At 46.2% G+C, this 71,368-nt stretch overlaps 3 protein-coding genes across 4 annotated transcripts in view; 2 read left to right on the top strand and 1 right to left on the bottom strand.

Annotated features, from left to right (window-relative positions):
• Positions 1-5,276, bottom strand: part of PDIK1L (PDLIM1 interacting kinase 1 like) — a 10,896-nt gene extending 5,620 nt beyond the window's left edge. Inside the window, exons 1-2 of one of the 2 annotated variants that reach the window (XM_053268493.1) lie at positions 5,118-5,276; positions 1,408-1,709 (exon numbers count right to left, since the gene is read on the bottom strand). In XM_053268493.1, the coding sequence (XP_053124468.1) occupies positions 1,408-1,709; positions 5,118-5,166 (351 nt within the window). In that variant the 5' untranslated portion in view covers positions 5,167-5,276. Of the gene's footprint in view, positions 1-1,407; positions 1,710-3,961; positions 4,100-5,117 lie in introns of those variants that run through there. The other variant, XM_053268494.1, reaches the window with a different exon arrangement.
• Positions 5,277-26,533: 21,257 nt separating this feature from the next.
• On the top strand, positions 26,534-50,833 carry TRIM63 (tripartite motif containing 63). Its single transcript, XM_053268528.1, has 9 exons — positions 26,534-26,859; positions 30,793-30,959; positions 34,728-34,896; positions 37,303-37,398; positions 40,261-40,494; positions 41,109-41,131; positions 42,923-43,047; positions 45,721-45,792; positions 50,228-50,833. The coding sequence occupies exons 1-9, from the start codon at positions 26,701-26,703 to the stop codon at positions 50,236-50,238; spliced, it is 1,056 nt and encodes a 351-aa protein (XP_053124503.1). The 5' UTR covers positions 26,534-26,700; the 3' UTR covers positions 50,239-50,833.
• Positions 50,834-60,227: 9,394 nt separating this feature from the next.
• The window catches only part of SLC30A2 (solute carrier family 30 member 2), a 27,158-nt gene continuing 16,017 nt past the window's right edge, over positions 60,228-71,368 (top strand). The window contains exons 1-3 of the mRNA XM_053266688.1: positions 60,228-60,424; positions 67,599-67,813; positions 68,604-68,750. Of these exons, the coding sequence (XP_053122663.1) occupies positions 60,369-60,424; positions 67,599-67,813; positions 68,604-68,750 (418 nt within the window). The 5' untranslated portion in view covers positions 60,228-60,368. The remainder of the gene's footprint in view (positions 60,425-67,598; positions 67,814-68,603; positions 68,751-71,368) is intronic.

Genomic DNA, 71,368 nt, shown 5'->3' with positions numbered 1-71,368 from the left:
TGCTCTGGGAAGAGCAGAAGGTTCCAAGTTCCCTCTCTGGCAGCATCTCCAAGACAGAGCTGAGAGAGATTCCTGTCTGCAACCTTGGAGAAGCCACTGCCAGTCTGTGAAGACAATACTGAGCTAGATAGACCAATGATCTGACTCAGTATATGGCAGTTTCCTATGTCCCTATGTACTACATGGGGCAAATGCTCTCCGGTCAACTGCCTCCACGTGGTGGGGCAGGGAATTGCACTATGGGCCATTCCGCCATTTCTGGCTGCACAGGCCTATTAGTCATGACTAACATGTTTCATTGATTCCAATGGTGCTTAGTCTCAACTAGCCTGGATGTTACCCTTACCTGAAATGTCTTTTTCCAGAATGTCAAGGGCTGGGGGTTGATGCATTCTGATCATGTATGCATTTTAGTCATTACTATGGTTGACCATAGTAGCAGTAGCAGCTCAAGATCTCTGCGTGTCTGAGGTAGTGCGCCAAATGCTCTTACCCCTTTCCCATTTCTTAGAATAGGAAGCAGGAGGGCATCTTACTGTCTTACTGGCCCCCCAATAATCTGGCATCTCCCCTTGTCTCATGGAAGGGCCGCTCTTGAAAAGTACAACGGCTTAGAGAAGAGATTAATAAGGGATAGGGTTAAGAGAGCAGTTTTAGTTTTTTGTTACCTTTTTATTATTGTTTTATTTTTAAAGAGCTGTCATATGACCAAGTGTTTGGGAAATACAGGACTATGCATTAAAGGAGAAGAACAATATATATCATTAGGGCTGATTACATTTCCTGATCCAGGGATAACTTTTTAAGTGGCTGCATGCAAAAGTTACATCAGAAAGAATGATTAAACATATCTTTTCGCCCCCTAGTGAATGGGGATTGGCAATTGTAATTCCTAAACATATCTTTTTCCAGGATGACTGATGCTCAGAGTAATCTTCCTTACAATGCCACTAACAGTCAAAGTGTCATGTCAAAATAACATTCTCCAACATAATGGAGGCACAGCAGTTGCTAATCCCCATTCCAAGCACTCATTTAGCAATAAGTTTAATGTTGTGGGAAGACCTTCTGCAACTGAGCAGTGGTTTCCTATGTTTAGTTCCTCTTTCAGACCCAGCTGAAGTTTAGCAAATCATTCAAACTTGTACTTACAAAGTCATGGAAGTTGAGATGGCTACACTGAGATCATCAGATATCATTTGAAAGCCCACAGTTTTGAGCTGCTTAGCTGTGTGACTTTGGTTAAACCGGCCAAGAATATTAGCAGAAGCAAATGTACTGCATGGAAACGTCTGAGAATACTTTGCACCATGCATGTAGCTAACTGTCCTTGCTATATAGGCTAACAGAACTCAAAAAGGGGGGAAAGGATTAACTCATACCTCTTCTACTACCTGCAACATTTACCTGTAAATAAAGTGAGGAACTGGAACCATGTGACATCTTCTGCACCATACCATCCTTTTGCAAGATGCATTCCTCCAGATGAATAACATTGGGGTGTTGGCTCTTGATGCTGCTAAGTGCCCAAAACTCACGCAGGGCTAGCTCTACATTCTCTGGAGCGTGGCACCGAATCTTTTTTACTGCAACACGTGCTGACGTTTTCCTCACAACTGCTTCGTATACCACACCATAGCTGCCACGACCAACCTCCCGTATTAGATCGTATTTTGGCTGGCTACTCACCATCTTCAAGGTCAGGGTGTCTAGAAGAAAGGAAAAAGCAAAAGGTTTGAGGAACTTGTGAATGATCTGCATCCTATCACAAGCTAACAACAACTCCGTCACTTGCAACCCAGTAGCACAGATATGCCTCATGCACATCTCCACCCAATTTAGTCCATGTCTGGCACCAGTGGCTGTTGCCCATATAAGAACACTACTCATGCTGTAAAGGTTTTACAGACATAAAATTTAGGGAAGCAGTGCCACTACACCCCATTCAGTGTTCCCTCTAACAGGGATTCCCAAATGTTGTTGACTACAACTCCCAGCAACCCCAGCTGTAATGGCCTTTGGCTGGGGAGTCTGGGAGTTGTAGTCAACAGCATCTGGGAATCCCTTTTAGAGGGAACACTGGCCCCATTCCAATGACATGCAATTATTCATCAGAAGTACCTTCCTATTCCACACCTACAGGAACTTTGAATAATACCCTTTTACTAATTAAATTGACATAGAAGTTGTCATTCTTTTTGCCACGACAGTCTAACAGAGCTACTCTTCTGGAACAGATATCCAGGTACTGTCAGTCAGGCATATTAAGATGCAAGAAGCTACAAAACAGACATTAATGTCATAAACACAAGGAAGAACTAACAGACAAGCCCATACAAGCACAGGAAGACAGTGAATCTCTTCTACAGTTCCATGCTTTGGACAGGAATGATTGGGTTTAAATTATGGGAAGGTACATTTCAGGCCATACACTCAGAAAAGCTTGCTACAAAGTCAGATCGGCAGTTAAAAAAAACCCTTCACAAACGGATGTTGCTGGATCTCCTCTAAGAAAAGGAGAGAAAACTATAAAAATGTGGTAAGACTGCCAACAAAGCAAGACATTAGTACAGTTGGAAACCTAAGAACTGCAGAGCCATTGCCATACTGCTTATAACGCTCAGGGTTGGCAACTGTGCAGATGTGTTCTTACTTGCTCAGCCCTTCTTTCCATGCCCCACCCTCAGCTCATGATGTGTGCATATACCAGGTAGTGTTGTATACCTCATCTATGCACAACACACCAGTCTCCACTACAGATTGGTATGCTTTCCTGCTTTGGTAGCAAGACACACAGTTTTAGTAGCTTCTACACATATGAAAACCGGGGGGGCTAGAATTGTATCTGTAGTATCCCAAAGATAACCACACACATTTTCTAGATATTACACTTTGAGGCACAATTGTTTTGCAAAACCCCAACACACATCAAGTAGCATATCTTCAAGGCTGTCACTAACTTTGTGGGGAACTGCTCTTGCACCATCCAAACCAAGTATACCCCAAGCTTGCCTAGCAAACCAGAAACAAGAGGTGCCTGGGTGGCTTTACTTTCAGTTGTGCTGAAGGAGTATCAGCAGCCGCTGCTATTATCTCTGCACCACTATTAAAAAGCCACAGGAACCCAGGCTTCTCCTGCAAAGATTGGGGCGGATGCAGACTCGCCGCCGCCGCCACCACTACCGCCTGCTTTTCAAACAATGCAACCCAACAGGGTTGGCTTCCATGCAGAAGTGCAGAGGAATGCAACCCCGGCCTGCCATTTCATTAGATCAAGGAAAGTGTGTATACAAACAAAGGCACACTAATCAGAGGCCACAATTGGCTGCGGGTGCCGGCTGATCAGTCTTGGCCTGCTCTTGGGCTGGAGAAACCAGAAGGCGAAGCCTTTCACCGATAACAAGTACTATCCGCTGCCAATATCGGCAGATCCGGCGAAAGCCACGGGACGGGCCGCCGGCAGCAGCAGCACCCTGAGCTCACCCTCTGCCCGGCTGCAGCCGACTTCCGAACGGTGACGTTCAGCGGGCTCTGCAGCAGCCATTCGCAAGCGCCCCTCTCTGACCTCCCGGCCGGCTTTCAAACCCTTCAGGGAGCAGGCCAGGCCGGTGGCGTGTTCTCCTCTCCCGCTGGCCATCCTGGAGCCGACCCGGGCTGGCGGCCGCGTAACGTGTGAAACCTGCCTCCCGCCGAGACGGGGCCACGGAGGACGCCACCAAGCAGGCCGCGCGGCAGCCCAGGGCCGTCAGCCAGGGCCTGCCACGGGGCCTATTCGAGGCGCTCAGGGAGCAGCAGCGCGGGCCGGGATCTCCTCAGGGCCTGGGGCTCCCGAGCCTCTCGGAGCTCCACCGCGCGGCGCTCCGAGAGGCCTCCCGGCCACCACGAGCCTCCGGAGCGCCGGACGCGGCTGCCCAAGCCCGGAGCCCTCGCCGCTCAGGCCCTGCGGCCCCTGTCAGGTTACCTCAGAGCCGCCGCAGCGCTCTCTGCTCCTGGCCGCCATTATCAGTCTTCCCTCCCCCACACCGACTTCTCCCTCGCTCGCTCTCCTGGGCTCGCCGAGTCCGACACACCCCCTCCTGGGCGAGCGCGCGCAGCCAAGTCCTCCACCCTCCGATTGGCCGAGGGGAGGCAGGAGGGGCGGGGCCTCGTCCGCCCTCGCCGGGCGGAGCGCGCGCAGGCCGCTCCTGATTGGCTGTGGCGCAGAGAGCCGGTCCATGGCTCGCTCTTCCTCTTCGTTCGCGCTGCGTTTCAAGCGCTGGCTCGCTCGCCGTTGCCGCAGTCGCTAGTTCGGGGGTGTGCTGCGCGTTTCCCCGTTTGCTGCTTTTCTGCGTGCCGAGTGCGGAACGCTGCAGCGGCTTTATTTTTTTTATTTCCTTTCATTTCAAGAACCCATTTCTGCATGCATACATGCTCGTGCCTTTTTCTTCCCTCTTTCCCGATTTTTAACCCCGCCCCCCCCGCTGAATTAAACCGCTTCCTCCTTTTGCTCTTAATTATTTTGTAATTTATTTTTTCTTTCTGCCATCGGAGAGCGCAACGCGGCTCCACGGGGCGCCTCTCGGGCTGGCTTGCAGGGCGGCGGAGTGGATGACGACCTCGCCAAAGGAGAGCGTGCGCCTTTCCCCCCGCTTCCCTTTTGCCTGCGCGGCGTGGAAAGGAGAGCGGAGGATTCGTAGTTTTTTTTGGGGGGGGGGGTTAGTGCGGGGTTCAGCAGCACCCTGCCGGAAGGGCGGGCGGGCGGGCGGCGGGGTAGACACGCTTGTTGTCTTCGTGTGAGCATAAAGCCAGCCAGCCCAATGAGACGAGCGGGCGGAAAGAGGACGGGTGGCGAGAGAGAGGCGCCCGCCCGCGGAGCGGCTCTTACGGGCGATCGCAAGGCTGCGCGCGTTGCTCGGTGAATAAAGGAGGTTGCGCAGGCATGAGGAGGGAGCGCGCGCGGGGCGGGCAGGCTGCCCGCACCTATTCGCCCCCCTCCCAGCACGACACTCGGAGACACAGGCCCCCGCGCAACTAGGCGGTGCTGAGGCCTGCTCCAGTGGGACGCCGCAGGAGGCCGCTCGCCGCCCCTGCTCCCCGTACCTACCCCGTGCTGCCCCCTGCTTGCGTCAAACACCTACCGTGGCTGTCACCCAGAGGTCCCGCTTTTCCCGCTGGATTTGTGTGCATGGCTCATATTTGCTTCTCTTCTGCAATTAGATGTTGGCAGATCTTTTTTTCTCTTAACAGAAGTCTCCTGTTTATCTACCTTTCTTTGTAGATAAGGAGTGGGGGGGGAGCCCTCGTCAGAGCAGGACAGGTGGTGGTTGTTTTGCAACGTGGGGAAGGTGGGCGACACCTTTTGTTAGCCCCCTCTCGCTATGCAGTGGGGACATGCTGCTCTTAGCTGCTGCAGACACCTAAGGTGGCAATCATGGTAAGATCTTGCCCACCCCTCTCCTCCAGAGGATCGAGGGCTGTTGGTATCTTCCCTTAAAGGGACACTGTCTTCTAATTTTTGCCTATTAGAGAATGAAATCATTTATTTCGGGCCTGTGCGTTTATGAGAGTGTAGGTGAACTCTAAGGGCCAGGATTCCCAGCCTTGGGTTTCCAGATGTTGGACTACAACACCCATCATCCCTATCTGCAGTGGCTGGGGAAGATGGGAGTTTTAGTCCAACATCTGGGGGTGATGAGAGTTGTAGTCTAACAACATCTGAAGATCATGGGAATTGTAAAAAGCCCACCGCTGGGGATAGTGGCCAGTGTTCCCTTTAATAGGAATTCCCAGATGTTGTTGACTACAACTCCCATAATCTCCAAGCAAAAGCCAGTGCAGCTGGGGATTCTGGGAGTTGTAGTCAACATTTGATTATCTCTTTTAGAGGGAACACTGGATGGTGGGAATTGTAGCTCAACATCTGGAGACCCAAGGTTGGGAACACCCAGACTAGGTCCACTGAAATCTCACCTGCTAACTCCAGAAGACTTTTCAAGACTCATTTGTCTCTCTTTAGCCTCATAGTGGTCTCATGGAAATCTGCACAGTTGATCCGCTCTGTGGCAAGAAGACTGAAGTTGAATCCAGACCCTGGAAGAACTGCACCTTTAAGAGTTGCACACAGGGAGAATTCTGCTAAACAGAATTCTCTGCACTGCAAGAGTTGGATGGGAAAAGCTGCACCTGGCAAAATTCTCTTTTCTGAGCAGCTTCTAAAGGCATTGCTTTGGGATCTGAATTAGTGTGGAATACTTAAATGGCACTAATTCAGATCCCAAAGCAGTGCCTTTAGGAGCTGGATAGGCTATAAGCAGAAGACTGCCAGTTTGAATCCCTGCTGGTACTATACAGGAAGATGCTGAAAGGCATCATCTCACACTGCACGAGAGGAGGCAATGGTCAACACCTCCTGTATTCTACCAAAAGAAAACCACAGGGCTCTGTGGGCACCAGGAGATGACTCCGACTCGATGGCACACTTTACCTTTACTTAAATTGCAAGCATGTATGAAGATACTTCTGAAGCAAAATTGGTGGTCGCTAAAACAACTTTCACAAATAGGATTGAAAGGTACTTGCAAACCTGCCTCTTAGAAGCTGAATTATAGAATCACAAGTTAGAATAATAGATTACATTGTTCAATGTCATGGACATGTCTGAAAGTGCTTTTTTATAATTTCCTCTTCTAGAGAGCTGCTGTGAAGTATTGGCTGATAGCTATTTATTTATATTAAAATAATATATATTAAGATATTTATACCTTGTATTTCTGTGGGGAAATGCACAACACAACAGTGTTTTAGTTAGCAAACTAGATGGTAATACCATCTGGAGGGTTCACAACCAGTTGGAAAACCATTCTTAAAGAGTGTCCATCATTAAAGGAGGGAAGTTTTGAATGGGATGCTACAGGCTTCTGTCTTTGGCTTGCTACTTTTCAACATTGCTAACAGTGACTTAGATGAAAGGATGGAGAGAATCCTCATCAAGAAGACTCAGGACAGGGCCTTTTTTGTGACTGCTCCAGGGCTCTGGAATGCACACCATGTCAAAATCAGAGCTTCTCCATCACAGGCTTTTAGTTAAAAACATTTTTAAATGGTTTTGATTGTTCTTATTCTGTTTTTATTGTTGCTATATTTTTAACCAATGTTCACCACCTAGAGAGAGAAAGAGAGAATGGAAAACTAGGCTGTAATGAACTAAATGAAATTTCAAACAAAATGAAACCAATACAGCAGGATTTTTAAAAAAAATCTATTAAATACAGTTCCTGTATTTTGCAATGTGAAATGCTAGTTAGAGATTATTTCCTTCAGCCATTACTTTCCATGGAGGAAAAACTGCACGTACGAAGAAGGCCCCAATGTAGTGTTCTTTAGTATTTGTTTACCCACAGCGTTGCTTATCCCAAAATGTTGCTTATCCAACATTGAACAGAAACAAACATTTTCCCTTGCCATTGCAGAAGCAATGGCCTCATTCTCACAATCATTCAAATCTAGCTTTAATATATTAGCTTGATTTTGTGAACCCACACAAAGATGGGTTCTAGTCCAAGATGAATCTGAGATTCCCACTTTGGCTTGGGTTCACACAATTGTGCTAATATTGGTAATCCACTTTAAACCTAGATTCAAACAATTGTGTGAACAAGGCCACCCATTTCAATGTAATTCTGGATTGCTGTCAGTGACCCCCGCCCACCAACACACACCAAATTTTGCAAGTCCTAAATTGTGTGATGTAGGAAGCGCCACAGCAGTTGTCAACAGAGTGCATGATGGGAAGAGGAACAAACAAGTACTTCGTTCTAACTAGAACTGGACCAGACTATCTCCTCTGGTCTTTGGTACCTCTGAGGCAGTGACCAGGAGCACTTCATGTTAGCTTCAGCTGATTCACCAGCTGTGTCTTTTTCTAGAAATTAATGATCTCAAAACAGTGGTGTACATGTGGGTAACTTCTAGACTTGCAATGTGCTCTGCGTAGGGTCACCTTTGAATACAGTCCGGAAACTTAAATTAGTTCAAAATCTGGCAGCCAGTTTGATCTCTGGGATTACATGGCAAGACCATATTACTCCCATTTTAAAATTGTGGCACTGGCTGCTGATATGTTTCTGGACAAAATACAAAGGGCTAGTGATTACCTTTAAAGCCCTAAATGGCTTGGGTCCAGGTTATCTAAGAGAATGTCTGATTCGACATGATCCTCGCCTCCCACTGAGCTCATTTTGGGACATCTGCCTGCAGTTGGCCTGATCTGGGCTTCAAAACACACTTTCTGCAGAAATACTAGACCTGACACCAGTGATCCCTCTAACAGGGATCCCCAGATGTTGTTGACTACAGTTCCCATAATCCCCAAGCAAAAACCAGTGCAGCTGGGGATTCTGGGAGTTGTAGTAGTCAACAACATCTGGGAACTCCTGTTAGAGGGAACACTGCCTGACACCTGGGTGGCTTTCAAGGAGGCCTTAACATCACAATTTTAAAAGCCAGGCATTTGCTTGCTTTTATTTTATTTGTTTTAAATCGTATTTAGCTGTAAGCTGACTTGGTGGTATAAAAATGTAACTCATACATACATGCATTGAGAAACTCATTGCTTTTGCCAAGCTTTTAGATGATGTTTAGTTCTTATTTGAGATTCATTGGTTGAAATGCTGTACTGTTGTTTTAAATTGCTTTAAACGTTTTGTAAACTGCCTTGAGTTATAACGAATGAGTGGTATATAACTGTACTAAATGAATAAATAAAACAGGACAAATGCTTTTAATTTTCCATGAGGTAAGGTGAGGTGCCTGCCTCAGGCAGCATATTACTGGGATGTCTGTCAGTGGACAACACAGGGGATTTTAACTTTGGCTGCCATCTTAAACCAACAGATTGTTTAAAAAAACACAAAAACCCTTCAGGGTTTCCTATAGAGTTCTGTAACAAGAATCCCCAGATGTTGACTACAGCTCCCAGCACCTACTGCTTCAGTGGCCTTTGGCTGAAGATTATGGGAGTTGTGGTCAACAACATCGGCCTCCAATGACCCTGTCCCTTGTGCTGTGACTGGTTTGTATCCAACTAAAAATGCAAAGTTTATTTGTGGGTGGGGGGTACATGGACAGGCATTGTGATCTCATAAGCCTTTTTAGAAAGTAAGTTAAATTTTTGAGCAGCTTTTTGGTTAATGAATCACAAGAGGTCACCTTATAGCTTCAGATTTATTTATTTATTAACCATCAACCAGTGTTCCCCCTAACAGGGATTTCCAGATGTTGTTGACTACAACTCCCAGAATCCCCAGCTGCTATGGCTTTTGCTACTTCCAGTTTGGGTCTCTTACATCTTTGTATTATGTTAAGAATCCCCATATCTTCTGTATGTTTGCACAAAGCAAGCGTTTGTAGTGTGCTGCCAATGCTACAGCTAAAGTTGGAGGTATCACTAAAGTTCCTGGAGCATTTTTAATTGTGAACACATGATGGTGCTGTTGCCTGGTTTTCATATCTGGTCAGCATTGTAGATGATGAGCATGAGGAGGAGGATTAACAATATTTATTATTATTATTATTATTACATTTATATCCCGCTCTTCCTTCAAGGAGCCCAGAGCGGTGTACTACAACCTAAGTTTCTCCTCACAACAACCCTGTGAAGTAGGTTAGGCTGAGAGAGAAGTGACTGGCCCAGAGTCACCCAGCAAGTCTCATGGCTGAATGGGGATTTGAACTCGGGTCTCCCCGGTCCTAGTCCAGCACTCTAACCACTACACCATGCTGGCTCTCCTTTATATGCCACTTTTCAACAAAAGCTCTTAAAACATTTCATTTATTTCATTTCATTTATATGCCACTTTTCAACAAAAGTTCTTAAAGCAGTTTAAATGGCAAAGTTATAAGGAAATGGTTCCCTGCCCCAGAAAGGCTCAGAATCTAAAAAAATAAACCCAAGGTAGATACCAGCAACAGCCACTAGGAGGCTACAGTGCGGGAGCTGGATAGGGACACAGTTGCTTTCTCCTTGCTAAAAATAAGAGAGAACCATCAGTCTGAAAGGTGCCTCTTTGCCAAGTTAGCAGGGATTTCTCATCACATTGAAAATAGGACCACTTCCATACAGCAGTGTGGGATGCTCGAAGAAGTTTTTGTGCAAGTTCCAAGCACCACTTTACTGGCCATGTCTACACTGCTTCAGGCGTCTGTGCTACTTTCTGGTAGGATCTTACCCTCTGTACACACACACTGAGAGGGATCGTTTTCTGTGTCCGTTCTTCCATTCTGAGAAGAACTCACCCCTTTTATTACCATTCTTGTAGTGGTTGGGGAACACGGGGGCTTCTTCTCGGGATGCAAGAGCCGGCCAGCAGATGGCGCTGCAAAAAATGGCACGAGGTCCCTGCTTGGCATCTGTATAGAGGTTGGATCAGACTAGGAAGTAGCATGGAAACCTGCAGTGGCGTGTGTGTGGGGAAGATCACATGTGGAACTTTCGCAAAAAGCTTTGAATAGCCCACACTTGATTATAGGAACATAGGAACATAGGAAGCTGCCATATACTGAGTCAGACCATTGGTCCATCTAGCTCAGTATTGTCTTCACAGACTGGCAGCAGCTTCTCCAAGGTTGCAGGCAGGAATCTCTCTCAGCCCGATCTTGGAGAAGCCAGGAAGGGAACTTTAAACCTTCTGCTCTTCCCAGAGTGGCTTCATCCCCTGAGGGGAATATCTTGCAGTTGCTCGCACATCAAGTCTCCCATTCATATGCAACCAGGGCAGACCCTGCTTAGCTATGGGGACAAGTCATGCTTGCTACCACAAGACCAGCTCTCCTCTCCGATTGCCATATGGACGTGCCCTAGGACTGCTTGGGATTTTCCAGTGTTATTGGTTCCTAGGGCCACCAGTATCTTCCTTACCATTTTAGCTTATGGTAGCCTTTGTTAGCCACCTAATGGCGCAGTGGGGAAGTAACTTGCCTAGGGAGCAAGAGGTTACTGGTTCGAATCCCACTGGTATGTTTCCCAGACTATGGGAAACGCCTCTATTGGACTGCAGCAATATAGGAAAGATGCTGAAAGGCATCATCTCACACTGCACGGGAGGAGGCAATGGTCAACCCCTCCTATATTCTACCAAAGACAACCACAAGGCTCTGTGGTCGCCAGGAGTCGACACCAACCCGACGGCACAGTTTTACTTTTACTTTCGCCTTTGTTGGAGCTGGATTGTTTGTAAGCATGCTTTAGTTCAGAGTAGGGCATGGCTGCACAATTTCAACCCTCCAGCTGTTAAGAACATAAGACCATAAGAACAGCCCTGCTGGATCAGGCCCAAGGAGGCCCATCTAGTCCAGCATCCTGTTTGTGGCCCACCAGATGCCCACCAGATGCCACTGAACAGTGGCCCACCAGATGCCACTGAAAGCCACAGGCAGGAGTTGAGGGCATGCCCTCTCTCCTGCTGTTACTCCCCTGCAACTGCAACTACAACTCCCATCATCCTCAGCTATAGTGGCCAATGATCAGAAATGATGGAAGCTGTCCTCTGACAGCTGCTGGAGAGCCAGAGTTGTGCTGTCCTGGAGTGGGGTACTTGGTTTGCTAGGATACAACTGCCGTCCTCTCCAGCCACAGTGGCCAAGGCTGCTTGAATAAGGGCTTTCTTTTGTCACTCCCCATCTCTCTTAATGCATGCGGCAATACCAATTAGATGACCACACAGAACAATTTTTTGAGTACATCCTATCCTCGGAGTTCCTAACCTGTGGGTACTCCAGATGTTGCCCAACTACAACTCCCATTACCCCCAGCTAGAATTTATTGTGGCTGGGGATGATGGAAGTTGCAGTTCAGCAACATCTGGAGTGCCACAGGTTGGGAACCCCTGTCCTATCCAGTGGCTGCTCATGCCGGGTGTTTTCTTCAAAGTAATGTTGACTCTCCCCTACCAACTTGTCTCTTCTCTCTATTGTTTAAAGGTAAAAGGTAAAGTGTGCCGTCGAGTCGGTGTCGACTCCTGACACCCACAGAGCCCTGTGGTTGTCTTTGGTAGAATAGAGGAGGGGTTGACCATTGCCATCTCCCACGCAGTATGAGATGATGCCTTTCAGCATCGTCCTATATTGCTGCTGCCCAATAGAGGTGTTTCCCATCATCTGGAGAGCATACCAGCGGGGATTCGAACCAGCAACCTCTGGCTTGCTATTGTTTAGCAACAAGGTATTCATTCACCAGGTACGCAATTCAGGGGTTGCTCTATTCTATTGTGAGCATAATAGGGTGTGATCCAGCCATGCACCAAATTCAGTATCTGGTTTATGCTCTGCATGAATGAGATTTTGTATAATCAGAATAAAGACATCTGGGAATGGAAATGTGAGTATAGTAAACCCATTTCAGACATGTTGTACCTGCGTTCAGGTGACAGTACACATGTGCATGTGTTTGGTGAATGACTGTGATTGATTGATTAATTGATTGATTGATTGATCAATTAAGTGCTGTCAAGTCAGTGTCGACTCGTAGTGACCACATAGATAGATTCTCTCCAGGATGATCAGTCTTGAACTTGGCCTTTAACATCTCTCAGTGGTGCATTCGTTGCTGTCGTAATAGACTCCACCCACCTTGCTGCTGGTCAGGTGGTCCTCTTCTCTCTCCTTCTCTTTTCTTCAACTTTCCCCAGCCTTATGGACTTCTCAAGGGATCTGGGTCTTTGTATAATGTGTCCGAAGTATGACAGATTGAGCCTGGTCATTTGTGCCTCGAGTGAAAATTCTGGATTGATTTGTTCTGTGATCCATTTATTACCTGTGAATGACTGTACCTGCATTCATTTTAAAAGGGAACTGGCCCCCTGAAATGCAGGATTCAGATAAGAAGTATACTGCTATGCCTGCCTTCAGCATAACAGCCTGCGTGGTGTAGTGGTTAGAGTGCTGGACTAGGACCGGGGAGACCCGAGTTCAAATCCCCATTCAGCCACGATACTAGCTGGGTGACTCTGGGCCGGTCACTTCTCTCTCAGCCTAACCTACTTCACAGGGTTGTTGTGAGGAGAAACTTAAGAACATAGAACACCACTCCAGGCTCCTTGGAGGAAGAGCGGGGTATAAAATGTACATAACAACAACAACATGTGAATAACTGTACAGAACTGTACATTGACTATATGAGTATTGAACATAACATGTGACTAGGCTGTGTGTGTTTAATTGTATGAAAAGACTGTAATATATACCCGTGTTTCCCCGAAAATAAGACAGTGTCTTATATTAATTTTAGCCCCCAAAAATGCACTAGGGCAATTAGTGGTACATCAGAAATTACTGCTAGGTCTTACTTTCGGGGAAACAGGGTACATATATTAACAGATTTTACAAAAAGTGATTAGTAACAACAACAATATGAAATGCCTGCAATAGTTTCAGTACCTGCAACTGAAGGTGGTTTAAGATGTTTAAAGCAGGGTGGATTTGATTTAAATCAAACTGATTTAAATCACGATTTAAATCACTAGCAGGGTGGATAAAAATCAATGATTTTTTTTTAAAAAATCAAAAAAATCGGATTTTTTAAAATTTAAATCGGTTTTTTATTTAAATCGGATTTTTTTTATTTTTTTAAAAAAATCATTGATTTTTATCCACCCTTCTAGTGATTTAAATCGTGATTTAAATCATGATTTAAATCAGTTTGATTTAAATCAAATCCACCCTGGTTTAAAGTAAAGTAAAGTAAAGTTGTGCCGTCGAGTCGGTGTTGACTCCTGGTGACCACAGAGCCCTGTGGTTTTCTTTGGTAGAATACAGGACGGGTTTGCCATTGCCCTCTCCTGTTAGGATGTTTACGAACACTCATAGCAGTAAAATGATCCAGCAGATACAGTGTTTGGGGAGATTTCTCCCTGCAGCATCTGACCTGCAGCGGGACTGTTAAAGTAGGACGCTCCAGATCTAATGAACCTGGGGGTGACCCTTCCCATAATTCTTGTGGCACAAGACATTTCAGCTAATTTGCTGGAAACCAAGAATAGAAGACGCTCACAAGTGCAGGTCACATTGCCTGCTCTGTTTATTTCCCCCCGAAGGCCAGGAACTGTTTGGGCGGTGGCTGGCTTGTTCGAACCTTCCAGGCACAAGGCTGAAGTTACTCCATCCTTCCCAGCGAGTTCTTGTGACCTTCGGAGAGGGCATGGGTGTCAATGGGCAGTGAAGATCCGTTTCCTTAGACAGCAGCACAGGGTGAGCCTGACAGCCCTTGCCCTGGACCGGTCAGTTCACAGGAGTCTTTTAAAAAACTAATGTAGAAGAGTTAAGCAACAGGAACATCTGCTGTTGGCCGGGAGAGACACAGCTGTTGTTTAGAGAGGTGTTGATCTGGCTCTCACATATCTGCCCAGTGAATGAGTTGGGGCCTGTACTTTATGGTCCCCGCTGCCTTCTCTCTCTTCCCGCACTGGTTCAGATGATAGCAACACAATCCTCGAGCCAGCTCTGGCTGAGGTTTCAGTTTCCGATGCTTATCATTGTCCCTAGATGTTAATTAGCTGCATGTCAAATCTGTTCACGAGCCATCATTATTGAAGAGGATATTTATAATGTTCTCCCTTTGCAAAAGAGAATGCGGGGAGGGAGGGAAAGGGTAGGTATAAAGTGCGCAGGGGGCTGTTTCCCCCAAGAGGAAAAAGCACACAGCAGACCAAAAGTAAAAGCACAAATAGATCAAATGAAAAATGCTAAATTATTATTATTAATTATTATTTATTATTTAGCATATTTCTATACCGCCCAAAATGCAAGTTCTCTGGGTGGTTTACAGGACAATAAAAACAACCAATAAAAAGATTAACATATTTCAACCATTAAAATTTAAAAAGTTAAAATGATTAAAACACAATTAAAACAAGATCTAATTAAAAGCCTGGGTGAACAAATGCGTCTTGACTGCCTTTTTAAAAGTTGTAAGAGATGGGGAGGTTCTTATTTCAGCGGGAAGTGTGTTCCAAAGCCTCGGGGCAGCAATGGAGAAGGCCCGTCCCGGAGTAGCTACCAGAAGAGCCAGTGGCAACTACAGACGAACCTCTCCAGATAATCTCAATGGGTGGAGTGGTCCATAGCAAAGAAGGCGTTCTCTTAAATACCCAGGGCCCAAGCTGTTTAGGGCTTCATAGGTTATAACCAAAACCTTGTACTTTGCCTGGAAACTTATTGGCAGCCAGTGTAGACCTTTTAAGATAGGAGTGATATGGTCTCTCTGAGATGACCCAGAGCAACCCATGGAAAAGCAGAGTCCTAACTACGACTCTATTTAGTCTATATCTAGCTATTCAAGCATTATGATGTACTTGCATTCAGATGTCTGTACACATGTATCTGTGTTTGTGTGAATGCCTGTATGTGTTCGTTTTAAAAGTGAACTTGGGTACAAGCCTGTGTGAAATGCAGGGTACAGATAGGAAGTGTAGTGATGTACCTGTGTTCAACATAACACATGAATAACTGTTGCTGTGTGCAAATCTGGACCTGTGTACATTGTATACAGATTGTACAAATGTGGAACGTAACGTAGAGTAATGAATAATGATAGTTAGGGATCTATTGCCCTATACTAATGGAGGGGATTAAAGACTAGATTAAGACTAGCTCTAATTAATGCTTATTTTTATTTATTTATTTAGCATATTTATATATTGCCCCAAACTCACATCTCTTGGCGGTTTACAGTAGAACAACACAGACTAAAACAAACATTTAAAACATTAAAACAGTTTTGAAACAATGACAAATGCTAACACTCTAATTAAAAGCCTGGGTGAATACATGTGTCTTAACCTTTCAAACAGCTGCCAGAAATGGGAAGGCTCTTATTTCGGCAGGGAGTGCCTTCCAAAGCCTCGGGGTGGCAATGGAGAAGGTGATGAGCGCAGTGCGTCGGGAGATTCCCCCAGGAGTCAACCAGATGCCCGATTAGGCCCTGACTCTGTGAGCGCTCAGGCTGCGTGAAGCCCAAGCACCCATACGACCCCTGCTTTGGAGTTAATGTGCCCTTAACCCTGGCTAAAGACTGGGCTTTGAAGTCGGGTTAGGCTGAACAGCGGCGTTGGGATTGGGAACTATCCTAGAATTCCTCACGAGCAGCCTAACCCAGGCTGGGCTGCCCGAGCCTGCATGAGGCTGCTCGTGAGAACAACCTTAATGTGTGTTGTTGTTGTTTATTCAATTTTTATACCGCCCTTCCAAAAATGGCTCAGGGCAGTTTACACAGAGAAATAATAAATAAAGGAGATGGATGGATCCCTGTCCCCAAAGGGCTCAGATTCTAAAAAGAAACATCAGATAGACACCAGCAACAGACACTGGAGGTACAGTGCTGGGGGTGGATAGGGCCAGTTACTCTCCCCCTGCTAAATAATCACTACGGTAAAAGGTGCCTCTTTGCCCAGTTAGCAGGAGACTGTAGTTAAGCTATGGAATTTGTTCCTGCCAGATGTGATGGCCACCAGTCTAGATGGTTTTAAAAGGGGATTAGACAAATTCATGGAGGACAGGGCTACAGGGGCATAACTATAATAGGGCAAGGGGAGACAGTTGTCTGGGGGCTGACTGCTTGGGGGGGGTGGCCCAGAGGGAAGTCACATGACTGACTCCCCCAGCCATGCACCCGCCCGGGCTTCCTTCAGTTGTATTCATCCTGCGAAATTGATGTGAGTGTGAAGACCTGGAGCTACCACCAGAACAGCATGTCTTTCTCTTGTGCCATTAAATGACTTGTATCGTCCACAATTTACAAAACGTTCTATTGTGGCACATAGGAGATACACACACACACACACACACACACACACACACACACACACACACACACCCCTATGTGCCACAATAGAAAATCATCCTATATATATATATATATATATATGCTTTTTGTTACCACTATTCAGCCTCATTTAAGATTTCTTTACTTCATGAGCTGAGCTTCAGTGAGGGGGGGCTATTTTAAAATCTTGTCTCTGGGCCCACGCCAACCTTGCTGTGTCCCTGCAGGACTATCAATGGCTACTAGTGTTTGTATCAGGGTGGCATGCAGTGCTCCCTGTAACAGGGAATCCCAGAGGTTGTTGACTACAACTCCCATCATCCCCAGCTTCAATGACATTTTACCGCTGTGGCTGGGGTGATAGGAGTTGTAGTCATCAACCTCTGGGATTCCCTGTTACAGGGAAGGCTGGTGGCATGTTCCTGAATATCAGGTGCTTGGGAAGAGCAAGAGGAGTGGGTGGTTGCCCTCTGCCCCCCATTTGCAGGATTCCCAGATGTTGGCCACTGCCTGAAGCAGTATGCTGGACTGGATGGGCCTTTGGCTGGATTCACCAAGGCTTTTCGTACGGTCTTATCTGCGGTTCCCCTTGTGTCATTATCTAGATTGTACGTTCCTTGGGGCAGGGACCTGTCCTCTCTTTTATACCTGCCCTCTCTTTTATATACCATGCAGCTGGATGGTGTTATATAAAATGCACAATAATAATCAGAATAAATAAGAGTTGCTAGTGGCTGCAAGGAGGTGAGAGAGGGTTCAGAGTGCCATCTGTCCCAGCCTTGCTATCAAGTTGCTTTCTTACATGAGTCTGGAATGCCTTGCTGGGAGCTGCCAGCCTGATGAACACGAGGCCTTCTGGCACCGTCACCCTCTGAGTCACAGCGCTAAAATTATGTTGTCCCTCTTCCCTTAGCCCACCAGTACTGACGGATCTCTGTGCAGATCTGGAATAATAACCTGTTTATCACTTGGGTTCCCGCATGAAACTGAATGTGAAACTCTGGTCATATGAGCCAAGGTAGTACATCTGCTGGTCACCTCCAGACTTGATTACTGCAATGCGCTCTCTGTGGGGCTGCCTTTGTACGTAGTCTGGAAACTGCAGGTGGTCCAGAACAGAGAAGCCAGTTTGGTCTCTGGGTCATCTCGGAGAGACCATGTCACTTAAAAGATCTAAACTGGTTGCCTATAAGTTTCTGGGCAAAATACAAGGTTTCGTTATCACCTATAAAGCCCTATACAGCTTAGGCCCTGGGTATTTAAGAGAACGTCTTCTTCACCATGAGCCCCACTGCCTGTTGAGATCATCTAGAGAAGTTCGCCTGCAGTTGCCACCAACTCATTTGGTGGCTACTCAGGAACAGGCCTTCTCCTTAGCTGCCCCTGGACGATGGGATGTGCTCCCTATTGAAATAAGAGCCTCCCCATCTCTGGCAACTTTAAAAAAGGTGCTGAAGACACATTTATTCACCCAGGCTTTTAATTAGATATTGTTTTAATTGTTTGATTTTTAATCGTTTTAACATTTTAGATTTTGAATGGTTGTAATGTGTTAACCTTTTTATTTGTTGTTTTTGTTGTGAACTGCCCAGAGACTTGCGTTTTGGGTGGTATACAAGTGTGTTAAATAAAATAAAATAAAATAAAATAAAATAAAATAGAATAGAATAAAATAAAATAAAATAAAAATTCCTGGATTCAGCACTTGGTAGGCCATGAGCCAGGCCCACACATTTTGTGCATCGGTACAATCTCAGGGGACGAATGCTCACAGTGCGTTTTGGCAACATCTGCCTGCCTAGAGCTGGGAAATAGATGACAGCTTTGTTGCACTCACAGGTTTCACCCCTTCTTTATGCCTCCCCCCCAAACAGTGTTCCCTCTAAGAGGTATTCCCAGATGTTGTTGACTACAACTCCCATCATCCCCAAGCAAAGGCTATTGCAGCTGGGGATGCTGGGAGTTGTAGTCCACAGCACCTGGGAATCCCTGTTAGAGGAAACACTGCCCCCAAAACACTTAGGGTAAAGCTGCAGTCATTTTTGCTCACGGCAAAGACAGTGGTGGTTGGTGCGGGCGCTATGGCGGGCGGGGGGAGCAGTGGGAGGCACCTTTAAAGGTTAATTAACTGTTTTAGTTTAGTTAACTGTCTGAACTGTTTTAGATTTGTTTTTATATTGTTTTAACCTGTTTGTTTTAAATGCTGTTTGTGGTAGTATTTTACCTGTTATGCACTGCCCAGGGCCTTTGGATGGCTAATTTATTATGTAATTTATTACATAGAAATGCAATAAATAAATTAGTAGGTGCTTACCTCCTGTCCTGCCGTGCCTGAAAACTCTTCCCAAGAGTGGCGCACCTCCCAGCATGTGCTGCGCTGAAGCCATTCAGGTGGTGGAGGCCATTTACAAATGGCCTCCATGCATGTGCGGAGGCCAGCTGAGCGGCAGCAGAGGCGCCCTTACCCCTGGGCTTCTGGGCCGAAGTCCAGGGCCTCCACACCCCCTGAGAGCCCCCAAATCTCTTCAGTCTGTCCCAGGTGGTGTGGTTGCCATGTTGCCGGGCCATGGCTGCGCCTCTGCCGAGTGTGACGTGTGACCTCTGCTTTAGAGAGAGAGCTAGTTAATCTATCTCCCCCTGCTCAATAAAGAGAAACATCACGTTCAAAGGTGCCCCTTTGCCAAGTTAGCAGGGGTCATCCTGCAACCATTGTCAGCCTGAATTTTGCCTGTGCTTCAATCAGCATGTCGATTAAGAGTTTTTCTTTTCTTCTTATACAGCTGCCTGCAATAGTTACTTAGGTACAGAGGCAGCTGCTTTGCACTGAGTCAGACCCTTGGTCCATCTAGCTCAGTATTGTCTACACAGACTGGCAGCGGCTTCTCCAAGGTTGCAAGCAGGGTTCTCTCTCTCAGCCCTATCTTGGAGATGCTGCCAGGGAGGGAATTTGGAACCTTCTGCATGCAAGCAAGCAGATGCTTTCCCCAAAGTGGTCCCATCCCCTAAGGGGAATATCTTACAGTGCTCACATGTAGTTTTTCCAACCCCTTCATATGCAAACCAGGGTGGACCCTGCTTAGCAAAGGGGACAATTCATGCTTGCTACCACAAGACCAGCTCAGTACTGCCAACTCTGACTGGCAGGGTTTTCCTAAAAAAAAAATAATCTAAAAAAATCCCGCTCTTCCTCCTGCTGTAGGTTAAGCTGAGAGACACGTGACTAGCCCAGAGTCACCCAGCAAGTCTCATGGCTGAACGGGGATTTGAACCCGGGTCTACTCGTTCCTAGTCCAGCACTCTAACCACTACACCACACTAGCTTTCAGAGAAGAGACTTTCCCAGTCCTACCTAAGGATGCCAGGGAGGGAACTTGGAACCTCAGATGTTCTTCTCAGAGTGGCCCCATCCCTGAGCCAGCGTGGTGTAGTGGTTAGAGTGCAGGACTAGGACCGGGGAGACCCGAGTTCAAATCCCCATTCAGCCATGAAAACTAGCTGGGTGACCTTGGGCCAGTCACTTCTCTCTCAGCCTAACCTACTTCACAGGGTTGTTGTGAAAGAGAAACTCAAGTATGTAGTACACCGCTCTGGGCTCCTTGGAGGAAGAGCGGGATATAAATGTTAAAATAATAATAATAATAATAATAATCTTCCAGTGCTCACATGTGCTCACATACAGTGCTTACAGAGCCTTTCCCAGCCCTACCTGGAGATACCAAGGATTGAACCTGGGACCTTCTGCCTGCCAAGCAGATACTCTACCCATGAGCTACGATACCACCCCCACAACTGCCTATGCGCTTAATGCTCATGTTCCATCTTTTTGTATAGGTCAAAGGTTCCCAACCTTGGGTCCACAGATGTTGTTGGACTACAACTCCCATCATCCCTAGCCACAAAGGCTGAGGGGGTGATGGGAGTTGTAGTCCAAAAACCATCTGGGGACCCACGGTTCCGAACCCGTGGTGACGGCAATCCGCTTCTTTGACTTGCACAACAAAACACACTGCTGTGGAAAGAGTGGCGCAATCCCAGTTGCAACTCCAAGCGGAAAAGCAGTGGCTTTGTGGCGCTACCAGGAGTGTGCCTGGAAGTGCCTGCAGCGTTCCTGCTGGTCTATTCTTGGCCGCCTCTTCTCCTCTCTTAAAGGCCTTCTTGCCATCCTGGTCTCTCCACTGATGAGCCTTTCACAGAGCTGAGCAGCAGCTGGGACAAAATTAGCAGCTTTACATCTATCTGAACTGGCTGTCTAAGTCTGGGATCTGTTTCTAGGCGGAGTTTCTTTTATTAACACTTCTGCTCCGAAGACAGCTGGCCAGGCGGGCAGCCTCTGCTTCTAGAAAGGAAAAGAAAGCAGGTTCTCCAGCCCCCAGGAGCCATTCTGAGTGTCATTTCTGCACATTTTTGATGGAAGATGCAATGGCACTGATTATTGTATTCATTTACTTGTTAGGTTGATTAAATTCGTTAAAATAATCTCAAGGCAGTTTACAATAAATTAAAAAAAATGCAGAACTATGAAACAGTTAAAACAATACAAGTATTAAATTAGAATATAAGAAAAAAATACACATCTATTCTAAAAGATTTTTTTTAAAAAACACATATACACACATGGCCTTGGCACAGGTCAGTTTGCTAACCCTTCATTGCTGCTGTAATTTAAAGCATTGAACTACTGCAGATATATCTGCCATAGTTTAATTATATCTTCTTTTTTTACCCAGGGATCGCAAGTTACAACACATTAGGCTTGTTCATACAACAGCCCTCAGGGTGGGAGAAGTCCCAGGTCAGGGTGGGAGAGCTGGGGTGGGGGTGCTCCTGATCAGCGGTCGTCAGAACTCCAAAGATCAAGGCAGGAGGTGAGGAGAATGGTCGTGTGGAAGGGAGGGACTAGGTTGGACGGCTCTTTGCCCACCCTCCGTAAAATGCTGGGAATTCGGGTAGGGTTCTCCCATCCAACCCTAGTTCCTGCCTCCCACATAATCACTCTCCCCTCCTCCTACCTTGCTCTCTGATCGGGAATGCGCCTGGCTCTCCAACCCTTGGCTGGGCACTCCTCCTCTCCAAAAGAAGATTGTGTGAAGAAGCCTGTCTCTCAGCTTCTCTGTGCCCTCAACAGGAGCGGAGCCACCATTGAGCGGATGGGTTCAAAGAACTCGGGCCGCCGCCAATCAGGGGCCACGCCTTGTGCCCCAGCTGCCAGAAACTTCTGGTCATATCCGGAAGACGAAGGCAGTGGGGCGGCAGGGAGGTATGCTGCCGCCCCGATGGGCTGTTAAAGAAACCGATGCCGGTTGGGGGAAAGCGGTGGAAGGGGTAAGTGCACCCTCCCCCCACTCTTAAAGGGAGACCCCCACCACCTTTGAACCGCCCTGCTGCAGTTCCTTGCACATCCCTGTCGGCCACCTGCATTCACTATAAGAAGGACTGGTAGAATCTGCCAGTTCTGAGGCAGTATACTTCTGGATTCTGGGTGCTGGGGCAAATAGCTAGGGTGATGCCATTTCCTGTTCTGAAGGTACAGTAGAGGCAGCTCAAGACCTCAATGTGCCCGAGGCAAGGCACCAAATGCCACCCCCTTTGCATGTACCCTCCCCCTCCCGACCTTTTTAATGGCTTGATATGGTGATAATCTGCTGCCGGAGATTACCGCTTCACCTTGCCTCTTGGAAGGGCCGCCCCTGTGAAGGCATGATCTGTCATATTTGTTTCCAGAAGATATCCAGAAGAGATAGCAGAAACTAATTTAGGAAATAGGCCAAATAGTGCTATAGGGTATGTTAATGATTGTAGGGGTGCTAACAAGAACTCCCAGGATCTTGTTTGTTTATTCATTTAGTTATAAAACAACAGATAACCCCTGCTAACTTGGCAAAGAGGCACCTTTTAACGTGGTGATTCTCTTTATTTAACAGGGGGAGAGTAACTGGCCCTATGCACCCCCAGCACAGTTACCTCCAGTAACTGTTGCTGGTGTTAATCTGATGTTTCTTTTTAGATTGTGAGCCCTTTGGGGGATGGGGATGCATCTTATTTGTTTGTTATTTCTCTGTGTAAACTGCCCTGAGCCATTTTTGGAAGGGCGGTATAGAAATCGGATAAATAATAACAATAATAATATTCTGCCTTTCCATCTCTAACCTGAAGGTGCTCAAGGTAGCTTACAAATCACAAACCATAAAACAACAATAAATTGAGCCATTTTTGGAAGGGTGGTATATAAATCAAATCAATAAATTATTTTCATTAAATAGCCATTAGAAAAGCAGAGTTAAAAACTTAATGAGCCAACACTAAAAATGATGGGTCTGTGAAAACAGCAGAACACAGCAGACCCCTTCTAACAACTCAGCTGTTTATTGTTTACAACTCACTGGGAGGAGTCTATTGCATAAAACGTGGACATGGCCAAAGGCCATGGTGCTGGGTTTCAAGCGTAATCTGTATCAGCTGGACTGTTCCATCACTGTCCAGAGACAGTGATGGGACACTTTTGGTCTGTCCACTGTTAATCTGTTCGCTCCACAGCAGTGCTTTACTTTTGCTATGCGCTGCCTCTTTAAGAGGCAAGCTTGGAAGGCCTCAGGCTGAGAGAAGCCATGTGAGAGAACAGGGACAGAGCCATTTCAGACTTGCAGTGGAAGCTTGTGTGAGGGGTTAGGCCTATATGATTTCCTCAGGGACATGAACCGACCCGTATGGGTTAGAAAAGCTAGAAACATTCTGCAGATAAATTGTGTGTTTGTTCCCCCGCCCCTTCCACCAATCTTTTTTATGCATAGGCCTTTCCAGTGAGTTGTTAGCAATAAATACTTGAGGTATTAGGTCTGCTGTGAGCTGCTTTTCTACATATCCAATATTTTGGCAACGAAAGTGGGATGTTTCTGCTGCAGAGACATCCTGAAACTGTGAGAACAACATTCTGGGAACAGACTTGTGTTTTCTTAGAAATTAATCTACAGAAGGGCAAAATGGAAGCTGACTGTGGGTCAGGAGAATTCTTCATAGATGAACAAAATCTTTCTCCAGCTTTTCCAGCATCATCCTCCCAAGTTACTGAGACCAAAGTGGAGTTCACATGATCAACATTAGGGGTAGGAGAAGTCTCCTACCTAATTCAGGAGCTATGCCCACTCCAGCCTGCCAACTGTAAACCTGTTAAAAACAAAGTCAGAGGCTGGGAGCTTGATCATGAGAGAAGTCCCAGCTGGGTAGGATGAGCCCTACCCAGATTCTGTCCCCAGCTTCAGAACAAGATGGCAAGAAAAATGGTCCTACCCATTTGGGGCTTAGCTTACAATCAAGCTCTCTGCCTCTGACTTTGTTTTTAATTGATACATGAGCAGCAAATGGAAGCCCACACAGCTCCCGAATTAGAGTAGGAGGCTAATTGTTGATTGTGTGAACTGCCCTATTTTGTTGCCTGCAGGACCACCATGGGCAGATTGTGATGTCCATGTCTGCTAGAGAGCCATCAGAAAAAGGCATGGTCACAAAATGGGATTGCAAAAGTCTTCTGGCAAGGAACCAGTGTATACCTGTGAGAGACAATATTCAAGGTTTGCATACTGGTTGCACAGAGAAACTGGGAAAGCTAGCATGCCAATTTTCATGCATATTCACTGAGACATTAGGATCTTGCAAGGGCTCACACATGACCTTCCAAACAGATCTTGCATTAACATCCATCCATATGGAAACCTGAAATGTACCCTCTGCCCTGCACACAAATACTGATGTTGAACTGGCTCATTGCATAAGGAGTCGTTCAACCAATTGTGCACCCAAACTGGGCCACGCCAACCGTTCCTGTCCTGAAGCCTAATGGTGATAGGAGGGGATTATACATGTGCTGTAAACCTAAGACATTAAAGCAGAACCTGTACCCAGAGCCTGCCCTTAACCATTTTGTCTGCTTTTTCCGGAGAGAATGTTTTTCCAAACTTGACCTCAGTCAAACCTATCCATAATTTAGAGTAGATAACAATGCTGCAGATAGATGCCCAAATCATCATCACACATTAATGAGCCTTCCATGTGAACTGACTCCCATTTGGAAGTTTGGTGGAATCGGAGGTTTTCCATTAGTTTATGCTAACAGGTATTCCTTGGGGTTGTGACCTATTTGGATGATGTGGCCTCATATGACAAACAACTCACTGAGTGACTTGGAGAAGTTCTAAAGAAATGCGATCTATCAGGCATCATGGTCAAGAGAGAGGAATGTCAACTGGGATTTTCCAGTATCACCATTCTAGGATACCAACAGTATTCCCTTGATTATTCAAGGCCCTTCAAGGCCCAGTCTCTTCCTTGCTCCTGGGCTTCTGCTGGCATCACAAAGTTGCAGAATTCTTTACCCTTCCACCATGGGAGCCCTGCCTGGGTGTTCGGTTTCCATGCTCCCCACTCCAAGGATTGGAGGAGTGGCTTGGCCTGGTTACATGAAATGGTAAACAGGATGTTTTCATTCTAGAACTATGTGGAAACTTGAAGGAACCTGAATAACCTTACACTTATTATTATTTTTCAGGGGAAATCATCTGCTCCTGTTCAAAACACATGGGGATAGTCCATTCCTACCTCTCCCTCACTCATAGTGCAATCTTGCTGGGAATCGTTGATCAACACCGATAAATATGTACTTGAAAACTGCTGCTTAAGTTGAGCAGTTGGTACTGTATGACTATGTTTTTCTGCCTCCTCAGCATTACTAGTGTGATCAAACACTCATTGGGCCCATCAGGAAGGATCCAGTGCTAACCCAAGGTATTTTGGTTCCTCGGGTGGACAATTTAAATGGCACCCCCTCCCACACACACACCCCTAATCAATATGAGGTAATATGAGGGGATGGAGCTGTAACTCAGTGGTAGAGCACATCTGCTTGCATGCAGAAGGCCCAGGTTTCAATCCCTGGCAGCATCTCCAGGTAGGGCTGGGAAACCCTGAAACCCTGGAGAGCTATTCCCAGTAAATGTGGAGCAGTGGTTCCCAAACTGGGAGCCTCCAGATGTTGCTGAACTACAGCTCTCCCCACCCACAATGAATTGTAGTTGGGGCTGATGGGAGTTGTAGTTCAACAACATCTGGAGAGGCTCCCAGTTTGGGAACCACTGGTATAGACAATACTGAGCTAGCCTCACAGTAAACCCGCCTGCTGTGTGAAAAACGCCCACAAGAGTCAAGGGAAAAACATGAATAATGCCACAGGATGTATGCAGGAGATCATGCTGCTGTCCATCAATTCCACCATAATATGAATGCCCGCTGACCCTAACCATCCGGAAGCTGGTGGAGATCTCCATCTTGGAAAACTCCAGTAGGGGATGGTAAGAACTCCCCTTTTACAAGACAGCTTGTGCCAGAAACAGCAAGCCATTTTGTTTAGTGGAGTGTATCCTTGGTTTTGTAAGTGTGAGGAGGGGTCCACAAGAGGTGCAAGTTTCACTCCCTGAGAAGTGTGACTGTTTACTGCCACATGGCTTCCGTTTCTTTGTCCTGGAAGACACTGAGGTGGTAGGGGAGAAAAATAATATAGATCCCTGGAAATCTACTTCCCCAGCTTCGAACAGATTGTCCTCAGACCTTGTTTACAGACCTCTCTCAGGAGAGGCGATTGCTCACCGCCTTCATGTGACAGCATGTCAGCCCTCTAGGAAACACGACCCTCTTCCCAACTCATTCTGCCAGGCAAGGCACATGTGACTCCCAGATAAAATATAAATAGACAAGCAGAGCTGTTGCAGACAAAGTCCAGAAAGCCCAAGGGTTGCCCGTCAGAGCCGACCTACCAAGCACCCTTCTGCAGCCCAGCCGGTCTCCGAATAGAAGAACAAAAGACATTTTCTGCAGCTTCCTCCGGCTACTAAGGATATAGTCTGGAAGGACCGAACAGGGCCATGGATTATCAGCCCAGCATCATCCGGGACACTAACCCCATGGAAAATCTGGAGAAGCAGTTGATCTGCCCCATCTGCCTGGAGATGTTCGCCAAACCTGTGGTGATCTTGCCCTGCCAGCATAATCTTTGCAGGAAGTGCGCCAATGATGTCTTTCAGGTCAGTGTGCATTCCAAGGATGTCCAAAGTTGGGAATTGTGGCTGTGTTTTGCTAATAACCGAATGGCTAATGTGGGTGGGGTGGGGTGCTTAGAGGAAAGAGGCAGAATATTTGTGACGGGACTGACGGTTGGTATTCGAATGCCAGGTTGCCACAAGATGAAAACAAGAAGGTGTTTCCACAAAGATTCAAACGGGCTTTTCCTTTAACTGGTCCATAATGCAAATTTAAATGATTTTCAGCCGATCCTATTCATGTACCTGAGATGCAAGTCCTGCTGCATTCAAAGGAACTTACTCCCAAGGAAGTGTGCATAAGACAGAAGCCCCTGACTTATACTCAAATGTGTATTATTAGGTATCTAGCAAGGGATCCATACAGATGAATTGGTTTAACCAGTTATCTGCAGATAGAACTGTGCGTCCTAATTTATAACAGGGGTATGCAACCCTGGCTCTCCAGCTGCCTTTAAACTACAACTCCCATCATACTCAGCCACAATAAATTGTGGCTGGGGATTATGGGATTTGTAATTCAGCAGCAGCTGGAGAGCCAGGGTTGCCTAACCCTGGAATAGAATAAAATAGATCTATATAACTTTTGTATCGAATCCATAATTATCTTTTATACTGAACAAAGGTTGTCATCATGGTGTTATCTTCTCTGCTCCAAAGTTATGGCCACTGCATTTTATGTACAAAAAGTGAAACATCAACTTGAGCAACAGTCATTCTTGACCTCCAGTACCTGAATCTCGATTGGAAAACCAGGGGTCCCCAGATGTTGTTGGCGTCAACATAGGAACGTAGGAAGCTGCCATATACTGAGTCAGACCATTAGTCCATCTAGCTCAGTATTGCCTACACAGACTGGCAGCGGCTTCTCCAAGGTTGCAGGCAGGAATCTCTCCCAGCCCTATCTTGGAGATGCTGCCAGGGAGGGAATTTGAAACCTTCTGCTCTTCCCAGAGTGGCTCCATCCTCTGACGGGAATATCTTACAGGGCTCACACGTTCAGTCTCCCATTCATATGCAACCAGGACAGACCCTGCTTAGCTAAGGGGACAAGTCATGCTTGCTACCACAAGACCAGCTCTCCATTGGCCTTGTGGCTGGGGATGATGGGAGTTGTAGTCCAACAACGCCTGGGGAGCCAAATAGTAGACTTGTAGTAGACCACAAATGTATCTTTAGACAAAGGGACCAGTTCACTTCCCCAGTAGAAACTCTGGCCAGGCACCAGCTGATAAGATTGCTGGTCGCTCAAGAGGCCACTTGCTTTTGACGCAGGCTGCTATGTTGATAGTGGCTGCTCAACTACCAAGGCAACAAAACAAAGAGAGGCAGGAGGGAAAGCCCAGGGGGAGAGAAACTGGATTCTGTGTGGCTGGGACCAAGCTCAAAGTTTTCCAAAGACCTTATGATTTGGCAGGCAGTGGGGGAGGCAGAGAGGTGCTTATTGAAATTTAAACCAGACCTGTCATTGATGGTTTATAGCTGTGGTCCGCTTCCCATGCATTGATTTCCTGCATAGATATAGTTTCTATCTGGGAAAACCCACATGTGCACCATGCCATGTGACAAAAGCACATGTGCCACTGCTACACATGGTTTTTCTATATGGAAGTGCATCCACATGAAGACTGTTTCAGCTCCCAATCAGGACCAATGAGGAGCAGGTTAGGAAATACCTGGCTATCTTAAATGGATTCATGTCTTCAAGCCTACATGAACCGCATCCCAGAGGACTAAAATAAATTGCTGAAGTACTCTCAGAAACACAGTCTTTCATCTCTGAGAAATTCTCAAGAATGGGAGACAAGACTGGGGATAGGCTCTTCAAAAAAGGGTGGAGGAGGGTCCAGGAAACTACAGATCTGTTAGTCTAACTTTGATACCAGAGAAGATGCTAGAACAGATTATAAAGCAGTCCATCTGTAAGCATCTTAGTAGCAGCCAGCATCAATTTGTCAAGAATACATCCTGATTAGATAAGACTAATTTTAACTCTCTCTTTTTTAATCAAGTTAGTAGTGGAATGGATTGTGGCAATGCAGTAGATGTAATTTGTCTCAGTTTCAGCAAAACATTTGACAATGTTCCCCATGAAAGTTTGGTTAACACATTGATCAAATGAGAATCCAATGATAATATTGTCAGGTGGATTCACAACTGCTTGGGAAACAGTACCCATAGGGCGCTCATCAATGGCTCCTCATCAAACTGGAAGGAAGTTTCAAGTGAGGTGACACTAAGTTCTGTCCTGGGCCGAGGACAATTCAAATTTTGTATCAATGATCAAGTCAAAAGAGACCAATACAAAGTTCTGCATTTATATTATATTATTTCTTGTTTACAGAGTCAGACAGGTGTTATTGACTGGTTTGTTTTATCCAGATATCGAGTCCTTCCCAAGGACCTGGGATGGCTGAATTTTATTATCAATATTGTTGTTGTTGTTATTATTATAGATATCGTCGTATAATATAGGCTGTTCCCAGTAAAGTTGCTTTTTATCATCATCATCATCATCATCATCATCATCATCATCATCATCATCATCACATAAAAAGAGGGCAATGCCCCAGAGGGCAAAACTAATGGACTTAAAGTGCATGAGGGTACATTTTGGTTGAACATTAGGAGAAACTTCTCAGCAGTTAGAGAGGTTGAAAAATGGCACCAATTACATACAGCTCTGTCGGGGATGCTCTAGCTCTGGATTTTCCTAGACTGAGCAGGGAGATTGGACTAGATGGCCTGCAAGTTCTGCTCCAACTCTATGCTTTCATGAAGTCTATGATTCTATGATCTGATGGGTCAGGGAAGGGCAAACTTGGCCTTCCAGCTGTTGTAGAACTACAACTCCCACAATCCTCAGCTGCAATGGCCAATAGCGATTATGGGAGTTGTAGGCCAACATCTGCAGGAGGGGCGAAGTGGTGCAGCCCTGCCCTAGGCATTGCTTTCGGAAATGGAGTGTTATGTTATTTTCCTATTGGGGTTAGCCAGTCTAGATGGGTTATATTCATGGCAAAAGGCTGTTTTGACTTAGCAAAGGGGACAATTCATGCTTGCGACCACAAGGCCAACTCTCCTTTGTGATTGTGAAACAGAGCAGCCATAGTCAGAAGGAGATACTAGGAACAAATATCATGAAATGGCCATCAACTTGATGGCCTGCTTGTGCAACTTCAGAAGCATTTCAATTTTGTTTATCTTTACTGTATTTCAGCTTTAAAACAAACAAACCAAAGAAAATATAAATAACCACACAAATAGTTACATAATCAAAAAATAAAAAGAACATAAAAGAGAGAGAGAGAAGGAGAAATACAAATGTGTGTGGGGGGGAACCCCTCAATCATTTACATAATATATAAATCATTTCAATTTTAATAAGGGGGGGATCTTCCATGGATATATCTTTTAAAACAGTTCATTAAAATTAGTCCAGAATGCTGAAATTTCCTCCTCTCTACCATTCCTTCGAAAGACAACCAGTTTGAATGAAGAAAGAAGCATTTAAATGGCTGCTGTTGGAAATCAAATTGTTTCCAGGACTGGGTCTCATACAAGATGGCAGTTCTAATGGGCAGCACCCAGACGAAACTTCCGCTCAGTCACAGAAGTATAGATTGTTTGTACAAGAGGGACTACTAAGTAAATTACCGTCTTTACCTGAATAACAGACAATAATGAATTTAAAATGACTCCCTTAGAAAATACAGGTTAAATACAGGTTTTATCTGTATTGACCCAAAAGGAGAGGACTCTGCATTTAAGATGACCCCCCAATTTCTAACATCAAAGAACTTGGGAGCGGGGAACCTAGTCTTGGATTCAGGTAGTTATGGTACTCTGGTGTGATTTGTTTGTTTATTTTTATGAAGCTACTAATCTTTGTCTTTCTGCTGTTGGTGGTATTTGTAGGCTGCTAACCCTTATTGGCAAAGTCGGGGAACTAACATATCCGGGGGACGATTCCGCTGCCCCTCCTGCCGCCATGAAGTCATCTTGGACCGTCACGGGGTCTATGGCCTCCAAAGAAATCTACTGGTGGAGAACATCATTGATATTTACAAGCAGGAATATTCCAGGTATGCATTACTACACCCTTCTTATCTTCGTCGGGGAAAGCATTAGCCAGTCTTTGAGAAGGAATGACCTGGGTGTAGCATATCCTCTGAAAATCTCCATGGGACGGCATCCTATAATCCAGAAGTTCCCAATCTTGGGTCCTGGGATGTTGTTGGACTACAACTCCCATAATCCCTAGCCACAATGGCCAAGGCCAACAACATCGGGGGACCCACGCTTGGGAATCCCTGCATAACTAATTAAATATCTTTTATCCCAGATAGAGGGATGAGTCCATAGAGGGTGATGAACTTGCGATCTGAAAGGGTAACAGCTAGGGTCACCAGCTGACTAAAATTTTAGCTAGGGCAGGCTTTCTCTTGTGTGCCTTTAACTTCAGCTTGATTTGTAGAAATCAGCAGGGGAAGTTTTTTTAGGGCACGGTGATAGACATTATAATCTGCTAATGTCTTCAGATCAAGCTGCTATTAAAAGCACAGCTATTGTGTCTGGCTGAAAAGTTGGCATCCTTGCTGATGGGTGGAAATTCAGACCGTGAGCACTGCCCAGCTCTAGTCAAAGGAAGGAACTGCAATCAGCCCAGAAACCTCTCAACAACAATAGGCCAGAATAAGTCACATGGTACCAGGGCTGGCCCTAGGGGTTTGGGTGTCCTAGGTAAAGTCTGACTCCAGCGCCCTCCTCCCCAGCCAAGAAGAGTCACAAACTGCTCATTGACAGGGTGGAATGACCAGCCCATGCCAATGACCAGCAAATAATGAGGCCACGTTGGCTTGACGTTAAAGTGGAAGAGAGTTCCCAATCTATTATGGGGGCAAAACTCTAACACTTCAGAGATGAAGATACTGCAGTTAATTTGAAAATCCAGTCGGAGACCATTTCTTTTTTTTGGAAATGAATGCTGTGGCAGGCAATTTATATTCAAGGGAGGGATGCAGCTTATAAGACTAGTTGTTTATTGGGAGCTGAGGTGCAATGAGCAGACGACAGCACATTTTGGGGTGTAGAATGTGCCAGTGATTTGGGGAGCAGGGTGCAGGATCACATATTGCATTCTTATTGTATTTCAGAGGTGCAATACAAAAGCAAGAGGGAGGGAGGGAGAATAATTGGTAGAGCTATCTTGTTCTGTCACTGTTCATGCACCCACCCCCAGGAAAGGCAGCCACCTTCTCGATCAGGGTTTCTCAATGTGTGGGTCCCCAGATGTTATTGGACTTCAGTTCCCATAATCCCCAGCCCCAGTGGCTTTTGGTTGGGAATTATGGGAGTTGAAGTCCAATTACATCTGGGGACCCACACGTTGAGAATCCCTGTTCTAGATCCTAGGTCTGCCTAGTGCAGGGATTCTCAGCGTTGGGTCCTTAGAGGTTATTGGACTTCAACTCCCATAATCCCCAGCCCCAGTGGCCTTTGGTTGGGGATTATGGGAGTTGAAGTCCAATATCATCTGGGGACCCGACGCTGAGAATCCCTGGCCTAGTGGATGAAGCAGCCCTGCAAGGTACTTTCTGACCTTTATAAAAACTTCCAGGTGAGGCTGCTCAATGGCTGAAGCAGTAATGAGACAGTGCTATCATGTTATTTGAGCAAGGCTATCTTTGCCTTGCTGCTTTTTCTTCTCAGTGTTGAACAAGATGTGTGCTTCCTCCCTCACACAATGCACCATGCAGGGGTTCTCACATTTGGGTCTCCAGATTTTGGACTACAACTCCCATCACCCCCAGCCAAAGTGTCTGGGGATGAAGGGAATTTGTAGTCCAACGACATCTGGGTACCCAGGTCTGAGAGCCCCTGGCATAATAGCTTCCTGGACTGCACTGCTACAAGAAGTGGAGATGGCCACTAGTTTAGATGGCTTTAAAAGAGAATTAGACCGATTCATGAAGGAAGAGAGAGATTTCTGTCCACAACTATGACTTTTTATTGCCATATGGAAACTCTATGTTCAAGGACAGTAAACTTCTGAATGTCAGATAAGAAGAAACATGTTTCATTCATGCCTGACATAAATCTCCAGAAACATTAGGCTCATCTCTGTTGGCAACACAACGCTAAATGAGATCAGATCAGATTTTTATTTACAGCCTTAGACCACCAAAACAAATCCCGTACAAATACAATAGAGTACAATGCTGTCATAAATTAGATCAACTTTTCATGCAGTCTAGCAGTTTCCCTTATGTTCTTAACTCATCCCATATCTAGTATACCATTAAGTATGATGATGATGATGATGATGATGATGATGATGATGGCAATGCCATGACATCTGATCATGAAAATATCCTACCAAAAAAAGAAAGAAAAAAGAACCTGCACACAGTCACACAAATCCTTTCGCAGTGTGGTCTGGGAAATTTCACACTCCAAATCTGAGCGGCTTAGAGAGGTATCTGGATATAGAAGTGTAGATGCTGGAGATATTTGGGGGGGGTGTCATAAATTATATCCAGACTGAAGGAGGAGCATTGGCTTCCCAAAATAAAAGCAATGGATCTGCATGGAGTGAACTGTCTTCTTGGCCACGCTGCCACGCACAGAAGCAAGATCTAAACATAACCTCAGCAGGAAGGTTAATATTAGAGATGAGGCAGGATTCAGTCCAATATCTACTGTACAAAAAGGTGTTGAGGTTCTAGTCTCCCTTCCCCTCACATGAAATACATAACACATCTGATGACTCTCATGGAACTGGACTGTTTTATGTCCATGGTATCACAAAGGAGTTGGGTTGTGGATGGAGAGTGAGACATCTGCAGCCAGGTGAACAGCTGCTTCAGTCCAGCACACTTATCATCAGGGTGGCCCTTCCATGAGGCAAAATGAGGCAGTTGCCTCAAGCAGCAGATTATTAGGGTACCAGCAGGGTGACAAAGTGCCCCTACTGCCCTTGTTACCTCATATATCTTGCACCACCACTGCTTGAAAAGAAGGATGGGGCTAAAGATGGGAAGGCCTGTTTTCTTTCAGGTTTCCCCCAGGTTTGTTTTTTTCCAGGCCTTCACCTAGGTGGGGCAGCATTTGCCAGCATGCCTCAGGCACACAAAGGGAAGTCTCCTGGGCCTGCCACCAGAGGTGCAACTAGGTAATTTTGAAGCCTGGATCTAAAGGCCTTTGAAGGAGAGGAGAGCTGGTCTTGTGGTAGCAACCATGACTTGTCCCCCTAGCTAAGCAGGGTCCTCCCTGGTTGCATTTGAATGGGAGACAACATGTGAGCACAGTAAAATATTCCCTTCAGGGAATGGAGCTGCTCTGGGAATAGCAAAGGTTCCAAGTTCCCTCCCTGGCAGCATCTCCAAGATAAGGCTGAGAGAGATTCCTGCCTGCAACCTTGGAGAAGCCTCTGCCAGTCTGTGAAGATAATACTGAGCTAGATAGACCAGTGGTCTGACTCAGTATATGGCAGGACCCTGTGTTCCTATGTTTCTATCCAGATCACTGACCATGGCTATAACTGCTTAGCGTCCAGAACACTACAGTGGCAATATTCTCAAACCACTAGGTCCCAAAGAGAAGCAAAACATATTGTATTTTTCCCTTTGGGTGAGGCATGCAGCTAGGGACAGAGAAGCAAGCTTAGGGAATATCTTACAGTGCTCACACATCAAGTCTCCCATTCATATGCATCCAGGGTGGACCCTGCTTAGCTTAGGGGACAAGTCATGCTGCTACCACAACAGTAGCTCTCCTCTCGAGGAGAGACCCATGGGAACCCCCGAGAATGTATAAAATTTCACAAAATGTTTATCTTGTGTTCTCTCTAGCCGGCCCCTGAAGAAGGGAAACCATCCAATGTGTAAAGAACATGAAGACGAGAAAATCAATATCTATTGCTTGACCTGTGAGGTACCCACCTGCTCCATGTGCAAAGTCTTCGGAGCTCACAAAGACTGCGAAGTAGCACCCCTTCAAAGCGTCTTTCAGGGGCAAAAGGTACACACCAAGCCCTAGCTTTCAGCTAGTTACCCCAACCATGGTTTTCCAACATTCTGTCTTCAGCAAAACCTTTCCTCCCAATGACTGGCCTGTTGAGGGACCCCTAAGCATCTGCCATGAACCCCCTGGGTGTTGCAAAGGGTCAGGTTCTGGGGTCATGTTATATGAGCATTGTCAGTGATCATCTACTAAGCATCATCTGGACTGGACTGGCTCCCTCCTATCCAACAGCTGTACCCAGCTGCTGAATGAGGCAGGAAGAAAAGTCCTTGGATCCAGCTGCTATTTAGCAGATAAGCAAGGACAGAGCCTCTGATCTTGGTTTTAATTTATGCATGACTGGCAAACAGGAGTATGCACAACTCCTGAATTAGGGTAGGAACCCCCTTCTATCCAAATTATGATCGTGTGAACTGCCCTAGTATGTTTTCAAGAGGCATGACGGGGTCCTCCCCCAAAAACCACCTTTCACGTTAAATGTAATAGGTTTTCATCTTTCTTCTTTACAGAATGATCCCAACCCATCAGTGATCACGTCATGAATCTGATATCATAGTGCCCATAATGGGATTTTGCTGTGTAACAAAAACATCGAGCATTTGAAAGCTGTTGATGTGCACTCATTCAGAATGGGCGGTGGGGAGGGAAAGCATTGCCATTGGCATGGAAAATAGCACATGGACACATATTTTGTCACCTTTTAGGGCCCTCAAACTGCCAAAGAGACCACATTCTTTGAGTGGTGCAGAAATATGAATTTCCGCCTCTTATTTCTAATTGGCAAGCTATTTTTCAGAGGAATTTGTTCACCACCATCACTGATCTTCGCATTAAGGGACCCCTAGTTAGCTTCTGAGGAGCAAGCATGACTTGTCTCCCTAGCTAAGCAGGGTCTTTCCTGGTTGCATTTGAATGGGTGACCACATGTGAGCACTGTAAGATATTCCCTTCTGGGAATGGAGCCACTCTGGGAAGAGCAGAAGCTTCCAAGCTCCCTCCCAGGCATCTCCAAGATAGGACTGAGAAAGATTCCTGCCTGGAACCTTGGAGAAGCCGTTGCCAGTCTGTGTAGACAATACTGAGCTAGATAGACCATGGTCTGACTCGGTATACGGCAGCTTCCTATGTTCCTATGAGCCCCACAGGTCCCCAGGACACAGTTCAAAAGCCAATTGCATTAGGACAAAAGAGGACCATCCGTTGTTATGAAACGATGGCATGTGCCCAGATGTGCCTGCAGCAGGGCAAAGGGTTCTCTTCCTTGACCTTAGAGGGTTCACATCTAGTTACTCAGAATGCAGGTGGAGTCACAGAGCGGGAGGGAGTTGGGCTGCCAGGCAGTTGGAGACGTGAGGATATGCTGTGCTGGGTCTTTCAGGAATAGCCTAAAACACAGCTGGTACGGATACACAGATGACTACAGTCCCCAAGCAGTCACTGGCAGTTTATTTTTAGAATTATATTTTAGGAGTCATGCAACAGTGGAGAACCCCTAGGAAGGGCATCAATTCCCAAGGGAGCAGCTGTGAAGAGAGCTTGCTGGGTGGAAGGCTTTCCCTGGCCATCTTGGATGGGGTCCATGGGTTCATCTCCCAGCTTTTATCCCATAAAATAATTGGGGATTAGGAACAAAGGAAATATAAGAAGCTGCTGGATATGGAGTCAGACCATTGGTCCATCTAGCTCAGTATTCTCTACACTGACTGGCAGCAGCTCTTCAAGGCTCCACGCAGGAGCCTTTCTCTGTCCTACCTGGAGATGCTGCCAGGGAGTGAACCTGGAATCTTCTGCATGCAAGCATGCCAATGCTTTACCACTGAGCTAGTCCAATCCCCTAAGGGGACTATCTTACAGGGTTCACATGTAGTCACTCATGCAAAGGTGAACCAAGGCAGACCCTGCTTAGCAAAGGAGATAATTCATGCTTGCTTCCACAAGACCAGTTTGTTTGTTTATTAATTAAATGATTTAATATACCGCCCAATCCACAGACTCATGGCGTTGTACAAAACAAAAATAGCATCCGAGATTTAAATATATTTATTTATTTAAAATATTTCTATACCGCCCAAAACTTGCATCTCTGGGCGGTTTACAATTAAAATAATTTAAAACATCAAATCAATCAATCAATCAATCAATCAATCAATCAATCCGGGTGAAACCCACAAGTTCGGGGGGCTTGGCAACTCTACGTTTCTGATTGATAGTCTTCCACGGTGAAAGACCCAGCCTCTTTGCGTCAAACCTAGAACTGTTCTCCTTGTCAGCTGATTTGGACTTTCTGTTCCTGCCATCATTCTTCCTCCTCACCCTTCTCTAAAGGAGAACCACTGCTCCCCCTCTCACTTGGAGGAATGAAGCCTATGAATTCAACTCTATTTTTATCGTCTTCCCTCACAGACCGAGCTGACCAATTGCATCTCCATGTTGGTGGCAGGGAATGACAGAGTACAGACTATCATCAACCAGCTGGAAGAGTCGTGCAAAACCACAGAGGTGAGGAATGCAACAAATGGCTGAGCTCTTCGAAATGCGAGTGGCGGAAGGGAAACTCAACCCCGAGCAATGGCTGATGCAGGGGCTGGATGCAGGCTTGGAGGGTGGTGTGGACACACACATGTCTGCGTTTCAGTGGCTTCCTCCTTCCAAATCTGGGCATCTAAACCAGGGGAGAGGCCAGCTGCATTTTAACAAAGGAGCCAGCAGGGAACAGCCACTAGGGTGGGGCAGCACAGGCAGCTGGATGCTAAAACCCCAGATTTAGATTTGCATTAAGGGTATAATGAGCCATCTTCTACTCAGGAAGGATTGTCCCTCAATAGTGGGAAATCAGCATGTGGGAAATCCAAATTATTATTCCACAGTTAGTTATAAATGGATGTAATGCTATCCTAGCTAGTGTGGTCTAGTGGTTAGAGAGCTGCACTAGATTGGGGAGACCTGAGTTCAAATCCCCATTCAGCTCCATGGGTGACTCTGGCCAGTCACTTCTCTCTCTCTCAGCCTAACCTGCTTTATATCCTGCAAGTAAATAACAACAACAACAACAACAACAACAGAGAAATAAATATCTGTGCCCAAGGCACTTTATGCAGAATAAAAAGACCCAAAGAGTCTCACAGTTTAAAAACAGACAATCTCCCTTCCCCAAGATAGGGCTGAGAGAGATTCCTGCCTGCAACCTTGGAGAAGCTGCTGCCAGTCTGTGAAGACAATACTGAGCTAGATAGACCAGTGGTCTGACTCAGTATATGGCAGCTTCCTATGATCCTAATCAAGGAAGGCCAGGCAAGGCAAGGCAAGCGCAGGACAGACAAGGCAAGGCAGGGGAAACAGGGTAAGAATATGCAATTATTTTATGTACAGAGATACTTAAGCTTAGTGTCTGTCAGCATCATATCGGCAATATGGGGTTGGACCAAAAGGCTTCAAGGAAAAGATGGGTTTCAGGGAGGGGTTTGAAGGAACTAAAAAGGAAGGAATAGGAAAAGGAAATCAAGAGAAGGTGGGAATCAAGGATATAAAATATTTTAAAACCCATCTTTTTACTCAGGCTTTTTAGCTTCTTAAATAATGTATAGGTTTTTAGTTCTGTGATTGGTTTTTAAATTGTTAGTTTTTAATCGTTTTTATGTGTTTTTATATGTGTTTTTAACTGTTTTATCATTGTGAACCGCCCAGAGACACGAGTGTGGGACGGTATAAAAGTGTAATAAACAAACAAACAAACAAACAAACAAAATGCAGCTAAGGGTTCTCAAACTTGGATCCTCAGTAGGAGTGCCATGTCCCCCAGAATTTAGGGTAGCCCCAGATTTTGGCTCCTCTACCCGGCTGCTAAATTCTACCCGGATTTACGCAGATTTCAAACGCGCTGCCCGGATTGCCCGGATTTTACTCTGGATCCAATCACATGGGAGGGCAGAGGAGGAGGGGAAAGTATACAAACCTGTCAAATAAATAAATGTATAAATGCAAATTAGCTGCCACATATTTTGCATAACATGCAAATTAGGCCACCTGGATTTGGGAAGCTTGAATATGGCAACCCTAGTCCCCAGATGTTGTTGGACTACAACTCCCATCACCAAAGCTGCTGTGACTGGGTATGATGAGAGTTGTAGTCTAGCAACATCGAAGGACCCAAGTTTGAGAACCCTTGGCTCTGGTCAAAAGCAGCCCGAAACAGTAGCAGTGAAATGAAAGAGTCTGTGATTGGTCTTCTCAGTGGGGACACCTGGACTTTTGAGTATATTGCAGGGCTGCACAACTTTAGCCCTCCTGGGACTTTTATGCACAGCAGGTTTTACCTCGAGTTTATGGGGAGGCTTTACTGCGAACTCGAAGGTGTCCCAAAAAACCACTGCAAATTGTGGATTTTTTTTACCCTGGAAATAAATCAGATTATACTAACATGCAGTGAAAAACCTGAATTGTGTGTGAACTGCTCCCCAATAACTCGCAGGGATTTCAGGGTAAATTTGGCTATGTGAATGCACCCCTCCATTCCGGAGGAGGAGATGCGAGTTAAAGGGCTCCAAAGTCCCCATGTGAAAAGCTTCTGGGCGATTCTGGGCCAGCCTCTTCTCTCTCAGCCTAAGTTAGGGATGTTCACGGAACTGCGGTGGGGAGGCTTGAAGGCGGCGGGGGTGGTGCTTTAAGAGCGGGGGAGGGTGCACTTACCCCTCCTGCTGCTTCCCCCCCCCCGCCGCCAGTGTCTATTGTTTGAATAGCTCATTGGGGCGGCAGCGTACCTCCCTGCCGCTTCGTTGCCGTTTCCCAATATGACTGGAAGTCGCCGATGTGCCTACGCATGCTGGTATGTGTGCAGGTGCATCAGCGACTTCCGGTCATATCCGGAAAACGGAGGCAACGGGGCGGCAGGGAAGTATGCTGCCACCCCGATGGGCCAGTCAAACAATGGACACCAGTGGGGGGAAAGCAGCTGAAGGCGTAAGTGCACCCTCCCCCGCTCTTAAAGCAAGACACCGCCCGCCTCTGCCGTCGAACCGGCGGAACTGCCGGTTCTTCAAACCGGTTCCATAAAGGGCCTCCGAACCGGTTCCGAACCGGTTCCATAAAGGGCCTCCGAACTGGTTCTGTGCACATCCCTAGCCTAAATTCTCTCACAGGGGAAGTTGTAAGAATAAATATAACCACTGTACACCATTTTGGTCTCCTTGGAGGAAGAGCGGGATAGAAATGTGAAAATAAAACAAATAAATAAAACGATTGCTCGCCCTAGGATCGTTTTTGGGATGCTAGTGCAGGATTTTTAAAAAGTTTAAACAAACAAACAAATATTTGGCCCTGTACGAAATCACCTCACCTTCTTTCCTTCCACTCATTCCCCGGCAGGAGAATAGCCAGCGGGTGAAGCAGGCCCTGTGCACGAAGTTTGAAGCCCTCATCGCTGTCCTGGAAGAGAAGAGGAGTGAGCTGCTAGAGCGGGTCTCCAAGGAGCAGGGAGAGAAGGTGGGGTTTATGCAGAACCTCGTCCAGCAGTACAAATTGCAGCTGGAGACGTCAGCCAAGCTGGTGGAGTCGGCCATTCAGTCCATGGAGGAGGAGGCTGGGGCTGCTTTCCTCATGGTGAGTCAGGCCTCTTTCTGGCAGGGATAGTCCAGGGGTTCTCCATCTTCTCTCTATAGCCACCCCTGGGCTTTGGGATATGCCCTCTGCTGGTGCAAAAGGTGCTTCATCTCTGGCGGCTTTCTTTTTTTATTTCCTTGCGGCTGACGAGAGGAAGTACTGTTTCACATAGCGCATAATTACTCTGTGGAATTCTGTGGAACAGGATGTGGTGATGGCCACCAGCTTGGATGGCTTTAAAGGCAAATAAATGGAGGACAAGTCTATCATTGGCTACTAGTCCTGATGGTTATAGGCTACCTCCAGGTTCAGAGGCAGGATGTCTCCGGATACCAGTTGCAGGAGAGCAATGTTGCTGGGGATGATGGGCATTGTAGTCCAGCAACACTGGGGACTCAAGTTTGAGAACCCCTAGACTAAATGCATGGATCGTCCAACTCAGTATAATGCAGCTTGGCATATTCAGTCCCCCTGGCACTGTGAGAGTCTAATTTGAGTGAAAGTACCCTTGAATGGTCCAAGTAAAACCAGAGATGTGGCTACTGACCAACTTTTAATTAAACTGGCTTTATCTTCTAATTTCTCTCTCTCTTTCTTTCGGTTTCTTTTTTCAGAGTGCCAAGCAGCTCATTAAAACGTAAGTCCTGGAACTTATCCCCCGATCCCGCAAACGGCAGCCTCAGTATTATTAAGTTATTCTCACTGAACACAATGTCATAATAGGAGACCCTCCCAGGCTGAAATCTTAAATGCAAATTATCCTTTTCAAAGCTGACCAGATTTTTTAAAAAAACACACAAAACTTGCAGTACCCCAATTAACAGAAAGCCAGGGTCAGATTCATCATTATACTCAATGTGCTATAGACCTTGGCCCAATTGGACACATCTTGTTACGGTGTGATTTGGGGGCACTTTGGTGAGCCCTCTGACCACTTAGGGAAGGAGAGCCGGTCTTGTGGTAGTGAGCATGAATGGTCACCTTTACTAAGCAGGGACTGCTTTGGTTAGCATTTGGATGGGAGACTACATGTGAGCGCTGCAAGATATTCCCCTTAGAGGAGGGGGCTGTAACTCAGTGGCAGAATATCTGCTTTGCATGAAGACGGTCCCCTTGACTCCCTGGCAGCATCTCCAGGTAGGGCTGGGAGAGACTCCTGCCTGAAACCTCAGAGAGCTGCTGCAGGTCAGTGCAGACAATACTAAGCTAGATGGACCAAGGGTCTGACTCGATGTAAGGCAGCTTCCTATGTTCCTGTGTCTCCTTTCATGTATCAGAGGAACACAAGATGTGTTCTGAGCCTTGCCATGAAGCAAGACAACCTCCTGGTGAGGGATATCTTGCACTAGGTTTTCCCCAGGAAAGCTGGTCTTGTGGTAGCAAGCATGACTTGTTCCCTTAGCTAAGCAGGGTCCACCCTGGTTGCATATGAATGGGGGACTAGAAGTGTGAGCACTGTAAGATATTCCCCTCAGGGGATGGAGCTGCTCTGGGAAGAGCAGAAGGTTCCAAGTTCCCTCCCTGGCTTCTCCAAGATAGGGCTTAGCCTTAGAGAGATTCCTGTCTGCAACCTTGGAGAAGCCGCTGCCAGTCTGTGAAGACAATACTGACCTAGATAGACCAATGGTCTGACTCAGTATATGGCAGTTTCCTATGTTTCCCTCGCCTAAATATGCACCCATCCTTCATTGGCTTTGCAATATCTTGCCTATTTGTTACTATCACTAACCTAACAAAATGCACCCATCCTGAAAGTGCAACTACCTGAGGATACCCACCTCTGAAGCCAGCCATGCACCCCCATTATTACAGGTGGGGTGCATGCTGTGGGACGCTTTATATTTTATTGGGACCCCAAATGGGTGAATTAACTCTGCCTGCACGGCAAAGTTACAGCTCATGAAACTTTAGGTTGTACCTACATTCAGATGATGTGTGTGTACACTTGTACTTGGTTTTGTGTGAATGACTGTACCTGCATTCATTTTAAAAGTTAGACTTGGGTCCAGGCCTCCTAAAATGTAGAATACAGATAGAAAGTGTACTCCTGTACCTGCATCACTGTATCTGTACCTGTATCAGCTTAACATGTGAACAACTGTATCTGCGTACATATCTGTACTTGTGTATGCTGTACACTCATTGTACAAGTATTGAACATAACGTGTGAATTTGTCTTACAATGCCCCCCACCCTCATTATACCCTTAACTTCCCACCAGCATCACTATCAAATTCCAGAACTGTGTGTCAGAGACAAGTCAAGTGACAGTTTAGGGGAGACATCAGTCCCTTCTAACCCCATTTTGGAGTGATGTCCGTGCCCTTTTATCCCACTCCTCTTTTGCTGGTCTGGATGTTATGGTGCCTGTTTTGAGAAACAACAGCAAGAGGAAGCTAAATCCTTTCCCAATCTGTTCCCTTCCTAGAATTGTGGATGCCTCAAAGGGTGCTCAACTGGAGAAGATTGAGCCAGGTTTTGAAAGCATGGACTATTTCACCATAGACCTTGAACCCATCACTGAAGCCTTGAGAGAGATTGACTTTGAAGGAGGTAAGATAACTTGGCACCCTTTCTTTGTGAGAAATCATCATTTGAACTTTACATTATTAGGGGAACTAGGCTCATTAACTACTGTAAAAAAAAACTCCTTTGATCTTCCTATCTATGTTATCAATGAACTGATCAATGCTTCCATTCTGATGAAAAAATGACTGCCAGAGATGGCAATCTGGAGGCTGTCAGGGAACCTGGCTCAGTCAATGCCTGGGAGCTACTTTGTTTTTGCCATGGGAACCTTGGGAGGTACCAGCACAAAATAGCAGATTAGGTGCAGCCAGTCACAAAATGGCGGCTTGCACAAAAATGTATGTCAGGGCTGCACATAACTTCAGCCCTCCAGCTGTTTTGGGACAACAACTCCCATAATTCCCAGCCACAGTGGCCAATAGGCAGGGGTCATGGGAGTTGTAGGCCATCTTCAGGAGGGCCAAAGTTGTGCAGCCTTGATGTACATCAACAGACAGAGTAAGGGATTTCAACATCAAAACTGCTGAATTCCAGGAGCATTTCGCTTCTGAACTCAAGGGGAACAGGAGAGGCTGCTTTGTGGGGGAAGATGATGGTGAGAAAACAAAAGCAAGAGCACCCAAGGAGAGAGAGATGAAACAAGGCAGGGCCATACGACTATTCAGCCCGCCAATCAGATTTGCAGTATTGGCTGGAAGGGAAGGTAGGGGAAAATACCGGGGAAGTGAGTTGAGATAAGCCAGTGGGTCTGATCAGTATTTCCTGAGCTACCTAATGCCCACCCCGGCTTAGACCAAGGAAAAAGATGATACAAATATATGTAACCAACAGTAACGTGAAAACTCCTGTGATATACCATTGTGTACATCAATCCATTGTACATCAACTATCAAAGATTAGTGGCCAGATATCAGATTTTGAAAACAAATATAACCTGGTGTCAAATGCAGATGTTGAATACTCAGCAAATGCTCAACAAATATTTAGGCATGCAGAGAAACAAATGCTTGATATCAGTATTAATGGTGAAGAATGCAGGGAGCAAATTCATTTCAGCTCTGATTGACTCTTTATGAAGCAATGGAGAGCAGAGCTGGTCTTGTGGTAGCAAGCATGACTTTTCAGTTTAGCTAAGCAGGTTCTGCCCTGGTTGCATATGGAATGGAGACTAGAAATGTGAGGACTGTAAGATATTCCCCTTAGGGGATGGAGCTACTCTGGGAAGAGCAGAAGGTTTCAAGTTTCCTCCCTGGCTTCTCCAAGATAGGGCTGAGAGAGATTCCTGCCTGCAACCTTGGAGAAGCCGCTGCCAGTCTATGAAGACAGTACTGAGCTAGATGGACCTCTGGTCTGACTCAGTATATGGCAGCTTCCTATGTTCCAATGTTCCTAATTTCAGGCCATAAACCACTTTGGTGTGGGTTCACACTAATGTCAGTAACCCACATTAAACCTAGATTCAAATGACTGTGTGAACCAGGCCACTATATTGCAGGAATCTATACTGTAGTACATGATTTGTATTAATGACTATACGTGCGTTCATTTTAAAAGTGAACTTGGGTACCGGCCCCTCAAGTACGTGGTACAGATAGGAAGTGCATTGCTGTATCTGTGTTCAACTAGTAAATAAATGTACTTGTGTAGAGATCTGTATCTGTATACACTGTACACGTGTATGAGTGTTCAACATAATACAAGGCTGCACACCTTCTGCAGATCTTGGATTACAATGCCCACCATTTATTTTATTTTTTTATTTTTACATTTTAATACCGCCTTTCGTTAAAAGAAAACCCCAAGGCGGTTTACAAAAATTAAAAACATACAGCAAAAAAGCAGTAAAAACATCAAGCTAAAAACAAGCATAAAAACAAGACAACAGATAAAAACACACAAGAACAGCAGTAAAAGACGATTATGTAAAAGCCTGGGTAAAAAGCCAAGTCTTTAAAAGCTTTCTAAAAGCTGTGATGGAGTCCGAGGAACGAATGGCCACCGGGAGAGCATTCCAGAGTCTAGGGGCAGCAACAGAGAAGGCCCTGTCCCGAGTGCACGACAGCTGGGCCTCCCTCATTTTCGGCACCCGGAGCAGGGCCCCCTCAGATGTCCTAGTCAAGCGGGCAGCAACCCTTGGGAGCAGGCGGTCCCTCAGATACCCCGGGCCCAAACTGTTTAGGGCTTTAAAGGTCAAAACCAGCACCTTGAATTGGACTCGGAAACAAACCGGCAGCCAGTGCAGTGCACCATCCCTGACTATCGGCCACTATGGCTGGAAATGATGGGGGATGTAGTTCAAAAATAGCTGCAGGGCTGAAGTTGTGCAGCCCTGAATGTCTGAATAGGGCTGTACAGTCTAAAGGAGCTTGCTCTGTACACAGAAAGTACTATAGTGCATGATTTTTGCTTTGCAAATCAACTATGTTTGTTTACACAACTGTTGCCACGCCACCTGTAAACAAACATAGTTTGTTTTGCAAAGCAAAAATCATGCACTATAGTACTTTCTGTATACAGAGCAAGCTCCTTTAGACATCAAAGACTTCCTAAGGACCCAAAGTTCATTACAGTATTGTAGTTTTTAAATTTAACCTCCGATATTGGAATGATCCCTAAAGAAAAGTCGCTCCTGAGTTTTAAAAAAAAGGTACTAGAAGGAGTTAAACTTCCTGAACTATTTTTTTCCTTCCTTCTAAGATGAGGAAGATGAAGAAAGAAATGAAGAAGAAGAAACAGAAGAAGAGGACACTCAAGCTGGGAAAGTAGAAGGTATGTATAAAAATATAGCAAGCTTTAGGAAGGTAAAGAGAGATGACTGTCAAGAAAGCTATTAGGCTTTTTACAGGACTGACAACTGGGTAGGATAAGCAGCCTACCCACCTTTGGGCATGTATGCACTGATCTTTGGTTATCTGTCAGCAAAAACCTAGGTACAGGAGGAGGAGGAGGAAGTGATCATGTGGTTGGCGGAAGCAGCATCCAACGGTGCTGCCCTACCCAGCACTTTTGCCAAGCATATTATCAAGGGTGAAGGAAATGCTCTTGGAACCTACACCTGCCTTCCACACAGTAATCCCTGTTCCCTCTAATTTTTTTCATCAGTGAGCGGAATGAGTTTTGTTCTGGGTGGCAGTATCAAGGCAGTGTGCACACATGTGCATTATTATGCACCACTATGATTACAAAATACACACACACACAGCCCATAAATATGGAAGGAAAGAAATGTATTTTACAATTCTATTCTGTTTATAAAATTGGATTTTTACTTTTTTCTGCTTCACATTTAATTCTAATAAAAACAAAGCAGAATTTAAAACAAAGCCTTTTTAAAAAGTGTTACCATATAAGACTATCATGCATTCAGACTGTCATATACTTAGATAAGAATGTCATGCATTTAGCTTAGCATCACAACAACCTGAACAATACTTATACAAACAGTTGTTTAAAAGTGCAAACTGCACTTTTTAAAAAAAGCAATAATACTGGCTGAAAAGGGACTGGCTCATTCATGAGCAGCAATGCACTGATTGAGTTTACTATGGTACTACAATTTGAGCACCACACACTTGAGGTTAAAGCCCCACCCAACACACTTAATTGCACAGAATCCTGGGTGGGAAGGTTTCAGGAATCCCTGCAGTGAGGCAGGATCTCCCTGGATCCACAAAGTGGCTCAGATAGTTCAAGCGACAGCTTGGGGACAGTTAGCAAGTCCCTCCATGATTTGGGGGGAAAGATTTGTAATAGACAGGAGAGAGAGGGAAATGCAGAAGTGGAGAGAACGCAGATTTGCAAACTCTTCTGTTGGACCTGTAACTAACTAAAAACCAGCAGCGAGAGGCACACAGCCTTGCTACAGCAAAATGCTTGGCTTTAGATAACACGACTTCTAAATTCTAAATTCCTCAAATGAAGACTTCACGGATATAGGACTTTCTTTCACATAAAATGTCCCGAGGGGTCTTTCCTGAATCTATAGGAATCTATAGCTTCTATTGGTGACGCAAGTAAGTAAAGTGCTTGGCCCATTAAAGGAACGTACAGGCATAGTCCTCTGAACAGATGATCTGGAAACTCCAGTGGTACTGAAAGCTGCTTCATTTACAGTACTTAAGGCTGCAGTCCTGTGCACATCTACTTTGGGAGTAAGCCCACTTAAAGCTACTCTTAACCAGTTTTTAGTCTGTAATTTGGGGCAATAGTTTCCAGAGAGATAAAGAACATGGTCTGTACACACACACACACACACACACACACACACACACACACACACACACACACGTCCTTCTAGGTACAGTGGTCCCTTGACTTACGTATTTAATCCATTCCGAACGCACGTTCGGAGGTCGAAATTTTCGTAAGTCGAAGAGCGCACCATGGAAGTCTGGAAACATTCGTAAGTCGAGGAAACCGCATCTAAAAATTCGTAGGTCGAGTAAGCTGAATCTAAACCGGCAACTACTTCCGGTCTTTTTTGTCGCTCGTAACTCGAAAACATCGGATGTCGAGTAGTTCGTAGGTCGAGGGATTACTGTACACTGCTTTCCTTTCCAGTTCCCACCCCACGCACCTCCCTCTACAGTACACACACACACACACACACACACACACACACACACACACACACACACAGAGTGTCTTGTCCCCTCTCCTCCTCAGCACTCCTGTGACCTCCACTTCTGACTCCTTTGGGGGGCATACGCGCAGCCATGCACCATAGAGGGAACAGCCCCCTCCTCCTACCTAGGTTTTTGCTGACAGATGGCCAAAGATCGGGAACACACATACAGCTCCTTGTCCTACCCGGTCTCTCATTGTAAGAACCAGCCAATTAATGAGATTGTTCCGGGTATCTGTACTCTTGTCAGATTTGGGGCCAGGATGTCATATTGCCTACACCACAGGGATGCCACTGAAAATATAACACTAATCTAGTGTTATAGCATTATAATACTAGCAGTTTAATTTTTGATCCCTTCCCGAATTATTCAGAGCATGGAATTTGCCTTTTTCACAGCTGCTGTACAATGGGTCAACGTTTTCATTGAGCTATCCACCACGACCCCAAGATCTCTTTGCTGGTTAGTCACCAACAGCTCAGGTGCCATCAGTGCTTTTATCAAAATTGTGATTCTTTCACTGGAGGGATGCCATGCCGCGTTCTCCCCTTCTCCATCAGAATTTGTAGGAATTATCCCGTGATGTGGCATTATTGTGTTGTGAGCTTCCCTTCAGTCGTTTCATTGGCGGCGGCTGGTGAAGGCAAGGAAACTTACAGGATGATCTCCTGTTACAGATTAGGGCTGGTTCTTACAATCACGCTAATATGGGCTCTGAGGGAATCCATGGTACATGCACTCCCGCAGAGCACTTATGAGAACTCAGAAATCTCCCCCACACCCTGATTGGCAAGGGTGACTTACAAGCAGCCCACTTCTCCAAGCCCACTTCAGTTCTAAGATTACTGATGTGGGCTTCATGTGGGTTTGGTGCATTGCCAATCAGGGTTCAGGGGAAAGTTCACACAACTGCTCTGCGGGAACATGCATGCCACAGAGATCTCTAGATCCCTGTGGACTCAAGATTGGTGTGATCGTGAGAACCAGCCCATATGGTGCTTTTGATGACATCTCCATGGCTCTAAAGGATCTATTACTTCTTGGGCTGCTCCTCTGTAGTAGGGCTGTTCTCATAATAATGAATGGGGTAGGACGCACCTCCTACCCTAGTTTGGGACCCGCGTGCATTCCTGTTTACCCGTTGTCTGTCAGTTAGAAACAAAGTTGGAAGCACCCTCAGTGATCAGCAGCAGCTGATTCCTACCCAGCAGCTGTACCCAGGACTTTAACAAGGTAGGGCCAAAAAAGCCCTCTGAGTCAGCTGCTGCTTAGCACACGATCACTGGCAGCACTTCGGAACTTGTTTTTAACTCACAATCAAACGGGAGTGTGTACAGTTTCCAAACCTCCTACCCTATTCATAGAGGCTGTTCACACAATCAAAAATCGGGTAAGACAGGTTTGGGAGCTGTGTGCGCTCCCAATTTTCATTTGTGTGGGACCAAATAACTGGGTAGGAGGAGGGAGAAGTGATTGGGAGGCTGGGTGGGACAGCTTTTCCTCCTACCTTGGTCAAATGCTGGGTATGAAAGCTGGGTAGGACAGTGCTGTCCTACCCAGCTCCTGCCTTCAACACTCTGAGACTCTACACACGATCCGTGTGTAGAGCCTGCAGGGCTTCTGTGAGGAGAGTGGGCTTGACCCACTCTCCCTGCAGATGATCCAGCGCCGAGCCCTGGGTAGCCAGATCAGCTGTCCACACAACTACCAGCTGTGTCATGGAGCCGGTAGGGGCAGCAGGGATCGGGGACAGCCTGGCCCCCAGAAGTCCCAGCACGAGTGTGTGGGGCATCCCGGGGAGACCCCCGAGGCCGGGGGGTTTGTTGGCGCTCCCCAGTTGGGGGTCTCCTCGTGAGTCACCATGGTGCGGAGCCGCACCGTGGCAACTCACGATCGCCAAGACAGGGTTAGCAGAGCACTTGCTCTGCTAACCTTGTTTAAAGGGGGGGGGGTAACCTTACTGAGGTTGGCTGCTGGGAGCCGTGCAGCTCCTGTGGCAGGAAAGTGGGCTTGGATCCCTTAGCCTGCTTTGCCGTGGCCATGAGAATTGCCTCAGTCACTTTCCCCTCCTCCTACCTAGTGGTTTTCTCCCACACAACTGAAAATTGGGAGCATGCCCAGCTCTTCCTACCCAGTTTTTGGTTGTGTGAACAGCTTCATAAGCATGAGAACAGCCCTTGTCTCTGGATGGGTTGCTGAGATAGGTGAACATTGATCAAACCCTAAAAACCTTTCCTTGTGTTCTGAATCTGATTAGCCCCCATGAGCCCTAGAAACGTTCTGGCTTACAGTATTTGTTTTATCAGATAGATGATTGTGACAATTACAGTTATTACCTATAAGGGTCGATGTTTTCATTGAGGAGGGGGAGGTCTATTAGCAGCTAGTGTAAACATGATGTATGCATTTTATTGCATGACAAAATTTATTAATGTGTTCTGAAATGCCTTTGGCTGCTTCAGATAATCCCATGTATGTGATTCTTATCCTGGCTGGAGCCATAACTTCTACCTAAGTGTTCCCCATCCTGTATCCTAAATTGGTTTCACTTATATGTCTTTTCCCTCTTTTGATTCCAGGCCCTCAGTAACAAAGAAGGAAAATGAATTCCAAGGAGACTCTCCATATACAGATGGGAAAGATTTGGGGAAGAGGACGATGGAGTTGGGTGGGGAGGAAACCCAAGCTGAATGCCCAGAAAGGAGCAGGGCAAAGTCCCAGCTGAAGAAGAGCCAAGGGGAATGCAGCGTTCTTGGCAACTCAAAAAGAAAACTTGCACAAAGACACTTTTATACATGGGTGCAAAATGGAACCTTTCATACATTTTTTATGTTGTTGTTTTCGTACATCATTGTGATGGCACTTGAATTTTTTGTAATGAAAAATAAGCTTTATTTTCTTTCATATTTTGCTTCAGGGCACCTTTCCGCAAACTGAAGCATGTTGATTCTAGGAATTAGTGAAAGCATGCCTTTGCACCATGTAGAGCACAAGGGATAGCGAAAGGTTTAGTGTTAGATGCCAGCAGACAAACATGTAAATTAGTAAACTTTTTGATCTAGCAAAAGGGATCTGATAAAGGGATCTGAAGATTCTCTGCCTCAGTGCTGTAGCTGAATTAAATGATGTCTGTTGATTTCTGTTGTATATTGTTACAATAAAATAAATTCCAGTTTTATCTTGAATTTGCCAAAAATCTTCAGTAGTAGTGGCAATATTACTGGTAGTTTGGGAATGACTTATAGAACTCATTGCCACAAGATGTTGCAGGGGCAGCCCAAGGTATTGCAGCGCCTGAAGCGAGGTGCCAGATTTTGCCATGCCTCATGTCCCTGGTGGAGCCAGCCCTCTAATGTGGTTTAGGGGAGGGTGGGGAGGAGGGAAGGTTGTCAGCAGCAGTGTTACTTCTGTAACAGGAAGTCCCAGATGTTGTTTACCACAACTCCCAGTATCACCAGTCAAAGGCCAATGCAGCTGGGAATGCTGGGAGTTGTAGTCAACAACATCTGGAATATCCTGTTACAGGGAACACTGGCCAGCAACCCCCTTTTCTCCCCTCCTACTTTTTGCAAGTGTTGCAAAGCTTGCAAACATCAGATTGGCTCCAAAAAGCTAGTCCAATGGCAGCAGTGTGTGTGTGGGGGGGGGGCTCTTGCTGCCCTGCTGGAACCCCAATAATTTGCTGCCTGAGGCAACTGCCTCGCCTCACCTCATGAATGGGCCGCTCCTGAGATGTTGTGATGGCCAACTGTCTAGCTAGCCTTTAAAAATGATATTATCAATTCAATTCAATTCAATTTATTGCGGCCGTAGGCCATACAGAAAACATACAAAATAGGAAAGATTAAAAACAAAACATACCAACAATAGTATAGTACATAATAATAAACAGTAGCTCCTAAAATTTGGATCTTAAGCAGGATCTTAATCTAATAGCAACATAGAAGAATTTCGCCACCACCTTAGTAATCTTGTTATCTCGATCCTCGAGACAGAAATTCAGATAAAAGGGGTCAGCTCTTCCTGGGAGATGCTCTAATAGGGGGAATATGAGCTCTTTCCTGGTTTCAGAGTACAGGGAACAATGAAGCAGCACATGCAAAACTGTTTCAGGGAGGCCTGCACCACAGGGGCATAGGCCATAATCTGACGATCCCTTGTTAAATCTTTTTTCCAGAAGGGCTGAAGGCAAAACATTCATGCGAGCCCTAGTCAAAGCTATCCTAAACTTTGGGAAGTGTAGGAAAGCTAAATATATAGCACCGCTATTCCCCAAGGGGGGCATGATACCAAAAAATAGGGGGGAACAGATCCTATTTCCCCTAGAAACTAGATTCTGGTGCTCAATGTCATGAAGGCGTTGTATGAGTGTAACCTTCGCCTTCTCATTTCCCATGAGTAGGATTTCAGAGGGAGATAGACCCATTTGCATTATTTTGTTGTTAACACATGACAGCCAAGGACTGGGAAAGGAGTCTCTCCATAGAAACAGAAAATAGGAGGGCTCCTGAATATCCAAGCAGAGTTTGATCCATCTGGTAAAAGTTCCCATGCTTTAGAGAGAATAGTAAAAATTCCAGATTCCAAACATAATGCAGAGTAGGAAACACACCTGGGTACCCCAAAGATAGCCCTAAGAAATAGTGACTGAACTGTTTCCATCTCTGATGTTACTCCCTGGATCCAAAGTGGGACACCATAGAGTAATTGGGCTACAATCTTTGCTCGAAAAACTTGGAGGGCCATAGGCATATACTGGCCTCCTTTAGAATAGTAAAATCGCAAAAAAAGCGTTAAGGGTTTTACGGGTAATAGAGATAGAATACAATCTTTGGGATTTCCAGTTAAGATTATGTTGGAAATGTATACCAAGATATTTAAATTTGTAAACCTGCTCGATATTTTCCTTATTTATCGCCCACTTGTAAAGTTTCCTAGCTTTAGTAAAAACCAGGACCTTAGATTTCTCATAGTTAATAGATAAATTGTTGTCATTGAAGTATTGGGCAAAGGCTGTCAGCAATCTAAGAAGACCGAGTCGAGTCTGGGACAATAGCACTGCATCATCCACGTACAGCAACACTGGCACACGAATGTCAGCCAATTTTGGGGCGTGTGAATCTATCTTTTCTAGGCACTGTGCTAAATCATTGATAAAAAGATTAAACAAGGTAGGGGCCAGAACACAACCCTGCCTAACCCCGCGAGTGATGGAAATTGGATCAGTTAATGCCCCATTAGGAGCATATCTGACTCGGATAGAGGAATCGACATGGAGCTGCATAATCAAAAACAACAGTCTTTTGTCCACCATAATAATTCCCTAGAAATAAGGTCAAAAGCAGCTTTTAAATCCATGAAAGCTGCAAAAAGTCTACCCTTGGGAGCACTAGAATATTTACATGCAAGATGGTTCAAAATCATGCAGTGGTCAAGTGTGGAACGACCAGCTCTGAAGCCTGCCTGTTCAATCCCTAGGATCTGCTGGTCAGAAATCCATGTTTCAAGTTTGGATAACAGGTAGAGGGCATATACTTTGCCCACTACCGAAAGCAGGCTAATGGGTCTGTAGTTAAACAGGTCAAGATGAGAACCCCGTTTAAAAATCGGAACCACTATTGCTATTCTCCACTTAGCAGGGAAGATACAGGTACTGTTTATTGAAGTAAACAGATTAGCTAAGACGGGGGCCCACCATTCCACATTGGCTAGCAAAACCTCAGGAAGAATAGCGTCAGGACCTGGGGCTTTACCAGTTTTGAGATGGCTAAGCAAATCTACTATTTCATCTGACCCAACTGGGGGCCATAAGGGTAACACCTCAAATGGCGGTGATGCAGAAAGCTGCGTGGGTTGAGCATCATTATAAAGAGCATAAAAGTGGGATTCCCATGTTTTAGCTGGAATCCTACACAACATATTAGAATGGTTTGTCACCGAAACAATTTTCCAAAAAGCACGACTGTCTTTTTGGTTTGTAGCCAATATTAACTTACCCCAGGTATTTTTTAATGCCTGAGTCTTGGCAGATCTAAGGCTCCTTTTGTAGGCCTTCTTTATCAAAAAATATGTTGGTGGAAGACTGTGATCTGAACTCGATCTATAATCTCTATATATGCCTTTCAACTGATCACGCAGCCTCCTGAAATGTGGGTCATACCAGTTATTAGGTCGTTTCCCATTATGCACACAAGAAGGGTGTGGGTAGCTAGAGGGCGAAATCTTTTGAATCAACATACCTTCTAGGTCCTCATATGCAATAATTGCTTGTGGACCCGGTTGATCTAGTACAATTAAGTTATACAAATTACTTCCCTCAGGGGAATCATATAAGGTATTCAACTCATTTTCAACTTTCTTTGACCACTTGATTTTACAGTCCAGCTTAGCTGATCTTTGCTCATACAGCCTGGAGGAGGGTTAAATGATAGCTAATTAAAACTTCCCTGTTCAGAAACAATATAGCTCTATCAAATGTTGTCGGTGGGGCATGGGCTAATACAGGTATCATGCAATCATGCTAAGATCAAAGCTGCCTTTGGATGCAGGGTTGCCAAGAGTTTAAGGAAATGAATAATTATTGTACTTCAGGGTGGAGTCCTGAGTGGGTCTGGGGGTAGAGCTGAAGACCCAGAGCCAGATGGGTCTTGGTGGGTTGAGGGGCACTTGTCTATTCACTTAAGTTGTACTGCTAAAATAAACAGCTGGGGGCGGAATCCATCTTTGCTTTTTTTTTTGACAAATATCGAAAAGCAAAGTACCAGCTAGGCTGGTTTTTTCCTGTTGTTGGGATTTGGGGCTAGCTGGTTGGCACTAATTGGATAGTGTCAGTGACATCAAGGTAGGGCACACCCTACAGTGATTTGGCCACCTCTCTGTTCACCAATGGGCATGCATTTGGCCAGTGAGAATTTTATCTGCTTTTAGAACAGCAGCAAGCGGAAACTGATAAAAGACATGTTCATCAGTAGAATCCCCAGCAGTCCTTCATTGTCTGCCTCATCAAAAATAGCCCCATTGACTCCTTCTGTCAAAAGCAGGGAGGAAGGAAAGACACAAGTAGCAATCCACCCCAAGAGAACACAGAAACAGAAATCACTCTTCATTAACTGAAAGCTCCACCTAGTCCAGTGTGTGGGTTCCAGTAACAACCAGCCCAATGGCTCTGGGAACACACCAGCTGGGCATGAAGATAATGGACATCCTCTATTGTTTGTTCAAACGCCTCATATTCAGAGGCAACTGCCTCTGGACATGGAGGTTCTACCCTTAGCTGACATGGCTAATAACCTTCGATAGACTCGTCTTCCATGAAGGTGACCATTCAGAAGTTCAGTGTTGTTGTGGCCAAAAGGAAGGGGCCAATGGCCATTCCAAAGGCTATCCAGTATTGTGACTTGTAGTACTTCCTCTTTCCACAGCTTTCCGACTCCATCCCTTCCCACCGCATCCCTTCTGACAGGCCAGCTGTGCCACAGCTCAGCAGCAGGGCATCTGCTTTGCATGCAGAAGGTCCCAGGTTCACTCCCTGGCAGCATTTCCAGGTAGGGCTGGGAAAGCCTCCTGCCTGAAACTTTGGAGAGCTGCTGCCAGTCAGTGTAGAGTCTACACCAGGCCTGCTCAACTTAGGCCCCCCCCCAGCTGTTTTTGGACTACAACTCCCATAATCCCCAGGCACAGGGGCCAATAGCCAGGGATTAGGGGAGTTGTAGGCCAACATCTGCAGGAGGGCCGAAGTTGAGCAGGCCTGGTCTACACTGACAAGACTGAGCCAGATAGACCAATAGTCTGATGACAGAAGGCAGCTGCCTCTGTTCCAGCAGAGCAGGGGGAGTTCAAAGCAATAGTCCACACAGTCCAGCTCGGATTACTGCCTCTTCCTTCCATCTGTACCCCACAGACATCCATGCATTTGCACCAACTATTTCTGTTTACTAAGGACACTCCCCATTTCCTGGAATCTGTCCCTGGTAAATAATTGCCCCATTTCATCCTAGATGTTGTCATTAGGAGATGCCTTGTTACAATGTTGTTTGTGCAAACTGCTAGATCTGCTGGCATTCTTCTGGGTTGAGTTTCCTCCCAAGGCAGCTAGTATTTAAATCTCAGGGGTGGGGGTGGGGGGAGAGGTTCACCTAGGTAATTTTGGAGCTTGGACCTAAAGGCCTTTGGAGGCCCACCACCACTGCAAGTTAAGCATCATTTCCCTACACACACACACACACACACACACACACACACACACACACACACCAAGACACACGCAGTATTTTTTAACATGTGGGTTCCTGAGGGCACAAACAGAAACTGAACTCACAAGAATGTAAGAACATAAAACAGGTAGGGATGTGCGTTTCGTTTCGGATACAAAATGTTTTGTGTACAAAACAGGCCATTTCGGCTGTTTTGTAGCCAAAACAAAACACCCAATGCTCAAAACAGAAAATTTTGTAGCCAAAACAAAACGTCCCTGTTTTGGAAACAAAACGTTCTGTTGTTTCGGCTGTTTTGGAACTACATTTTGCAATCGTGAAAAGCCTTTCTCCTTCGGTCTCAATTTTGAGTTTTGACATCTGTTTGAATTTCTGGCCCTTCCAACCTGCAGATTGGCCAGCAAAAGCATGCGCTGATCTGCTTGCAATTGCCTCCTTATTCCCTTTAAGCAAATTTAAGGGTAAATTTTACCCTCATTGGATAGTGGGGCAGTGTGCATTTACCCTTGTGGGGCAGTGTGCATTTCATTGTTGTTGTTTCACACTGTTGTGTGTAGATCAATTGCATTTCAGGCAGGGGGGATGTGGATGTGCATGACCTTTGGAAATCTGCCTGATTTTCTTCCAAAGCTCTGCTATTGTTGATGTGTGATGTTGATGTTATTTGGGGTGGATTTGGGGCAGAAAGGGGGCTTTGGGGGCAGGAGTGGTTCAGGTGGTAGTGTCCCAATGGGTGCCTGCTGCCATCCAGATTGCAAAGGAATTGGGGAACGGGCTTATTTTTAAAGAATTTTTGAAAAGGGGGCAGAAAGGGGGCCTGAGGGGCAAAACAGTGAGTTGGGTGGCAGTGCCCCAAGGGGTTCCTGCCACAACCCAGATTCCAAAGGAATAGGGCAAAGGGCTGATTTCTTAGGAATTGTTGAAATTTATGCTTCTTTAAGGTCCCCCCTCCCAGGGAATAATGGAGGTTTCAGCAGACCCATAACTCCACCTGGAGGGCACAGGGGTGGTCGGGAGCGAGTGGTGGTGTAGTGCACATAGGGTGCCAACCACCCCCATGGGTTGCTGGGTTCTGTTGTTTCTGAAGTGTTCTGAGTGTAGATTCTCTGGTAGCATATGAGATTTTCAACAACAAACCATGAATCCACTCTCATATGCTACCAGACAATCTGAATCTACACTCAAAACATCTCAGAAACAACAGAACCCAGTACCCCATGGGTTGGCATCCTATGTGCTCTACCCCACCACTCACTCTGGGACACCCTGGTGCCCCCCAAGTGAAGTTATGGGGCAGGAATTATGGAGGTCCATCATTCTCTATGGGGAAGAACTTTACAGACGCGCAAACTCCATTACATCTTTAAAAATCAGCCTTCTGCCCAATTCCTTTGAAATAATTCTGGCAGCTTCCTTACCACCACTGGGCACTACCACCCACCCTACTCTGCTCTGGGCCACACCTTTCCCCCCAACATGAAGCTATACTTTTGCTGAAACCTCCATTCTTCCCTATGGGAAGAATCCTATACTTCAAAAATTCACCAAAAACCAGCCCTTTGCCCAATTCCTCTGAAACTTGGGTGGTAGTTTCCACCCATCAGGCACTACCACCACCCACTAGGTTTTCCCTGGGGCCATTTTTAAAAATCCAAAACGTTTTAGATTCGGATTTTGCAATTTCAAACAAAGAACAAAATTGGGGTGTTTCGGATTGGCTGATTTCGAACAAAGAACAAAATGGGGTTGTTTCGGATTTGGGCCAAAAACAAAACAGAAAAAAAAACCAAAATGCACAACCCTAAAAACAGGTCTATTTATGCAAATATGCATTAGCAGAAACATTTCAACACGCAACTTGACATATTCCCATCCCACATATTTCTTTCCCCACTCCCCTCTCTGTCTCTAAAGCAGAGGTTACGCTTGGCTGCTTGGTGCAGAGTGGGTCATGGCATGATGTGGTGACCACACCACCCGGGACAGACTGAAGAGGATTTGCGGGGGGCCAGGGGGTGTGGCAGCCCTGGACTTTGGCCTGGAAGTCCAGGGGTGAGAGTACCTCTGGAGGGGGACACACACATCTTGTCTGCAATGCACATGGATGAACATTAGAGTGCCACGTGATACACAATCTGTTGATTCACATTCTAGTGAGGTTCATTTTGAACTGTTGTTGATCACTGATAATAAAATGATGACATTTTCATAGGATATTTTCCACCTACAGAACAAAGCACAGAGCTGGAAAGCACCTTAGAGACAGGAACAGAGGAAGCTGCCACATACTGAGTCAAACCATTGGTCTATCTAGATCAGTGTTGTCTTCACAGACTGGCAGCGGCTTCTCCAAGGTTGCAGGCAGGAATCTCGCTCAGCCCTATCTTGGAGAGGCCAGGGAGGGAACTTGGAACCTTCTGCTCTTCCCGGAGTGGCTCCATCCCAAGGGGAATATCTTGCAGTGCTCACAAATCAAGTCTCCCATTCAGATGCAACCAGGGCGGACCCTGCTTAGCTAAGGGGTCAAGTCATGCTTGCTACCACAAGACCAGCTCTTCTCTCTTCTAGTCCACCCCCTGCACAGTGCAGGAAATTGCTACAGCATCCCTGAGAGATGGCCAGACAGCTTCTGTCTGAAAACCTCCAATGAAAGAGTCTGCCACTGCGTGAAGCAGACTGTCCCACTCTCCAACAGCTCTTAAGTAAACTTGTACCCTCAAGTCGGTGTCGACTTGTAGCAACCACAGAGCCCTGTGGTTGTCTTTGGTAGGATACAGGAGGGGGTTACCATTGCCTCCTCCTGCACAGAATGAGAGGATGCCTTTCAGCATCTTCCTCTATTGCTGCTGCCAGAGGCATAGCTAGGGGAGAGAGGGTCCGTGTTCTCCCCTCTAGCCGGGGGCCCCTTGGAGTGAGGGAGATAATGAAGAAAATAGGGAAGGGTGGAGCTGGAGTCCCCAGGTTCTTTGAACCCATCCACTCAATTATAGTTTCACCCTTGGCTGCCGCCCGATATAGGTGTTTCCCATAGTCTGGGAAACATGTGTGCGAAACTGGGAAACTGTTTCCCACAGTCTAGGAAACACCAGCAGGGATTCGAATCAGCAACCTCTGGCTCCCTGGGCAAGTTACTTCCCTGCTGTGCCATTAGGTGGCTCCCAGTTCTTAAAGGTAAAGTAAAATTGTGCCATCGAGTTGGTGCCGACTCCTGACACCCACAGAGCCCCGTGGTTGTCTTTGGTAAAATACAGGAGAGGTTTGCCATTGCCTCCTCCTGTGCAGTGTGAGATGATGCCTTTCAGCATCTTCCTGTATCGCTGCTGCCCGACAGTCTAGCCTAAATCTGCTTCCTTGCCATTTGGGTTGGTTCTAGTCCTGCCCCCAGACTACTCTTGCTTCTATGTGGGGGACACAAAAGTGGCAAAGTGCACTTATGGGTGGGCAAGCTGTGCCCCCTCATATTATATTTCTGAAAGTGAAATGGGGGGGCAGTGGGGGGAGGCAAGCCACTTTTCGGAAGGGCACACTTGGCCCCTGCCCCTTCTGGAGCCACCCTTGGGGGCAGGGGTGTAACTAGGGGTGAGGGGGCCGTGTTTGCCACTTGCAGTGAGGGAGATAACAGGGAGGGGCGGAGCTGGGGGGGGCGAGGTTCTTTGAACTCATCAGCTCAATTATAGCTACACCCCTGCTTGGGGGTTCTCTCCATTAGGGTCGCCAAGATTTCATTGCCAGAACGAGGGACACGAGTTTGGGGAGAGGGGCGGTGTCAGGTGTATGCAGTGGTAATCAAGAGCCTGAGTGTCCCTATTCAACAGCATATAGTTCATATGTAATCGAATGAATTGAAGAGTGCCAGCATTGTTATTATTTAGAACATATTCAAGTAATGCCACTTTTCAACCCCAAACCTCTCAAAATAAAAAGCTGCCACCAAAATGAGGGACAAATGCTGCCCCTATAGGGACCAACATTTCATCCCTGAAATGAGGGACGTCCTGCGTAACGAGGGACAGTTGGCAACCCTATATATACACATACACCCGGGGAGTCCATTAGACTCCCTGCAAGTCCACCTTTCCCCCCCGGAGATCCTGGATACCCCCAAACCCAGGATGTCGGAAGAGGTCTTCTTTGGTGGAGAATTCCTCCCTCCTTGGCTCCTCGCAGGTCAGGACTGGCCCTGTCGAGGGGGAGGCACGACCCGCACCCACTACGAGGCAGGCGCCGACAACCCCGCCGGCGGCCGCGCGGCACCGCCAGAGGCTTGCAAGCTTTGCAGCCGGGCCTGGCCGGAGCGCCCTCTTCCCCCCTGGGCTTTGCGCACGAGTCCGCGGCGTTTTCACACGGGCTGCTACTGCCGCCAAGGCCGAGATAAGAAGAGCCAGCCGCGCGGACCGCCGGCCTTTCGGTGGAGGCGGCAGGCGAGAGAACGCCGGGCGAAGCGCCGAGGCTTCAGGGCGTCGTCGGGGGGCAGCGGCTCAGCGCGCACCTGCTGCCGGCGTCGAGGATGGAACCCGGCGACGGCGGAGAGAAGAGGCACCTCCTGAATGGCGGGGAAGCCAGGTGAGCCAGCAGCAGGCTCAGGCAGGCAGGCGGGCTGGGGGCTCCCGCCGACCAACATCGACGCCCGCCGCCTCTCCCCAGCGGGCCTCGCCGCGCTTTTCGCCGCGACGTCGCCGCAGACCCTGCGGGTGCCCAGTGGCAGCACCGCGGGGTGAGGGGGAGAGATTTGGGCTGGGGGGGGGGGGAGCCGAGCAGGGGCGAAAATGCCCTTCGGGCCGAGTTGTGCGTCCCACATGTTAGGTTTCTGAAAGAGGAATGGGGGCGACGACTTCTCTGAGCCGCCTCCCGCCAACCCCTCTGGTGAGCGTCTCCCATCCTCTAACTCGTCTCCGCGGCTTCTTTTCCCTCCGGTTGCTACTCGATCCGTTCACGCGGAAGCAAACGTCTCCTGTGCTCAGTGGGGCTTGCACCCAAGTAAATACACGTAGAGGAACTGCAGCCTCGGCGGCTTTTCTGGCTAACGTGGGGAGGAGAAGGAAGGAAGGGCTGGTCTCCCCTCCCCAAATCCGAGCAGGGCTGCCGCTCGAGTCTTTCTGCTCCATCAAAGCCTTAAGATCCAAAATTGTTCCAGAAATCGCCCCATCTCTTTGTCTTTGGGCTCCAGGGCTGTGGGGCAGGTAATCAGTAGCCGTTTTTTCCCTTATTACAGGCTAGAATAGAAGATCCAACAGCTGAAGCGTGCTGTGAAGCTTGTGTGAGTGGGGAGGCTTTATCCGTGGAATTTATCCGTGGGGAGGCTTTATCCGCCCCACCCCAAAGATTTTTTTAAGCAGCCTTAGACACAAGCCTTCCCTGAGCACACATGCAAGAGACTAGTCTGTACTAAATTAATCTCTACTTCATGAACTTGGCTGTAAAGGTGGTCATAGTTACAGGGTCGTCGTCCATCCTGCCTATGCAAGCATGGGAGTGAAGTGGATGATTATGCTATATTTCAACAAACAAAGTTCTCAAAGTGGTTTACCCAGAAAAAGCACAAGATGGCACACAATGAATCTACCAAAAAAAAAAAAAAAAAGGCAGGCAAAGGAACTGCAGTAATCGTGTGTTGGGGCTGAATAGGGCCAGTTGTGAAAAGAGAATTCCCGCACTGAAAGGTTCCTCTTTGCCCATAGGCAAGAAGTTACTTAGGAACACAGGAAGCTGCCTCATACCAAGTCAGGCCCTTGGTCCATCTAGCTCAGGATTGTTGACACAGACTGGCAGTGACTCACCAAGGTTTCAGGCAGGAATCCAGGGATGGAGCCACCATTGGGCGGACGGGTTCAAAGAACCCGGACTGCCACCAATCAGGGGCCACGTGCGCAGCCCCAGACATGCCTCCCATGTCTGACATTAGGCGCAGAGGGCGTTATTTTGGTACCAAACAGGGCCATGTGGGGGACAAAATTTAGCCAGGGGGCCTCCATTGTGTGCCTAGAGCATGCACGGGCCCCAGAGCGTGCACGGGGCCCCAGAGCCCCAAGCCACGCCCCCTGCATCTGATGTCAGATGCAAGGGGGAGGGGCAACCAAACCCCCTTCCACGCAGCCCCATTTGGAAGGGAGATCAGCCCACGCTGCATTGGGCAGCATGGCCCGGAGTGACTCTCCCTGCCTTAAAGGGCCCAAATCAGCCACTGTTGGGGGCCAAAATCAGCCACTGCGTTGGCAGCACGGCCAGAGTGACTCTTCCTGCCTTAAAGGTAGGGAGAGCCCCTCCTGGTCTCACTGCCAACACAGCGGGGCCGATCGATCTTACCAAATGGGGCCGCGCAGCCCCGTTAAGGAGAGAGATCGGCCCGCGCTGCATTTGCAGCGCGGGCCGAACAGCTCTCCTGCCTTTAAGGCAGGGAGAGTCGCTCCGGGCCATGCTGCCCAATGCAGCGTGGGCTGATCTCCCTTCCAAATGGGGCTGTGTGGAAGGGGGTTTGGTTGCCCCTCCCCCTTGCATCTGGGCACGCGATGGTTGCACTGCCTGCAACCTTGGAGAAGCCGCTGCCAGTCTCTGTAGACAATAGTGAGCTAGATGGACCAAGGGCCTGACTCAGTATACGGCAGCCTGTTGTCCTATGTTCCTGTGGTTCTAGAGGCAGACGGCAAGTGGCTTTATTGGCCCTGACCCCACTGGGCAGCCTGTGTTCACTGTACACGGTCACCCAGTGGTAGATCCACCCCTGCCGATAATGCAGTGTTGCATCTAGTGATGTGGCTGTGATACAGAGGCATTGCATGATAGGAAAAGGAAGATGGTGAGCTCTGAGCCGCTGCCATCACCAGCGCTAAGATAACCTGGCCCCTGCAAAGGTTTGGAATTTGTCCCTACAAATTCACCAGACACAGCAGCAGGGACAGTGCGCTCTGCGCAAAGGAAGATGTCCTGTGCTAACATGGCTGCCACAGAGGACTCTGAGCCACCAACATCGCTAAAGTAAGCCTTTGTGGGAGCTCTCTTCAGTGGTGGTGGCAGTGTGGAGTGCTCTTGGTCAGCCCACTTCACCCTACCATGGTTGATATCTATTTGCTAGACTTCTTTTCTGTGAATTTGTTGAATCTCTTTTCAGGCTCTTTACAGGGAAAGGCCACCACTGTGTGGTTCTGTCATCAGGAAGCTTTTCACACGGGGCTTTTGAAGCCCTTCTCCTCCAGAATGGAGGTGGTGTGCTCACATATTGGCCAGATTTACCCTGAAGTCCCTGCGAGTTATCGAGGAGTAGTTCACACACAATTTGGGTTTTTCATTGTGCGATAGAGTGTAGCCCGACTTATATCTGGGGTAAAAAAAAAAAAAATCCACTATTTGCAGTGGTTTTTGGGGACAACTTCGAGTTTGCGGTAAAGCCTCCCCGTAAACTCACAGAAAAACCTGCTGTGCGTAAAAGTCCCACTTGCAGATAGCAGACCTGGCAATCAATATATTCCAAGGGTTCTTAAACTTCAGCCGTTGTGGCTAGAGGTGATGTTGTCCAACAACATCTGGAGATCCAAGTTTGAGAACCCCTGGAGTATGGGATTAAAAAGCATTCCAGGTGCCTGGATATTTGCTATTACTTCTGCAACATTTATATACCACTTTTCAGCAGAAGTTTGCAAAGTGGTTGACATGTTTCTGTGTAAACCACTTTCATACAAAAAAATAATGATACAGTACAAAGAACTTAGTGATGGGAAATGTTATTTTTCCCAATTCTATAGAAGGCTAATGCCTAAAAGGGTTTGTTGCTGGCTCCTTAAATATTTTATACTTTTGTAAAAATAAATAAAAATATATTTTAAAATATATTTTATAAAAGTGGTTCAGAAGTTTACTAAAATCACTGAATGTGTGTAAATGCAGGTTCCTAGGAATTTTAAGACATACCTCCAGCCCTTCACACACAAATGCAATTAAAGAGCATTTTTGTATAATGTACATCAGTTCCAGTGCTTTGTAGAATGAGCTTTTTGTCTCACTCTCCAGGATCACTGAGGCCCACATACCCTGCTTACTATTAAAGTTACCAGATCTCAAGAATCTGACCCAGAGACTTGGGGGAAGGAGTCTTAGAGATGCCCCAACCAAAGTAGCTGAAAAGCATCTACTACATGAGTGTTTGCAAAGGTTAGGCCAGGGGTAGGCAGCCTTTGGCACTCCAGCTGTTGTTGAACTACAACTCCCCTTACCCTATGATGGCATAGTCATACCAAGTTTCTAGCCCCTATGGTTGCAAAGATACAATGAGGAAGGATGTGGTCAGTCCTGGGTGAAATTTGACGATGCAAACAGATTGCCGAATCATAGGTGGAAAAGAAGGGCTTTGATGTTAGTTCCCCCTACTAACCAGGCAAAAAGACACCTTTCAAAGTGGCGATCCTCTTATATTTAGCAAAGGGACAGCAACTGGCCCCTTTCAGCCTCAGCAGTTTTCTACTTGTGGTTGTTGCTTTGTTGTTGTTGTTGTTAAAAGATCTTTATTTATAAATAGAACAAGAAAGAAAAAGAAAGAAAAAACATTCTCCACTCTTGAGCTTCCAACAGCTACATATGGCATATCACATAGAACAGTCCAAAATTTCATATTCCCCCCGCCCAATAATAATCTTAATCCTCTCAATGAATATCACAACAGCAAAGAGAGAATTGTGAATAATACAGTGATTACTAATCTGCTAATACACTGCCCTCGACCCTCAATTAACCCACCCACCCCCAATCTTGGATATGGATGTAGACCTTGTGCTATATTAAAATTTATAAAAGGCTCCCAAATTGCCACAAGTGTTTCATCTGAGTTGTTCTGCAAATAAGCAGTAACCTTAGCCCTCGAAGCATACTCCCATATCTTTAATAGCCATTCGTCCATTGTCGGGATTATTTGTGACCGCCAATTTGCAGCGAAAAGGATCCTAGCAGCTGTGATCATGTATAAAGGCAACTCAGTGTATTTAGTAGGAATAGAGGGTTTAGTCACGTTTAACCAAAAAAGCTCTGGTGAATAAGAGAAGTTTATATTTAAAATTTGTTGCATCTTAGTATGATTTTCCCCCCAAAATTGCTGTGCCTTACTGCAAGACCACCACATATGATAAAATGTCCCAAGGTGATTTTCACATTTCCAGCAATCTCCTGGGTAATTGCTGTCCATCTTTCTAATAGTTGTAGAGGTTATATACCTACGAAATTACATTTTGTACCAATTTTCTCTTAAAGTACTATTTGCAGTAAACTTAATATTCATCTTCCATTGATGCTCCCATTGTTGAAGATCAATTGTTCTGTTTAAATTTTGCATCCATTTGATCATGCAGTCTTTAATCTGTTCTGTTTCCCAGTCGTATTTCAACAACAATTTATATATCAGTCCCAATAAATGGTGATCATTTTTAGTTATTTACTCTTTGAATTCCGTTAAGTCTCTGAGCTTACCTCCTTGTTTTTGTATTTCTTTCTGTATTATCAAGCTGATTTGTAAATGTTGAAACCATGGAGGTTCCTTAGACCATTCCAAAGTAAGAGTTTGAGAAGATTTGGGTTTTGATTTTCCAGTAGTTAGATTTTGTAGGCTATATACCTTCTCTCTCCAGAAATAAAACTGGTTAGACTTCTCAACTCTCCTTCATAGAAAAAAAATATTTAAAATAGATGCCAACTGTGACATATCTGGGCTGATCCTTTTAAAAATATTTATCCCAAACCCCTAACAAACTGTTTCTAATTGTATGGGAATTTATTTCTTGTGCATACCTTCTTACATAAGTCCATAAAAGTTTATGTAATCCATCCAACAGGCCTGAGCCCTCCATGTCCAAATCAAACCGTATGGCTCTCTGATCCAGTCCGAAATCCATGTCAACTAGTGGCTGTTGCTGATGTCCTGTTCATGTTTCTTTTTAGATTGTGAGTCCTTTGGAGAATCAATATGATGTAGTGGTTAGAGTGTTGGACCAGGGAGACCCAAGTACAAATCCCCATTCAGCCCTGAAACTCACTGGGTGACTTTGCACCAGTCATTTCTCTCTCAGCCTAACCTACCTCACAGGGTTGTTGTGAGGATAAACATAACCATGTATACAACTTTGGGTTCCTTGGAGGAAAAATGGGACATGAATGGTAATAAATAATTTTTCTCTCCTGAGTAAACTGCTTTGTACTTCTTTTGTTGAAAAGCATTTATTTATTTATTTATTTCTGCATAGTTCTTTGACTGTGAGAGGAATAATTTATGTAGAATATTGACTTTGCAAAAAATATATAGAATGGAGAATTCATTTTTTCTTGGTAAGGAATTAATCACTTTTTGTTTCTTACTGCATGTCATCCTGATTATGTGACCGCACATCCTGGGCAGCAGGTTTTCTATTTCGAGGTGTGCCAGCCTTTAGTCATGGAGCTGTTGTTTCATTCAGAAGTGCAGAGGGTGGAGAACAAAGGGGACAAACTGTCCTGGAGCCCAAATATATGGGTTTATACTGACTGCATTTGGAGAAGGCTGCAAAACTACTTTTTGTCCAGGATTACCTTCTGCAGCTTTGGTTTCATTGAATGTGTGCAGTCCAATATGGCTTGCCCATGGGAAGAAAGGTTGGAGGGCAGGGCTTTCTTGTGAATAGGCAAAGTGGTGTGTGTAGCGGATTAAAGCCTTTTTTCTCTGAGCAAGCTCACGTGAGGGGGCAAGAATGCTGAATCATCCCTGGCGAGCTGCATGGCAAGGCTTCTCCTAAACTAATCTATATTTTTGGTAGAATTAAAATGCTGCTACCGCCACCACCCCTCTTATTGATGGAGCTTGAACCTCCCTGGGTTCGGGGTGGAATCCCAGGGAAAACACTCTTTATTTTGCTATTGGATAAATACAAAAACCTTCCACATGCAGGCTTACATGTGATGAGAAAACTGATAGCTGCAGAGTGCTTTAGCATGTTTTCGCACGAGAGAAATCCCCCTTCTGCCTCCTCTTTTCCTGCGTTAAAAACTGAGAGGCTTGTAAAAAGAAAAGAACAAAAAAAAGTGTTATTCAGTTACTATAGACTGCTTCCGCTTGAGGCTTCTAGCTTTCTTAGATACACTCAAAAATACTTAGTAGGTTACAAAAATAGGTTGTCTTAGGCACGCTTAAATGTTTATAGAGTCTTTTGCAATGCCCTAGGTAGGGTGGGCGTAGGCTAGTGTTTCTTATATTAATTACGTTACAGGTAAACAGTAATAGAGCAGTATCAGGAATATGCAAAAGCACACACTTACAAAGAAATATAAGTTCCTAACGCACAGTCTGACTAAACAAACTGTTCCCTATGCTGAATTCCCTTTTCCTTGAACTCACCCAATTCCTGAGGAGAATCAAGCTTCCTGCAATCCTTTTTTTTTTTAAGGTTCTACAGAGTTATTCCATGAGAGAAACCTCCATGCTGGCTTCGACCATGAGGGAGTAAAACTCCATTGCCCTTCACTAATCCTTTCCACTTGCACTTCTCTTCAACAAAGACTGCCCTTCTTGTTCCCAGAATTCCCAATAACAGCTCTCTAGATCCCACCCACCTGGCGTACTGACTGGCTGCCCTGGAGTTCACCAACCTGTCAGTCAAGACAAGGGTTCACTCCCTGTTAACTCTTTAGGGGGAGGGGAGGCTGATCACTACAGTTTGCATCACTAAGACTTGGGATGTTACCAGTGACTCCCTTTGAAATCTCTCTTAAAACTCTGTTCTTGATTGCCCAGGTCTTATTTAGGCGTCCCAGGAAAGGACTTGCATCACCCTGTGCTTGGCTACATCCCAGACCTTGCCTCCATTGAGCTCGGCCTCAAGGGGAATCAGCACTGCCACTCCAGCTGGGCCTCTGGCAATGGCTATGACTCTGAAAAAGTGAGAGCTCGAAGGAAACTCTATATCGCCTCTGTGATCTGCTTGGTCTTCATGATAGGGGAAGTTGTGGGTACGTTGGCAGTGCTTGTTACAGTGCATAATTTCCTGGCAGGCAGATGCCAAATCATGCATCAGCTCAGACTCTATATGGGCATTCTCCTCCAGGAGCCTAGAATTCAGTACACATGGAAGCAGATGCACCCCATAGCATGTATGCTAGTCTGGGGGTGGGAGTGGAGAGCCAGTCTTCTGGTAAAGGTAAACTGTGCTGTCAAATCGGTGTCGATTCCTGGCGACCACAGAGCCCTGTGGTTGTCTTTGGTAGAACACACAAGGGGTTGACCATTGCAATTTTCTGTCCGATATAGGTGTTTCCCATAGTCTGGGAAACAAACCAGCGGGGATTTGAACCAGCAACGTCTGCCTTGCTAGTCAAGTCATTTCCCCACTGAGCCATTAGGTGGCTAGTCTTACAGTAGCAAACATGAATGATCCCCTTTGCTAAGCAGGGTGTGCCTTAGTTTGCATTTGGATGGGTGCCTACATGTGATCACTTTTATCTGTAAGATATTCCCCTTAGGGGATGGGGCCGAAGCTCAGTGGTAGAGCACCTGCTTTGCATGCAGAAGGTCCCAGGTCCACTCCCTAGCAGCATCTCCAGGTAGGGCTGCGAAAGACTCCTACCTGAAACCTTGGAGAGCTGCTGCCAGTCAGTGTGGGCAGTGCTGAGCTAGATGGACCAATAGTCTGATTGGTCTTTGAGATGAGGCAGCTTCCTATTTTCCCTAAGAGAAATGTAGCACTGCTGTGAGTAAACAGTCATCCTTAATGCTTCTTTGTGCCTCCTCTGTCCCCTTCAGGGGGATACTTTGCTCACAGCCTGGCCATCATGACTGATGCCGCCCACCTCCTGACCGACTTTGCCAGCATGATGATCAGTCTCTTCTCTCTCTGGATGTCCTCTCGGCCACCTACCAAGACCATGAATTTTGGCTGGCATCGAGCAGGTAACTGCCTTGCTTTCAGTCCCCAGTGAATCAAATGCAAACACCCAGGAACACAATTTATTGTGGCTGGGGATAATGGGAGTTCAGCAATATCTGGAGTACCACAGGTTGGGAACACCTACATTCTAGAACTGCAAATTACACTTGATGAGCTGGGAAGGGGTAGGGCAACTCAGGACAGAATTCTGCCAGTTCGTGCTCTTAGAGTTGGAGGGATATATGGAGGTTAAAAAGAACTACCCTCCCCAGATATAAAGCACTGGTGAACTCCAACGCAGCATTCATCTGGTGCTTGTTGCACTTTATGCTTCTCTACCTTATGTTTCTTTTTAGGCTGTGAATCCTTTGGGGACAGAGAACCATCTTATTTTTTAATTTATTTTTTGTGTAAACCACTTTGAGAACTTTTGTTGAAAAGAAGCATATAAGTAGTAGTTCATGGCTGGTAATTAATCTTTCTTTCTTTCTTTCTTTCTTTCTTTCTTTCTTTCTTTCTTTCTTTCTTTCTTTCTTTCATCATAGGGGCTGACTCTTGTATACAGTATAGGGGCAGTTGGGGAGTATGACACACATACTGAGGTCATTCATACAATCAAAAACTGTGTTCCTCCCAGGTTTGGGGGGCTGTGTGTACTCCCAATTTTCAGTTGTGTGGAAGCAAGGTAAGAGGAAAACCTGGGTAGAAGTGATTGTGTGGAAGCACGGATGCAGGAAACCCTAGGTAGCTTTTCCTCCTACCTTACTTCCACACAACCAAACACCGGGAGCACGCACAGCACCCAAACCCAGGTAGAATGCAGTTTTTGATCGTGTAGATGACCATTTATTTCACCCCACACCACTCCCTAATTAACCAGGTTGAGCAGGTTTTTTAAACATTACCAAAAAACACTTAGCAAAAGCAGTTTACCAGAAGCAAACAAATATACACACCCTGAGCTCTGTGCCCTCTTTCCAGCTGCCCCCAAACACTGGCATTTATCTATCTATCTATCATAGTTTTATACCAACTGATATGTACATCTCTAGGCGGTGTACAAAATTTCAGCCTGAGTTCCCAAAGCTGGTTACAATATTAATTAAAAAGCAACACATACATCAAAACTTTCTTGGTTTTGTAAAAATCAGTTGCATTTTCATGAAATTATTAGCTTTTAATGTCCCCAGGTAAGTAGGGAACGGAGGAAAAGGAGGCTTGTAGCTGCTGAACTAAGTAGGTGGCAAAAGGTGTCTGTAGCTATTGCACTTGGCTGCAGCAGAGGGAGAGTTCAGAGAGCCCTTCCATTGGCCTAGCTGAGACTAACAGTCATCTGACTCTTCCCCTCTAAGAACCGGATTTACCTGCAGCCAACCATCCATCCTCTATTAGGGATGGGCACGAAACTGGCAAAGTTTTGTGCACATCAGGTTCCCTTTTACCAGTAGATTTCTGAGGCAGCTCAGTTAAAACCAGGCCTGGTTTGGTTCAACCCCGAACCCTTTGAGTTGAGCCCGGTTCAGATCGAGCCGGCTCATACATCCCTACCCTTTATCACAGGAGTGGGCAAACTTAAGACTTCCAAGAGCTACTTCCCCTGCCCCCACCCCACCCTGCTCCACTGAGCCTTGAGATCTACCTGCACAAAAGAGTGGCTTGGGGGTGCCGAGCCAGTCACAAAATGGCAACTTGTACAAAAAAGTTACGTCGGCACAATAAGGGATGTTTCTATAAAACCCCTGAGTTACAAGAGAATGTTGCAAGACGGGACGGGATGGGGCGGCCCTCCCATGAGGCAAGGTGAGGCAGTCACCTCAGGCAGCAGATTACTGGGGCACTAGCAGGGCAGCAAGATGCCTGCCACCATTGCCATTGGAGCAGCTCTTCAGAACTGATCTGACCCTTGCAGTCTGCAAAGAGTACCTCTCCTCACACTCCCTGCAAAGCTTGCAAGAAGCATGAGGGGAGGAGAAAAGGCTGCTGGAAATCTTCCTCCCCCCTGCCGACTGTCAAAGTTTGCAAGGCCTAGTTTTGAAAGGGGCCTGACCCCCACCAGGGGCATGGGGCAAGGCAACATTTTGCGCATTGCCTTGGGCACTGCAAGACCATGGGATACCTGTGGGAGGGGAGCAAGAAGGGTTGCTCTGAGGAAGTAGAAACTGGAGAGAAAGCACAAGCAGCCCTGGTCACTCAGAGAAGGAGACAAAAATGCTGATCATTCAACGAGCTGATTAGGTTTTCAGTATTGGCTAGGAAGGAAAGAAGCGGGGAGCAAGCTCCCAAGCCTGGAGAGTGACTTCAGCTAAGCCTGGGAGCTACCAGTAGCCCTTGGGCAACCCAACGCCTGCCCCTCAGTGTGCCCTCTAACAGGGATTCCCAGATGTTGTTGACCACAACTCCCAGAATCCCCCAGCTGCCATGGCTTTTGCTTGGGGATTCTGAGAGTTGTAGTCAACAACATCTGGGGACCCCTGTTAGAGGGGACGCTGCTGCCCCTTGCCCTATCAGGGATGGCAGTTTTAAAGTATTCATTGCTTTTTTAAAAAAATGATATTGTAACCTGCTTTGGGGACTCCAGTTGAAAAGTGGGATGACACTCAAATTAGCAAGCAAACAGATAAAGCTGGGAAAGGGCAACTGT

Source organism: Hemicordylus capensis, chromosome 7 (assembly GCF_027244095.1).
Source record: "Hemicordylus capensis ecotype Gifberg chromosome 7, rHemCap1.1.pri, whole genome shotgun sequence".
In the NCBI taxonomy this organism is placed as follows: Eukaryota; Metazoa; Chordata; class Lepidosauria; order Squamata; family Cordylidae; genus Hemicordylus; species Hemicordylus capensis.
Note: the sequence above shows the minus strand (reverse complement) of the source record. Positions and strands in the feature narration are given on the sequence as shown.

Bases quoted from the DNA above. Each gene is read 5' to 3' on its own strand.
- TRIM63 (XM_053268528.1), top strand. From the start codon at position 26,701: ATGGATTATCAGCCCAGCATCATCCGGGACACTAACCCCATGGAAAAT. The intron at 26,860-30,792 runs GTCAGTGTGCAT...TGGTATTTGTAG, and splicing joins GCGCCAATGATGTCTTTCAG to GCTGCTAACCCTTATTGGCA. The intron at 41,132-42,922 runs GTAAGTCCTGGA...TTCCCTTCCTAG, and splicing joins GCCAAGCAGCTCATTAAAAC to AATTGTGGATGCCTCAAAGG.